Raw genomic sequence first — 72,089 nt, 5'->3', positions numbered from 1 at the left:
ATACCATGACTGTCCCTTTCACCTCATCGTCCTGTCTCATCCTTCAGACCCCACGTACCCTTAAGCCATTTCACGGTGAACAGTTCGAAGATGCTGAGGACTGGCTAGCTCACTACGAAAGCGTCTCGATGTTTAACGTCTGGGACTACGCTTCAAAAATGCGGACCGTCTACATTAGCCTTGAAGACGCTGCTAGGACGTAGTTCGTGAACCGCGAGGCAACACTCTCTACGTGACCGGCCTTCCGAAGCCAGCTCCTCGGTACGTACGCCAACAGTGACCGCTGGGAGAACGCGGAGCATGCCCTGACCTCTCGAGTCCAGCGTACGAATGAAGGGGTCGCAATGTACGTTGAAGACGTCATACCTCTCTGCCATCGCGCCGTCCGGTCCATGAGTGAAGAGAAGAAGGTGCGGCACCTGATGTGTGGGGTCAAAGACCAGCTTTTTTCCGGTCTCGTGCGGAACCCACCCACCTATGTCGCAGCATTTCTGGCTGAAGCTGTAATTATGGTGAAACTGCTACAGCAATGATGCGGCCAGTACGCTCGGCCACTGAATTCTCTCTCCTCACTACCGCCAACTGACCACACCGACTACAATTCCGGAGCTGATCTGAGCTCCATTCGGGATATCATTCGCATTAATGTTTCTCGAGGAGCTGCAGCATTTTCACTAAACATTTCCTCCTGGCACGGCTTTCCTGCCAGCGTTGTCTGTGAGGAGGTCCAGAACGCACTCACGCCATCAATACGTCCAGTCGTTCAACCGCCGTCCCAGGGCCTCACCCAGACGATGACTTATGCTTAAGTCACACGCCGCCAAGCCCTGCTTCCTACTCCTTCGCCTTACACTGCACCTGAGGTCGCTGTGCACGCAGCGAAACAGCTATCCCTTTAGGCAGATCGGCGCTAGGCGCCAGGCGCTCCGGAAGACTGATTTCTGGCGCGCGGCATATAATCGCATTCTATGCTACCACTGTGGCGAGGCAGGTCACCTCTACCGGCGGTGCCCTTATCGCCAGATGGGCCTTACAGGATTTTCTTCTGACAACCCTCGTCCACGACCTGGTCAGCGGCCTGAGGACATCGCCGAGTACGTCACCCGCCAGAGTAGTTCCCCGCATTCTCCTCGTCCGGAGTCGCGCTCTCCTTCGCCTAGCCGCTCTTCGCCCTCTTGGCCACGTTATACCGCTGCACACCGTGGTTCTTCGAGCCCTTGTTGGTAAAACTAGCTCCGGCGAACTTTGGGGCGTGAGCGCCGCGCACCGATTCGCCGCAAAGCTGCCACCGCCGCACCGCTCGATGCCGAATTCCCGTCCAGTTTTAGCAGCGCAGGCCAGCTCGCCCCAACGTCGCGCGCATCGCCGACCAGTTATTAGCGCCGTTTTCCTTAAATCGCCCCGAAGTAGACAAGTTGAAGTTCAGCATTTGTCCCTTGTCTTTCTCCTTTAGTCCTGTGTTTAATTTTACGCTGACAAAATATGCGCTCTACTTATCTAGACAACACAATTGCGCCCAGTGTCCGCTGCTGCAGCGCTCGCTTCACTCCGACCCGCCGTCGACATTGAACCGCCCCGACGCCAACCACTCAATTGCTGCACAGCTTCCGCCGCCCCACCGTTCGCTTAACTGCGAACCGACGTCGACAGGCCCTGGTCAGGGCCGGGTCTACCTCGACATCCCTGTTATCGTAGACACGAAGGAGGTCAATGCTTTAGTTTAATACGCGAGCCGATGATTGTAACCTTAGCGGCCGGCTTACAAGGACACTGAAAAACGTTACGACGCCATGGAACGGACCAGATATGCGTACGGCAGGCGGACATGTGTTTGCTCTAATGGGTATGTGTACGGCCCGGGTTACAGTGCGAGACTACATTTGTCGCAACTTTCCTTGTTCTACGCGACTGCTCTCGCGATGTTACTTTTGGCAATGACTTCCTACGTGAGCACGGTGCTACTATAGATCTCCCGAATCGCTTGGTGACGTTATCCTGCAAACTAGCCACAGAAAAGCATGAGTACCGTGGGTCCCACTCCGCGCGGCGAGTCGCCGATGATAATCTCACAGTGCCACTACGCTCACGCATCCTCGCCAGAGTTACCTGCTATGCGCCACATCACGGCCTCCGGGTTGCGCCTAACATCTCCCTCTCACTCATCTGGGGGGTTTCTGTAGTAAGAGGAATTTGGTTTGTTCATGCGAGCGAGGCGGAGGTGCTTGTCACCAATTTCTCCAATCAACATCGACATCTGTTTCGTGACACCGCCATTGCTTACGTCGATCGTCTGCTGGAAGTTGCCGAATGTTTTGCTTCCGAGGAAGTTGCACCAGCACCGACCCGGATGACGTACATGCTGTTGAGATCAATTGTAGTCTTTCCATCACTTAGAAGAGGCAACCGCAGTATCTATTGCTGGAATTTCGTGCGTGCTTCAAGTTTTTGTCGAAAGTGATGAAAACGTCGGTCATTAAGCACCGGTTTATCCCGTATAAAGGCACTCGACTTATCCATCAGCAGCCCTATCGTGTGTCTCCTCGGGAAAGAGACGCTACCCAAAAGCAAGTGAAGGAGAATCTTGCCGTTGGCTTCAATAAATCTTCAAGCAGCCCGTGGTTGTCGCCTGAAGTCCCCGTTAAAAAGAAAGACGGAACACTTAGTCTCTGCGTTGACTACCAGAAGTTTAAAAGTATGACAAATAAGGATGTCTATCCGCTGCCCCAGATCGATGACTTTCTCAACCGACTTCGCCGAACCAAGTACTTCTCCCTGACCTCAGGAGTGTTAATACATTGGCAAATTGACGTTAATGAGAAGGACCCCGAGAAAACTGCATTCATGACACAAGATGGGCTCTATGAATTCTGCGTCCTCCCATTCGGGCTCTGCTGTGCTTCTGCTATCTTCCAGCGGATGATGGACACCGTGCTCATAGGTCTGAAGTGGCAGACATGCCTTGTTTATCTCGACGACGTGATGATAGTTTCGCCGACGTTCACGGAACACCTGCTCCGCCTGAGAACTGTTCTCGAAGCTGTCCGGTCTGCCAGCCTTTCTCCCAAGCCTCAAAAGTGCTACTTCGGGTTCAGCGAATTGAGGTTTCTTGGGCGCATCGTGAGTGCCGACGGCATCCGAGCTGACCCCGAGAACCTTGCTGCCGTTGCTGCCTTTCCCGTACCCGTCCACAGAAAAGCAGTCCGACGGTTTTGGGGCTGTGCTCCTATTATCGCCGCTTCATCAAAACCTTTGCACAGATGGCCAGCCCTCTGACACTCCTGACTCGAGATGACGCATCATTTCCCTGGGGCGCAGAGAAGCAGATTGCTTTTGACGAGTTACGATGCCGGCTCCAGTCACCCCTGATTTTGGCTCATTTCGACGATGATGCCGACACAGAGCTACACACGGATGCGAGCAACATCGGCCTTGATGCCCTTCTAGTTCAGCGCCTCGACGGGGTTTACCGTAATTGAATAATTGCCTACGCCAGCCGTGCACTTTCCCGTGCTGAGTGCAACTATGCCACCACTGAAAAAAGAATGTTTGGCGGTAGTATGGGCCGCTGCCCAGTTCCGCCCGTACCATTATGGCTGACCGTTCCCTGTCATCGCTGACCATCACTTGCTGTGTTGGCTTAAATACTTTAAGGATCCTTGTGGCCGCTTAGCACGCTGGGCATTGATGGTGGTGGTGGTGAGAACATTTATTTACACAAGGACCAGGAGGTATGTTTGGATCGGCACATAAAGGACCGGTCCTTACAAGCACTAGGTTGAGGTCCCTAGTCGGGGACCCCAGTGGCGGTTGCCGCCGCTCGGGCGCGTCCGACTAAGGCTTGTTGGGTCTATAAGTCGTGGCTGCCGAGTAGGACGCCTCCCAGTTCTCCCGGGTTGGGTTGGGGATGGGGGGAATAGCCGGGTTGGAGGAGCAGGCCCACAGCATGTGATAGATGTCAGAAGACACCGGTCCACAGCGTGGGCTGCTGCTACTAAAGGAGGGGTCAAAATGTTTTAGGGCTGCCGGGCACAGCAATGTATTGCTGAAAAGGTGGAGAAGGAGCCGCTCATCCGCCTTTTTGAGACTTTTACATGGGCTGGGGTAAAGGCAATGACAATTTTGATAGTACGTCGTGATATCTTTGAAGGTGTAGGTGGGATTAAAATCGGGTTCCTGATCGGGTAGGGAGGAGAAAACAGCCCGGTGAGAGAGCGCGTGGGCGGCTGCGTCTGCTGCCTCGTTTCCTGCCAAACTCTGATGAGCAGGGGCCCATATAAGGTAGCGGTGTGCGGTGTCCGTATCCCGTATGCAATTTAAGTAAATTTTATAGGCTAGTAAGGGAGTCCAGCCTTGGGACGTTTGAGCGGGCGTGTGTGTATTGTAATGTTAAGGATGCAGTGGTCACTACCGAGGGTTTCCTCAGTGTTCAGTCAGTCTGCGTGTCTTATGTTGCGAATAAAGGTCAAGTCCGGAAACGTATCCTGTGTCACGGAGTTTCCTAACCGTGTTGGGCAGACCGGGTCAGTGTGGAGGGTGAGGCCCTACGAGGACGCAAGTTCCGCCAACTTACGTCCACGCGACTCCTCCTTGCGATACCCCCACAGCTGACTGGAAGCGTTAAAGTCGCCCACGATCAGGAGGGGATCGCGACCCGCTGCTCTTAGCGCGCGGCTGAAGAGGTCCGCGAATGTCACTCGCTTGAGTTTGGGAGGGCAGTACACGTTGAGTATATGCAATGGCGGGCCTCTGCGGCGGAGGGGTAGGATTGTCACCATTACATAGGAATAATCCAGTTGGAGATCAAGATCCACTAAGTTGGCTGTGCATGCTTTGTGTACGAGAAGACAAGACGCGGGATCGTGTTGGAACCTTGCGTAATTTGAAAGTGTGGCGCCCAGGCCTGGCTCCTGGAGGGCAACCACGGCTGGTACAGACTCGAATGTTTCAAGGTAGAAGCGGAAATTGGCCCGCTTAGTGAGGTCTTTAAAGCCTCTACAGTTCCATTGCCTGCAGTAGTTCGATTTCGACATAATTTATGTCCGGTCGAAAGCGCACCGATGTTGACAGCCTGTTCCGCGCGCCCGTCGACCCTCCTTCGGCTTCGTCAGATGCCACCGACGACGATAGCTTCCTCGCAGCAGTCAGTACTTCAGACCTCGTTGTCATTAGCATTGGTCATTACTTCCAGCGATGTTTACAACTTTTATTCGCTACCCATCACAATCAATCATTTTCATTCATTAAAATCCCCTTCACGCGCCCGCATTTTGCGATTGACACATCACCGCACACACGCGGCGCACAGCTTCTGCGCACATTGTTGCTCCAAGAGTCTAGAAATGCGTTCACCTTAAATGCAAGCGCGTCTGACTCGACGTTTCTGGATGCGTGCGCGTGCGCGCATCCAGACAAGCATAATAATAATCATAATAAGCGCATCCAGACAAGCATAATAATAATCATAATAATTGGTTCACAAGATAGGAAAGGCGCAGTATCTGTCACGCTTGTTTCTGTGGACACCGGACCCGCGCTGTAAGGGAAGGAAGGAAGGAGGGAGTGAAAGTGAAAATAGAGAAAGAGGAGCTGAAATTGAAAATAGAGTAGAGGGCTTCGGAGTAATTTCGACCACCTGGGGATCATTAACGTGCGCTGACATCGCACAGCACACGGCCGCCACTTCGTTTCGCCTCTATCAAAACGCAGAGCCAGTGTGACAGGTACTGCGCCTTTTCATTCCTGTGAACCAGTTATTATTATTATTATTATTATTATTATTATTATTATTATTATTATTATTATTATTATTATTATTATTATTATTATTATTATTATTATTATTATTATTATTATAACCACGTTAACACCGAGACAGGACGCGTTTGCTTTTTAAGGCGAACGCCTTCCTAAGCTAGCAGAGCATCATCTGCGCAGATGCTGTGCGTCGCATGTGGTCGGTGATGTGTCAATCGCAAAAAGTGAGCGTGTGAGGAGGACATTATGAACGAAAATGATTGATGTTGATGGGTAATGAATAAAAGTTATGAACATCGCTAGAAGCAATGGTCAATGCTAATGACTAATAACGATAAATAATGATTAAAGCAAATTAGTTCCAATGGCCAATATGTCGAACTACGACTTGTAATGAGTGCAATTTACTGGAAAGGAGTAAAATGCTTAGCAATATCTTTTAATGACTTCAACAATAGGAATTACTCACTAGTATTTCGAATCGCGCGCTCAGAGCCGGTGACACTTGCGGCAACGTCTCCCCGAACAGTGGCGGCCTCAGCAGAAATTGCCGGCGCAACTACTCTTCTCAAGGACGCGCTTGCCCATTGACGGCGGCGCGATGCAACAGGCAGCACCTAGTTCGCTTACATCGAGCGGCATGGAACTACAGTTGCGAAAATACATTCAGCATTGACGAGTATATTTAAAAACCTATGCTAATCATCCCGCAGGTGCCGTACAGCGCAAGGAATCACCGCTCCGATGCCCTTTGACGGGCCAAAGCGCCTTGAGCGGCTGCTTCTGTCCCTACAGCAAACATTCAGTAATGTGCGACAGACAGTAAAGGTTTTGAAGGGTGTCTGTACCAAGAATGTTGATATCTTACGCTGGACTTAGGTAGAGGCGAAGCGTTTTTTAGAGCGCAGCTCTTTGGCGCTCGTTCCTGGGTTTCGCGTCGGCGTCAGCGTCGGCCTCGTAACCAGCGCCTCCCCACTTTCATCCCCCCAGTTCAAGCTGGCGCTTGGCAACCGAAGCCTCGCAGGAAGCGCGGAGCAGCCGGAGAACACAAGGAAAGGGAAGAAGGTTTTGGGGGGGGGGGGGGGTCGCCGGAGGAAGTGCTAGGTGCTAGCAGCGACTGTCTCGATGCCGCTGCCGCCGCTAGCGAGTCAAGACAACGTGACCGCGTAGATAATAATAATTGGTTCACAGGAAGAGAAAGGCGCAGTATATGTCACACGAGTTTGTGGACACCTGAACCGCGCTGTAAGGGTAGGGAGGAAGGTGGGAGTTAAAGTGTAAAGAGAGAAAGAGGAGCCGTAGGGGAGGGCTACTGAGTAATTTCGACCACTTGGGGATCTTTAACGTGCGCTGACATCGCATAGCACACGGACGCCTCTTAGTTTCGCCTCCATCGAAACGCAGCCGCCGAGGTCGGGTTGGAACCCGGGTATTCCGGACAGTAGTCGGTCGTCTTACCGCTGTACCACCCCGGCGGGGCATGACCGCGTAGAAAAACTGATTTATTTTTTATAGGAAGGGAAAGGCGCGGTAACCGTCTCACTTGTTTTCTGTGAACACCGCAACCGCGCCGTAAGGGAAGGGAGGAAGGTGGGAGTGAAATTGGAAAGAGAGAGGGAGGAGCCGTAGTGGAGGGCTACGGAGTAATTTCGACCACCTGGGGATCTTTAACGTGCGCTGACATCGCACAGCACACGGACGCCTCTTCGTATCCCGTTCCTCTCGCTCGTAACGCGTCCTTCGGCTGTGACAACCTCGCGAGGCACTTGTATAGATCTCATCCTTGAGAATCAAGCATTGGTGTACCAAGTCGAACATATATCAGTCTATTTCTCCGACCACAAAGCTTCCTTCATGACTGTCAAGTACTGTTAGTGGAGTCTTTGTTAAAGGAATACGTGTGAAAAACAAAAAAAAAATCTGTGATAGCGCATTCATGTGTTGCTCGATTTCTTTGCCTCAATCTACCGAAAAGGTGAAACAGCTTATTTGCTGCGCTCAAATTTCGCATTAGGAAGTAACGTAATCGTCGGTAATTTTTTGTCTAGACTGTTATGACTGGCTCTGATGAGGGACCAGACAGGCAGTGCTCGGGTCCCTAATAAGCGAGGAGATGCTTTCACATTAAAATCCCTGCCATTGAAAAGGCCTCCTTATTGGCGCCATAGCGTCTGCAAGCAACTGCAGCTTAATCGATGATCTTCATAGATTTTGCAAGTATATCCTGCAGTACTGGAGTGGCGCTATTAAAGTCTTTTAAAGCCGCTGCATGTGCGTTTTGCGGTTAAAATTTTAATTGTGGTAAGAAAACAGCTGCAGGCAACAGCAGGAAGGCAATTGCAATAATGAGTATTGACCATATTGCTGATGCCTCCTTACTGCACTCCTAAATGGTACATAAAACAGCCCTGTACATCAAACTGCGTTTTCCTACGTAATAATAAGAAATTCCGTGCCGTGCTCAGTTTGTCTCTGAAGCATTGTGTCGGTCTCTGCAGAAAAAACTGTTGTACCTTATTTGCAATATAAGAATTCTAGTTTTCATTCGCATGAAATGTGTATACACATCTCCATAACCCGAACAAGAATTTGTGGCGCGGCAATCCTCTTTGACGTCCCGCTTCGTTATTCTCATCAGCTTCTTCATCTTGATCATCCCGCGTAATCATCGTGATTTTCGCAAATGGAGCGCGTCTCTACCACCAAGACAGGCCGCAGTATACTGACGTCCCTGGATTACAGTCCCCAAGCTCCCAGTCGGCAATCCTGCGAGATCAGCGATGAGGCTTGGGCCCACATCCACGTGGACCCCATCCCGAAAAACATGCACCCCGAGTACAACCAAGAACGGCGGCAGGCGCGGGCCAAAGCCTTCGTCGAGCAACACGCCCAGGACCCGCACGCCCGGTTTGTGGACGCTGCGGAACACAAACGAGAAGGATTCGTGTCAGTGGCCGTTGCGGCGGCTACCGGTATCAAAACAACGGCAGCGAGCGTGCGTTGCACGGACGCCAAAGACGCCGAGGAGGTTGCCATCGCTCTGGCGATCTCGGAGGCCGAGTGTCGCACCGTCCTCAACGACTCGAGGAACGCTGTACGCAACTCTGCCAAGGGGCGAGTGTGCGCACCGGCGGCCGCCATCATCAGTAAGCTCTAGCTTCAGGACCGCGGCAACACTATCCGCATCAAGTGGTTCCCGGTGCACGCGGGATATTGTGCATCCTCAGCAATCACAACAAGACGGCCCATTCGGTGGCGCGAGCGCTTACCTTCCGCGCCCCCGAGAAGGACCGTTCCGAATGGTGGTTCGAAACAAAAGACCGAATGACAAGTTACGAGGAAGTGACAACATTTTACCGCCTAGCTCGACAGACAATGCCGCCGCCTCACCAGGCACTTAGTCGGGAGGAGGCGGTCATCCTAAGGCAAATGCAAACCGGGTCACTCCTAGCCCCGGCAGTGCTACACGTCCTCCACCCAGACATCTACACGAGTGATATGTGCAGTGTATGTCAAGCGGGTCCGGCGGACCAATAGCACATCATGTGGGACTGTGCCAGGTTCCCGACCGAAGCTGCATCCAGGACATACCAGCCGGAACTTCAAAGTGTTGTGCAGAATACAGACAAGGACATGCAACTATGGGCCGTCCAGCAGGCCCGGGGTGTGCTCGAAAAGCACAAGCCTCACACCTCACCACAAACGGGCCAAATGAGGTAGTGCAGAGTAGGGCTTAACCCCGGGTAGACGCTCGGCCAGCGTCACGACGCTTTAACTCGTCGTTTGGCGGCTCCCTAATAAAGGTATACATACATACATTGGTGATCCTGGCCTCGCTGAGCTAATTCCTTGCAGTTTTCGACTGCAGCACAGATCAGAATATAAGCCGCAGCGCCTGCGCTCGCTGATTGACGCGCAGTAGATGAAGACGCGGACAAAGAGTGCACGTACTGTTAACACTGAGCGGAGACTACTCGCCGGAACGTCGATAGATCCACATATTATCACTTTGCGTGAGGACGCCTGACAATGCGTGAATGAAGCAAGGCAGGCTAAGCGAACGTCGGAGAGGCCTGAAGACCTGAAGAATGTGTCGCTATGCGACGGCAGTAAGTTTCAAATCGGCAAAGACACCAAGTCGTTGCCCAACTACAAGAAGACCATCTATCGGTACCACAAGAACAAATCAAAGCTCTGCTAATGTATAAAGGTGAATTTCGAATTTTATGTGGCCTCAGATCGTCACGTTCAAGATACCCAAAGGGAAACCGATATTTGTCTTGTATACATTTGAGAGACCATCACGTCTAGGTGGTGTGTATCGACGATTAAATATCTGAGAAATTACTTTCCATACCACCAATCGGTCGCTTCTAATATAAAACGCGACATCAAAAACCGCGACAGTATCTCAATCGCTTAACTGGTGCAGTCTGACATACCAGATAACCGAGCTGAATAGAGCCATCACCTACATTTCACTCTGTATCTCCTGGCCTAGCTGAGCGAAGCCACTGTTGGGTTCTGTTTTCTCCTTCCTCTCCGTAACAGTAGTCGGACGTCGTAAACACTGCGCCTCGAGGGCGGGAACATCTTTTTTCTGCAAGCTAGGTTTTGGGGAAAAGGCTCAAAATACTTTTGGATCGACACATACCTTAATCTGATGAAGAGTAAATTATCTTTCTGAATGTCAAGCGGTCGTATGATTTGGGGAAGGAATAGACGGCATATTTATAGCCACACTTTTTCATATGACTCCTTGAAGCTCAATATTAACCGATGCTGACATTGTGTGTTGGTTTATAGGAAAGACGCAATATCTGTCAGCTTCATCCGTCGGTATCTTAACTGCAAAGCAAAAGATCGTCCTCCTACTCCTTGAAGGTCATATGAAGGTCAAGTGAAAACGCGGTGACCGTGATCCAAGGAGGCATTCTAAAGCTATAGCTCAAAATGGTGGCACTTTCGGCATTTCTCACAGTTGGGCTCGGATGCACAAAAACTAGCACAGGAGAAGTCCTTTCTATATATTCGGTAAGGTTCATTTAAATTTAAGGTAATTGCGCTCCACACTAGGAAAACAGTAAGAAACGAATTACAGAGAAGCGCGAACACGACGAAGACCTTCTACTTCTACACATAATCTGTATTGAACGCATGTACAGCGCGCAGTTTCCACAAAAGGCTCAATTAAGTAACCCTATCGTAGCCTGGCATTATTTACTTAGCATGCAGAGACTGTGAAAAGGCTTAGGAAATAAAGATAGACAAAAAACGAGGTGCGAAAATTGAAAAGAACGACTTGAAAATTTATAATTAAAATTTTAGCTTTGATACGACTACACACAGAGGTTTCCTGACAAAGTAAAGGAAAATAGAGTGCGCAGAAGTAATAAGCTATGACGGAAAAACACAGGCTCAAAAACCGTAGACGCGGGCCGTACAGCCGTTCGCTTTTTCCTGCCCCGCTCAGCAGTGCACACCATGGGTTTTCTTAACTCTGCTGCACTGGCATCGTCTTCTCTACGAGACAATTTTCTCCTCTGGAGCGTGTATTTGTAGCTTCCTACGTGATTAAAGGGAAGAAAGAAGCGCTTATAGACCGTGTAACCTGTAGCACCCTTCATTTATTTTTCCCCTGAGTATGTCTACGAGGCCTTAGCGTCATCCTAAGAAAGGCAAATGCGAAAAATACAAGCACTATGGCTGACTGACTTCATTTACACTTTATTGAACGCTGAGCGAGGCTTTGGCGCCGTCGGTGGCGTTCTAACCACATAAGGGTCGCATGGTCGCAGACGAAGGGGGCCCAATTTCTTCCTTCCACATATACATCCTATATCACATAATTGTCCAGCTTTCGATCCACGATTGCACTAAATGAAGGAAAGAAAGAGAGAGGAGAGGCGAATATTACAGAAGCGTTCTTCATTGTGCGGCACTTTTCTGCTCAAAATTCATAAAAAATATTTACAGCTAACTATTTATTAGACCTCATTTTTGCTTTCTATCTTTTAATGAAATGTAACGAGGGAACTGCGACTCGTGAGGCATAACCATACTTTGCCATAGCTCCCTCCTTCTTTCCTGAGGAAGTGAACAGCCAGTAGGCGCCGTTAAAAAATACGTTGCCATGATAGAAAGTTTTCAGCCCGTTGCATTTAGCTCGCACTTTTATATTTAAAAATAAATTCTTGCCGAGGATGCGCAAGCTGATGGAGCCGAACGAGAAGAGAATGAATTTGTACCCTTAGGAGTTGATAATTTGTGCTTTAAAAATACATGCCTCTTCAGATATCAGATTAAAAATTGTCTGACCTGTCCAATCCTTGTTCGCTAGTAGAGAAGCCAGCTTTACCGTTACTGTTGAACTGCGGAATATTGGTAAAGGTTTGTCAAAAAATATTGCATAGCTTAACTGAAGAGAAACGAAAAAAGAGACATATTGTTGAATGTATTCCAAATACCTAGTCGCGCGTTTAAACAATTATGGTTCCACAAACAAAATGACTAATTGTTATGCTAAGGTTGAAATCGCGCTAATTTTAATAAGGAAAATGAAACATGGCGCATAAAGTTTCGCGGTATTTGAAAAAGGTGAGTTGCAAAAAGGTGTTATGAAAAATATTGCTGGATTAATTTTGTAGGGCTCCGCAGCACTTTAAGTGTTTTAAACTGCGCGCGGTTTTTTCTTTTTGTATTGTGTTTGCGCGTCAGCGCGAGTGCGCAAGAGCGAGCAGCCAATCCTGCGGGCGGGATGTTAGAGGCGAAAAGAGGGTAGATATGCGCGTCAAAAGAAAGGCGCGGGGCCTTTCTGCCCGGCGGGGCGGCCAGCGAGGGGTGGCCAGGGAAGTCACGGGCCAGCGGGGTGTGCACGGACGACGGAAAGACAACCGGCGACACAACGATGGAAGAAGTGCCTGCAGAAACGGCCTAGGCGTATTCGCGTGAGTTGTTTCCAGGCGAGGAGCAATGTCTCGTGTGCCGCAACTAATAATTCGGCCCTATAGCTCGGCCTTTTCGCACAGCAGTGTGTTTTGTTTGCCGTCATGAAGCCCTGATCCTCGTTCTGTTTTATCCTTGGGACTGCATGGTCGTGCACGTCGACAGCACATCTCCAGCCCAGTCGCGTTTCTTTTCTTTTTGTTCCTTTTTTTGAATGTTTTTGAGTTTATCCGAAAATAAACCGGTGTTTTTAAAAGACTAGAATTAACTGTCACCCGTCGGGCGAGACCATGGCTCGCGGACACCTTTTCTGAAGGCGAGGTATTCAATTTATAAATTACCTACTAATGACCTCACAGCTCTATCATATGTTTTATTCCGACTTTGACCCAAATGCACAGTTTAGAAAAAATATGCAGAGAATGGTTCAGAATATTGTCAAGGCGCATGTTAATTCGGTCACTATTGTTCCAGTAATCCATTCAAATTGTTTTTTTTTTGCGAAAATGTCACAAGATAATACCCGAAATGTTGCTGCAAAAGTAACAAAAGCTGTTTTCTCGCACAGCATGAGGAGGTTTAAATTATCTCAATACTCGTGCTTTCTTTTCAAACATTTACCGATGTCGATACTGGTGAAAAAGGGCTTATCTAAGGCAAGAGTACGATGATCAGAAAGTCTTGCGAAAGCTTTAAACTTGTGCGTTTTTTTGCCTATAATATTAACACTAGCAAAATGTACGCATGTTTATGAATCATGCTGTAGCCCGCAAATACTTTACCCAAATTTCACAAATTAGGAATTGGCAAATGGAAATAATCTACTGAGGAAGCAGGCAACGCGGGCTGTGTTCGCACGAGTGGTTAGAAGTAAATGTTGATTTCTATTCTGTACGAAGTACGCTATATTCATTTGCGTGTTGTGTCAAAACATTTAAACAATATTACATTTAAGGCGGAGTAAAACTTGGCAGAGGCTTAGCTTGGTTAAGCCCGGAAGGTTGCGAAAGCAATACCCATGGCTAAGCCCAGGTTCAGCTAATGTGTAGCTGGTGGCGATACTGTGGTGAACTATGGCTATGAGTAATCACTCTGGCTATAGCATATGGTCATAATCGTTATTACAAGGTGCTACCTGGATATTTTATGTATAACTAGTAGCGAGGCAAGCAGTGCCGTGGCTGCAACGATGTACCTGGTTGTGGGTGAGGCTATGACAGAATGTACCACTGCCGCTCCAGCACCGGCCGTAACGGCATTCTTTACACCAGCATATTGAGCACGTTGTTTCGCACGTCTCGCTCCTCGCTCTTCAGTTGTCTCCGCAACACGCCGTTGTTTCAACATCTCATTACGACGAGCCGCCTTAGCAGTAGGCGCCATCTTAGTCGTGTGCACCGCCTATAGTGAACTAGAATATTCTAGTTCACTATAGCACCGCCTCTTCTCACAGACGACAGGAGTCGGTCGCCTACTTATACAACTATATAACGTCACAACACCTGTGGCGCTCCTCGTGGAGAGACCGGGAGTTAGGCCGCCGCTTCATGTGCGTCGCCGTCCTTCGCGAACTGCTCAAGTTGGCCGCCCAGCTCTTCGGCGTGACGTCACAACACTCGTGGCGCTCCTCGTGGAGAGACCGGGAGTTAGGCCGCCGCTTCATGTGCACCGCCGCCCCTCGCGAACGGCTCAGGTTATCCGCCCATTTCTTCGGCGTGACGTCACAACACCTGTGGCGCTCCTCGTGGAGAGACCGGGAGTTAGGCCGCCGCTTCATGTGCACCGCCGCCTCTCGCGAACGGCTCAAGTTGGTCGCCCAGCTCTTCGGCGTGGCGTCGCACGGGGTTGCACAAAAGGTAATTTCATGTGCACCGCCGCGATACGCCGATGGCTGAAAAGTGATCTTAGTATTGCTTTCGCAACAATCGATGATTTGCTTTACTCTCGGATAAATGCTATGGCTCTGGAGTGAACGCTTAGCACGTGAAGGAGACACAGTGTTTCTACTTATCTGTGGGATCTATTGCTCAAATTAGAGTTGCGGTGACGTGAAGGAGCAGTGTGAAAAAGAAGTACAGCAGTACAAACGCCTAACCACTCTCTTACCCTGCCTAGCCTTCACTGGAGAACAAAAAAATGACCGCCAGTGCAGCCAGGGCGATGTGTCACAGTTTAACTGTGCTTCTGCTTTTCCTTGTGCGGCGCGATTTTTCTGTGAAAGCTGAAACTATTTTTTGAGCAAGAACGCGTTAAATGTTTTAAAGACTATTCGTTTCATTTCAACTATAAAAAATGACTCAAGCAAGTGGAAAAAAATCTGAACTTCCAGAACACAACATTAAAATTTTGCCTGTCTCACGAAAGAACATGGTAATGTGAAATCTAAATGAAATACAATAAGGATATATTCGTATAAGCCATTTTTTTTTTCTTGGAGAGAGCAAATTTTGTTTTCTTTGTGGTGTTGAAACGTTTTCTATTCGACCCTTTCAAATTTAAAAATTAGAAATATTGTAACGCATATTTTGGATGGAACACTTACCCAAAGGGGACATCTTGACTTTTCCAATGGAAAAAAAGGGTTAGGTTGACATCTGAAATACGAAGACGGTAGACATAGGTCTTATAAACCATGTTAATTAAAGGAGAGTCTATTTGGTCCACGTGTACGCATAATACGTCTACGCATAATATGAAAGGAGAAACCAACATAACAGGCAGTTTACGAAAGTATTTATGAGGCCGTAATTCGCAATACAGAGCTCTTTGATAGTACCAGTTGCAAACCTTCTCACAGGGCCCATGTATTAAAAACGGCATTTTGAATTGGGCGAAATTCGGGTTTATACAAATAGTCGTGGTGCCCGCGGCCAATAAAGGAAACTACGGGTAAGGTTAAGAAGAAATTGGCGCTAATATTTAGACAGCTAATATTTCGTTTGTCCCCGTCCAAGTATTAGCTCTAAATATGCAGAACCAACAAGCCCAACAATGCGCACTGCTGCACGTGTAAGTTGCAAACAGTCAGAGTGTTGAGAAATCCGCAGTTACCTGAAAAATAAAATTATTTTAAGGCATGCAATACCAAAAACGCCTATATATAACAGCCGCAGAGTTAATGAGGGTGGAACAGAAGAAAGATATGATTTCTAGGCGCTCGAAAAAATGCATACAAAAAAATTGTCATTTTTAAGCGGGGTTTAACAAGTGTATGATCCAAACGCTCTGTGCTCGATGTTAAGGGTATGACGGGATAGCTGGTTGTGGCCAACTAGGTGCATCCATCGTGAAAACTTCAGCAAAGACGCAATGTCAATAATTTGAGAGCCGCCTTCTATCTGAAAGCACTGATGCAAAAAAAAAATTATCACACTCATGACCAATCTGTTCGTACACTGTCGTACCAATCGCACAACGTTCTGATGACCCCCTAATATCGCCGTGACTATGCTATGTCAAGCGACAGTATCGAAACGCTGCTAATAGCCTAAGTACTAAATTCGTGCTAAGGGTTCAACTTCTTGAGAAGGTGACTGATATGAAACAGCCTATGCTCGTGAGGGGATCTGAACCCACCACCTCCTAAAGAGAGTCCGGTGTTCTTACAGCGGAATTACTGCCATGGCTGTATGAGATGGCGCATTGTTAAGGATTTGTTCGATGTTGTCTATTCAACACAGTGCTCACCACTGCCAAACTCGTCCATAGGGTCGGGCTGAAACTTTTGGTGTTACTGCTCGTATCACGTGGATCATGATTAGTTGGACAGCGTTGGTGTCAGTGATATCTCGATTCGCTATCAAGGCTGAGAGTGTCGTATATTAGGGAGCCTTGATGTCATATGCATATCAGGAAAGGTATCGTATTGCTTCCCCTCTGCCTGTTAGATACGGTTCCACTTTACATGAATTGTAATATAGAGTGCTCGATATCCCTCCCTAAGATTAGCGTAGCACGGGTTAACAGGGTTAAGAGTGTGCCTTACGCCAGACAAAAATTATACCTTTGCTGCCATGCGGCAGTGGTTACGGTGTATGGATACACAACGCCGGGATCATTATTGAAATGTCAGCCGCAAGGGGCCAATTTTAGATGGAGGCAAAATACAAGACTACTGCCTGCTGTGACATTCCAATGCATGTTAAATGTACCTCATCTGTTAGAAACTTCCGGTACCTCCTGCTAAAGCATAATGCAAAGCGTAGGTCCCTTTTGGTGTTTATTCCGTGTACACTAAAACAGCAGTAAATGCATTGAAAGGTATAATAAAAAACTGCATTTGCCGCATATCCCTTGAAAATCCAATGGTTGCGAATTTCAGATATCTTGGTTTCTAATTGGTGGCTAATAGTTGTTTTTCCTAATTTCATATAAGCTATGTCAGTATAATATTTCACATTCTTAAACTCGGCATTTATTTCTTTCCCTATTCTTTTCCTGCTGTATGTGGCTGTTGATTCCACGCGTTTTTATATTTTGAAAATACTTCTTCCCCCGACGTCTTCAAGGTTACATTTTAAATGTAAAAGCGTAAAACATTGTGAAAACAAAACGTTTTTTCAAAAATTACATGTTTTGAGGCCAACTTGCTCCATTATTTAGGGTTGACAGGAATGTAAGCAGCAGGCAATATCCTTCGCATTTCCTATTGAAAATGTCGCAGAGTTTGAGATTGCATGTAGGGGATCCTATACTCCGGGGCCTATGCTTTCAGCCGGATTGAGCGTCATTCAGTGCGGGATGTCCTTAAACGGCTGAGTTTCACAGCCAGGACACTCACCTTCTCTACGGCGATTTCATAATCGGCGCTCTCCTTGTATTCACCGAGGTGGTATTTTTCCGCGTTCATCACAAGGGCGTGATACGAATTATTTTCACATCGAAAATGATTACTGGACGGAGCGCCAATTCTTACCACATAAATTGACGGCACGGTTTAGGCACGGTATTGTTGATATTAATACATGGCAGAAGGTTAGTCGGGGAAATACAAGTGGAGTGGTACGGTTTCATGCGAGCGACATGAAAGATTTCAGTACGTGGCCTATCGAACTCTCTGTGTGGGTGCACAGCAACTATCTCGTATATCACGGAAGTTACTGGCCGTAAAACACGGTAGGCGCATGTGTAGCGCAGCAAGAACTTCTCATACACCCCAACTCTACGTGCGGGGGTCCAGAGCAAGACGAGAGAGCCCCGAGAGTAATGCACATCCCGCTGACGAGAATTATGGCGGCGTTTTTGAGAGTTTTAAGAGAAAGCCAGTCGGCGGCGAGCAATAACACGGGCGGGGTCAGCTCGGGATATGGCGTCACGAGCATAGGAACTTGCATTAGATGTGGGAGGCAGTACGCTGTAAAACAAATGAGAAGGGTCACGGCCGAACAAAAGATAGAAGGGCGAGTAGCCCATTGTATTGTGACGGGAGTAATTATAAGCAAAGGTTACAAACGGTCAAGTAATACCCCAGTCATGGTGATCAGCCGATACATACATTAACAGCATGTCCGTGAAAGTGCCTTTGAGACATTCTGTGAGGAAGTTCGTTTTTGTATGGTAAGCGATGGAGAAGCAGTGCTTAATAGAGAAGTATCGGAGAATTTTTTCAAACACTCGAGCAAGGAAGCAACGGCCACGGTCAGTGAACAGCTGGCGTGGAGCACCATGAAGCAGGATAACATCGTGGAGGAAAAACACAGCCACGTCAGTTGCACAGCTGATCGGCATCGGTCTTGTAACGGCGTTGCTCGTTGTACAGTCCATAGCCATCGCAATTCATTTATTTCCAGAAACAGATAGAGGAAAAGGGTCGAGGAGATCACGGCCAACTCGGGAAAATGGGCCTATTAGAATGTCGATCATGGCTGTAGGGATCTAGCAGGCACAACAGAGGGCTTCCTCCGTGGCTGACGCATGTCCCTAGAAGCCACGTAACAACAAACAGAGCGGTAGACGCCTGGCCAAAAGAAGGCCGGCGGACGCTCGTGCGTACGAGATACACCAAGGTTACCAGCAGTTGGCGTTCCATGCAGCTGCTGAAAAATGGCATTACGCAGATGGTCAGGGACTACGAGCAGAAGCTCAGCGCCATCTGGTCGCATATTCCAGTGATATGAAATGCCGTTGTGGAGCACAAACAAAGCTAGGGTAGCATCAGTGTGATCAGCGCTGAGGTCGCTAATACTGCAGCAAAGCTAGGGATATAGGCGCTGCTCCTGACGAATGTTTAAAAGGCTAGAGATGGACAACACACTGGTGTCATCGTCGCACTCGCTTTCAGTCAGCGGATCTACCGGGTTGCGGAACAGACAGTCGACATCAGTGTGTAGCCGGCCGTACTTGTGGACGACGGAAAAACTGTATTTCTGAAGACGCAGTGCACGACGCCATGGACGACCAGTAGGGTCCTTCAGCATAGAAAGCCAACATAATGCTTGGTAGTCAATGATGACGGAGAACGGGCGGCTGAGCAAGTAAGGGCGAAACTGTAATGGTCCACACGAGGGCTAAACACTCAAGTTCTTTGATTGAATAATTCCTCTCAGCCGCTGAAAGAAGGCGACTGGCATAAGCAATGACGCGAGTGCGGCCTGTCTGTTGTTGGGCGAGAATGGCACCATTTCTGTGACCACTGGCATCGGTGCGCAGCTCCGTTGGTGCTGAGGGGTTGAAGTGTGCCAGGACGGGGTGGTGGTGATGGCTGCGATGAGCGCAGAAAAAGCTTGAGATTGTTCTTGGCCTCAGCAAAATGGAATGTCGTTCTTCAGAAGAAGGGTGAGTGGACGAGCCGTCTCAGCAAAATTGGGGACAAAACCGCCGCAAGAAACCTACGATCGTCACTGGTACAGCGGGGTGTAGGAAATACATTTACAGCTCGAATTTTGTCAGGGGTGGGATGAACGCCGCGGGAATCGATCGAGTGTCCGAGTACCTTGAGTTCACGTTGGCCGAAGCTACACTTCTTTGAATTCAGCCTACATGGAAGACTGCAAGAATTGCAGCAAGTCGGTGGCAATAGCACTCGAAGGTCGAAGAAAAGACAATGACGTCATCGAGATAACATAAGCATGTCGCCCGTTTGATACCGCGTAGAAGAGAGTCCATCATACGCTTGAATGAAATGGGCATATTACATAGGCCAAAGGGCATTACCTTGAATTGGTACATGCCATCGGGAGTGACGAAGGCGGTCTTCTCTCAGCCCCGTTCGCCGACCGCGATCTGCCAATAACCGGAACAAAGATCAATCGAAGAAAATAACTTGCACCCTGCAAGCAGTCGAGGGCATCAACTATCCTGGGGAGTGGGTAAACGTCCTTCTTCATAATTTGGTTGAGGTGTCGGTAATCAACGCAGAACCTTCACGTATTGTCCTTTTTAAAAAGTACGACAGGTGACGCCCAGTGGCTGCTGGAAGGCTCTATATTGTTTCTTGACAACATCTTGTCCACTTAATCTTGTATGACGCAATGTTCAGAAATGGCGACTAGGTAAGGTCTTCTGGGACTTGGGCTGGCGTCTCCGGTATTGATGCGATGAGTAATGAAGGACATTTGTCCCAAGGGTCGGTTACCAAAATCGAAAATGTCACTGTACGAAGTCAGAAGGGTCGTAAGTGCTTGAGCACGATCAGGACAGAAGTCAGGAGCAGCCATTCCTGATATGCGGGCCTCCGTAGGTGAAGACGGTGCAGATGTTGTCGATACTCCAGCAGTAGGGTCAGGTCAACGTGCAGACAAACTAAAGATAGACAGTGGGGTCAGTTCGGCGAGAGACATGCCCTCAGGAAAAACTTGTACTAAGAAGCTGAAGATCAGGACTGGATAATAAGTGTGGTTATTTGATACGTGCACGATATTGTTAGCCAGAGCTATGCTACGCTGCAGAGTCACGTCAGTTAAGGTGGAAATACGTAGTCGCCATACGGAATGGAGGGAAAAGGCGACATGAGCCCATGCACAGCGGCTTCAGGTGACAGGTGAGTAAATGCAGCGAAGGGAAGACAGAGCGTTGAAGTTTCATGAGCTTGTTCGTCGGGAGAGAGGGGCAGGTCTAGATGAAGCAGCCCAGAAAAACAGTCAATAAGATCGGAGTGTGCAGTTAAAAAGTGGGGGCCTAATATGACGTCTTGAGGGCTACTGGGGAGGACTGTAAACAGCACGGGCATGTGGCGGCTGGCAATACGAATTCGTTCAGTACACATACCAATCACAGTAGCTGTGTTGCAATCCGCAACCCGAGTGGTAGATGAGTTGTCTGGTGTGAGGCCCTTTCTGAGGCCTCAGCGGAGCGAGTAACTGGGGACGGAAATGTGGGCGCCGGTGTCAATAAATGCAGACTTGGTGCTCCATCCACAAAACGTATGTGGGGGTCAGTACCGAGTTGGCAGTCCGGTTCAGTAATCCAGCGTCTCTCCCAGGCGCTGCATTCGTTCGTTTTCCGAGTAGGTGCCGACGTATGATGGGGAGGAGCTGCGACGTGGTACCGGTGAAAGGGATCGACGAGCTCGGGGAGATAAATATCGGCTGGAGCGACGAGCAGTAGGGACGGTTTTGGTGCGAGGCTCATCTGGTTGAGAAGTCAAGTGTCCAGGTCCATCATAGGTGGGGCGGGGCTGCTCTGGTTGGGCAACAAAGCGTCGAGGTCCATAGTAGTACCGACGGTCAGCATTGAATTATGAGCGAGGGATGGGGTAAGTACGGTTTCGGTAATAACGCGAAGTGTGGCCGGCTCGACAGCAAATGAAACAGATTGACCTGTAGTCTTAGGTGAGCCACTCTGCTGGATTGTGACCAAAGTGACGCATGGGGGGAGGGGGGGCTGGGCTGGTCGTTGCTGCAGCCACTAAAGTAACAGGGTCCGATTGTGATGAGGGCGGCACGGGGTTGGAGGAGAGGCCAACGTTTGCAAGTTCCTGGCTTGTATCATGTCCATGGTGTCGGGCAGCGCAGACGGGAGTGGTGCAGGCTTTAGGTCTTCGAGCTCTAGTCGGTCGATCTGGGTCACGGTCGTTGAAGGAAGGGCTGGTGCAAAGGAGCCAGGTCATCGCAGGTTGATATAGTCGCCGCGTTCGGAAGACGCTCAAATCGATGTACGAGATGTCTTTGCTTAGCCTGCTCGAATTTTCGGCAGACTTGAAGCACCGAATCGACACTAGAGCAATCCATGTAGAATAGGATGGTGAACGCTTCATTCGCGATATCCTTGAGGATATGCCCTACCATGTCACTGTCTGCAATGAAGCTGTCGACCTTGCGACACAACGCAAGCACGCTCTGAATGTAGGCAAGGCAGGACTCCCTTGGGGTTTGGGCACGAGAAGAGCGTTCTAGTTTTGCAGCCAAAGCCTGCCCAATGGGATTCCCAAACAAGTTCTAAAGCTTTTCCTTGCAGATCTCCTAGGTAACGAGCTCGAGTTCGTGATTTTGGAACAATGGTCGAGTTGTTCCCGCCAAATGGAAGATGATGCTAGCAAGCATGGTTGTTGCGTCGCAGTGGTTGTTTCTGCTGCAGCGCTCATACTCATCTAGCCAATCGTCAAAATCTGGGTGGTCGTCGCCATTAAAGGTGGAAGGTGGCAAGTTTCGTAAGTACTACAGGCTGAATCGCAGTTCCTGCGGTGGTCGAGGCTGCCTTGGAGGTCATCGTGGCTGTTTTGGACGTCGTTGTGATCGCAGGAAGGGGGCGGCCGCTGCGTAAATCCAGATTTTGGCAGCTTAAATGGGCTCATCTGCGCATGAGAATCTTGATTCACCTCCACCAAGATGATACGTGGCAGAAGGTTGGATCAGGAAAAGTACAACAGCTGATAAAAGATGTAAGTGTTGTGGCAAGCACCAACCGTTGCTTCAGCATCGTAGTGTCTTTATTAGGTATGCATCGTCGTCCTCTTCAGTGGCATAGACGTAACCTTATCTAAACCATAGTCGGGACACACTACCACTTTGAATTTTATCGAATCTCTTGCAGCATTTCTTTGAAAGTAAATACCTGCTGTAATCAGTAAAATTATTATTCAGATGACTAATGTAACATTGAGCATCTTAAGGGATTCCCAGTATTTTGCAAAGTGTAGCGAGACGCTCAACGTGGCAAGGAGGCAGCGGCCATAGATCAACGCCTCAAAAAGGAGGTATCATATTTGCATGGAGTGCTTTTGAAATGTACTTTCGGAGAATAGCAGCTTACCGGTATCCTTCCAGAATGATGATAATAGTCTTGATACTGCTACGAAGATGACGAAGCAGGTAATGGCGCGGGGTGGAGCGCTCGCGCTAGGCCCGCTGGCCATTAAAGTATATTTCATCATCATGTCATCATGTCGTACTGTTTCTATTCTGTCGCCGTGTTCCATCGCTTGTCATGCCACCACGTAACATTTGATGGAGGTGCGGGTCATCCCTATACTCGCCTCGCACCATCGAAGCCAACCGTACGCCAGTTCTATCTGCGGAAAGCCCATGGAGATTGCCGCGCAGTCCTTCCCCGGCCCTTTTATGCGAAGCCTATTACTAGAGCTAAGCCTCAGCTCCTCGAGCGTGGCGGTGTCGCCACCATTGACCTTTCAAGACCTACCATGTGATACGTGACGTAACGACAGAGGAGAGACCGGACTGCATCTAGAGTGCCCCATCTCCCACATCTTATGCAATGTAGCTCCTTTTCATCTTTTGAAATTGTTGCATATACCCAAAAGGGACTAATATGATTGTCCCCTTGTAGTCTTCTCCATGCAATTGCCTCCCCGTTTCCGAGGGAGCGGTCTGGCGGCGGATAGACCCTTCTGCTTAGTTTATAGTGCTCTGTAACCTCTTTATACGAGATTAGGCTATCTTTTATATCCATGCAAGAGGGCTGCTCGGCAGCCGCCCGGTGATAGAGAGCTCGGGCAAACTCGTCAGAAGCCTCATTCCCTGCGATGGATTCATGTGCTGGTACCCATTTGGGAATGTAACAACAGCCCAAGAGCTAAAGAAAATATAGAGACGCCTGGGAAACCCTGCTGCGAAGCGAGAACCCCGCTCAGCAGCAGCAAGCCATCCGCCTGGCGACTGAGGCCGTGAAGCAACAATGCATATTCACCCGACCTTAGATCGCGAGGCTCCTGAGTAAGGCTCCATCAGGCCTGCGTGCCGGGGCGTCGGAAACGGAGATTCTTCTCGGTGGAAATAAAGGTTTTCAACAACAACAAACCGGGCTGCATCTAGCGCCGTCGAGCGCGGCGTCGCTACCAAGAAGAACCACGTGATGCATGACGTCACGACAGAGGAGAGACCGGGCTGCATCTAGCGCCGTCGAGCGCGGCGTCGCCACTAAGGAGACCCACGTGATGCTTCACGTCACGACAGAGGATAGAACGGGCTGCATCTCGCGCTGTCGAGCGCGGCGTCGCTGCCAAGGAGTACCACGTGATGCGTGACGTCAGAGCAGAGGAGAGATGGGCCGCCAGCTCGCGCGGTCGAGCGCGGCGCCGCTACTATAGTGCCGGCACTATATCGCTACCAAGGAGTACCACCTGATGCATGACGTCAGCAGAGGAGAGATGGGCAGCCGGCTCGCGCGGTCGAGCCCGGCGTTGCTACCAATGCGCTTCCCACTTCTAACGTTAGGTGCGCTGTAGTGAACACGTGATGCCGGAGCGGCGGTATATAAGGGGTGTGCGTCTGCTTCTGCTAGGCACACAGGGGGTTGAGATGTCTCCTGAAGACAGGGCCGCCTGTTGGAATGAGCAGCGAAAGCTGCGGCGTGCTACAGAGACCGATGAAGAGCGTGAAGAACGTCTAGCCAAGTGACGTGCTCAATATGTGGCTCGGCGACAACGTTCTACAAAAACTGAAGAACAAAGGGAGGAGCTTGTGAGTCTGACAATACTTCTACCAGTTCGGAACGCTGGAATGCTACGAAACGAATTAGGCGTGCCCAGGAAACTTCTGAAGAGCGACAGCAGGGACTTGACAAAGAACGACCAAGGCGAGAAAGGGAACCTCAGAAGCTAGTTTACGTAGCTCTCAGTAGGGCCACGAGTTTACAGGGATTGTATCTCACCAACAAAGAGGGGTGCTACGGGGAGGCTTTCCCATATGACCGTGTTGTTGCCAAAAAATTATGATCGTTGATCCCTTCAGCACGTCGATGTTCTAAGAACTTTTAGTACTCGTACATATTCGCGTAGTGGTAATCGATCAACGTTGGCCCGGGGTTCGTCATGTTCGTTGTGTGTCGGTAACACAGTTATGCTACCGTATTTTCGAGATGAACGAGTCATGCTATTGCCGAGTTTAACCAAGAAAACCTGTGTATTTCCGAGTTTAACCAAGGAAAAACCATGCATTTCCAAGCCTAGCCACAAATATGCTTCGCATCTGACTAGGCTTAACCTTAGCTAAGCCTCAGCCTTTTTTTGCTCAGACCCGACCAACCGCTGTCCTCAGCCTCATCCCTAGCCCTGACCACAACACACGACGGCCAGGAAGAGGCCAAAGCCGACCCTACCGACCCCACAACGAAGCGACCTCATGACCACTCGAGCGACGACAGTACCCCCGCCCAAGCCGTTCGGCGTGTCCAGGAGCCTTGGCCTTCCGCGAACTGTGAAGATTGGACTGGATGCTCCGGGGCAAGTATTCTTCCGATCTTCGCATTCATTGTGGTGTCCAGCGTTTCATGTCCCAATCCTGTGTCTGTATTCATCATCACGTCATGCATTGGATGTCTAGCAATCGATCGGGACCATCGCTCGGTGGCCCCGGGTAATGCTACGAAGATGACGAAGCAGGCAGTGGCGCGGGTCGGAGCGCTCGCGCCAGGCCCGCTATCCATTAAATCATATTTCATCATCATGTCATCATGTCGTTCTGTTTCTATTGTGTCGCCATGTTCCATCGCTTGTCATGCCACCACGTAACAATTGGTGGAGGTGCGGTTTATCCCCATCCTCGCCTTGCACCGTCGAAGCCAACCGTCCGCCGGGTCCATCTGCCGAAAGCCCGTAGAGATTGCCGCCGAGCTCTTCCCCGGCACTTTTCGCTTAGACCCGGCCAGCCGCTGTCGCCAGCCTCGTCCCCAGCCCTGATGACCACAGCACACGACGACCAGGAAGAGCCCAAAGCCGACCCTACCGACCTCACGACGAAGTGACCTCATGACCACTCGAGCGAAGACAGCACCCCCGCGCAAGCCGTTCGGCGTGTCCAGAAGCCTTGGCCTTCAGCAAACTGTGAAGATTTGACTTGATGCTCCGGTGCAAGTATTTTTTCAATCTTCGCATTCATCGTGGTGTCCAGCGTTTCATGTCCCAATCCTGTGTCTGTATTCATCGTCACATCATGCACTGGATTTCTAGCAATCGATCGGGACGATCGCTCGGTGGCCCCGGATAATGCTATGAAGATGACAAAAGCAGGCAGTGGCACGGGGCGGAGCGCTGACGCAAAGCTCGCTGGCCATTAAAGCATATTTCATCATCATGTCATCACGTCGTTCTGTTTCTGTTGTGCCAGCGTGTTCCATTGCTTGTCATGCCACCACGTAGCAATATCATATCGGTGCAACCAAAAGAGGGATCGCGGGCAGAAAAGCCATTAAACTGAAGAATTTGAAGCTGAATAGATTAGTACTGTGGCATGAGCTTTACTTGTTGGTAACCAAGATTATTTTTTTTTGTTTTTTGAATGCATGAATATTGCCTCAATTGTCGACCGAAAAGATGGCAAATATGGTCCGCGGGTAGTGACACCCGTAAAAAGCACGATGTTAAATAGCACAATGGCTGTTCTACACAAACGGTGCCAAATGTTCCGCAGCTTTTCAATATATATCCCAACCTTCGGGCGAAAGCATCAGGAATGCCTGCCTGTGCCAATTTTGTGCGCTTCGTTAGATGTACTTGGCTTCATTCCAATGAACAAAAGGGCATTCGCTGTAACCATATTTTACGAGCAGCTTTTGAAGCTTTTCTTTCATGACCCAACCATCAGGCTAACTGGCACCACATTGACTGAAGCGTTCACATTTATGGAAGCTTCTTCTCTTAAAATAGATTATGCACGAGTAAAATCTTCTGAATACTAAAATACGATGCCGATAACATAAAGAAAAGCGTGAGCGTCCATCACTACCTTCTGGATGGCAAGTGGTGCCACGTAGCCGACGTGTGGAGACTGAAAGCAGCGCTTCTTAAAATAAAATACGTGGGGCAAACGTAATGTAAACCAAGACGTGTAGCCGATAAGAGAAATATAAATTTTGCCTCCTAGGCTTCATTTTTTACGGCTTTGTTCTGGGAACAGCCTTCAGCACGATACATGATTTAATCAACTTTGACTGGGAAGAGCAAACCAAGCAGAGTTTCAATTTTTAAACTATATGATATAAATACATGCGAAATGATGACATCTCGGCGTTCATTATCAGTAATGGCTTATTTCCGCAACGTTATCAAACGTCCGTGCCATGCTTACCGTGTGACTACAACCAGAGCCAGAAATACATAAACGAAGAGCCCTGTGGACTTCATGTGAAGAGTTTAGTTGGCGGGCGCAAATGCAAGGCGGCGAAAACCAATCTTTGTTGGTCGAGTACTTCGAGTTGACTTATATTCTAAAAGAATCGCTCTTCATTTGTCGTTTTTCTTTTTTTCAATTGGGCGATATTTTCAGCTCTCCCGAAAATTTCAACATGTTCATCCAATTAAAAATATAATCTGCACACCAGCTGGACGAATAGCGAAACGCCTCATTTCTGGACTACATTTAGAAGTGTATATTTTATTGCGTAGACGTGGTGCGATATTCGCCATGCTACAGTCTTCAGTTCCACGAACGGCACCTTAGCTTGAACCATCATGATTTTCGAATTCTTTTGTTTTTAAATAAGGCAGGAATTTCCTAAATTTATTTGAATAATATTTTGGTCTGTGCATTTAGACCAATTATAAGTTTGATTACATTCTGAAGGGCAGCCAACCGGCACTTTTTAAGTAGTTGCTTTATAGTGCGTATTTATTTATTCCCGTTTCATTTATGTAACAACTGCTAATTATAAAAATGTTTTGACAGTTGTAATTGGTGCCGGCTTTTGCCTTGTATGAATTCTATCGAAGAATAAAATTGCGACCATATTTTAGAGTGGGGATGTGCAAAAAATAAACTATCCATGGCCTGAATCCATGGCCTTTCGAAGCAGGTAAAGTTCTTTAACGAATAAACTACTTTCACCAGGGTAGATGCAAAGTTTTTAACCCATGTTTTCTTCACAGTGTATCACAGTATAAATATTGGGCTACTTTATAGTACGAGTTATTTCTTCTACATTTGAAGTTTTCTGTGTTTCATAATTTCAGCACATATGGATCAGTAGCATATATGCTGCCGAAAAAATGAAGTTATCTTCAACTTGTGGTAACAATATTGTTACAGCGCTGCAAGCCGATGAAAACTAGAGAACAGAGAGATGTTTGATGACCGTGAGATGGCGTTTAATGCATCGCGGCGGACCTACTGCGAGCGTTCCTGCTCGCGCCACTGTCTGCTTCTTCCTCGTCCGCCACATTACCCGGGGCCACCGAGCGATCGTCCTGATCATAGAGGACGAAGTTTGCCGATGTTGATGAGCCTATGTCATGACAATTGGCGTGTCTCGACGGCTGATAAGAAGAGGAAGAAGGAAAAAAAAGAACGGCTTTGAATCACTTTTATGATCTTAAATCCCGTGATTTTGTTTAGTTGTCAATTACTTTAATTCACGAATTCAGTTTGTGTAGGACATTTGGCAGTCCACATTGTACCCTGGCCAAGCCCCCTTCGTGGGTATGTGCCAAATATCAAGGCAGAAGAAGAAGACGAAGACGGTATGATGATTCCCGACGAAGCTTGGCCGAAGACGCTTAGGGCAACAGGTCACCAAGACCACATGGAGGAGGCCAGGCACGCATCGCATAGCATATGCAGGAGGAAGAATGTCTTCAAGTGTAGTGGCGTCTTGGGTCGTGGGGTTTTTCAGTCAGCACATCTAGTCAGTTGGATCACATATGGTAGTTCGGTTCTTTCATGTAGTAACAGTAGTAGTAGTAGTATATGCTTTCTCAAGCTAGTGCCGCGTCCAACATGACGCCCATTGAAAAAGCATGCGCCGCTAATCGCTAGGCTGCTCGGCTCGTGGGGGCGGTAGATGCTAGTCGGAACAGCCCGCTTTATTCGTCTCTTCTATCGTTTTGTCCCTTGCGGAGCCACCGTACCGAGCAAACCCAAATACGCCACCCCGCCACCGCTTCGGTGGTGGACGACGGCTGTTGCGGCGCGCGTCTTTCTTTCCCTGTTTTCCTTCTCTGTTTTTCTTTTCTGTCTGCACGAGGCAGCGGAGGTGCTTCAGCTACAGAGCCAGTAGCAGGCCCGTGCATTTTCTCTCCTGACAACAACAACTGACATCGCACAGGACCCGGGCGCCTCTTCGTTTCGCCTCCATCGAAACATAGCAGCCGAGGTCGGGTTCGAACCCGGGTGCTCCGGCATAGTAGTTGGGCGCCTTACCGTTGCTCCACCCCGGTGGGACGAAAGGGAGAGCATTGATTATTTATAGAAGGGGAAAGGCGCGGTAACTCTCTCACTTGTTTTTCTGTGAACACCTCAACCGCGCCGTAAGGGAAGGAAGGAAGGTGGGAGTGAAAGTGCAAAAGAGAGAAAGACGAGCCGTAGTGGAGGCCTACGGAGTAATTTCGACCACCTGCGGATCTCTAACGAGCGCTGACATCGCACAGCACATGGACGCCTCTTCGCTCCGCCTCCATCGAAACGCAGCCGCCGAGTTCGGGTTCGGACTCGGGTACTCCGGCAAAGTAGTCGGGCGTCTTACCACTGCACCACCCCGGCGGGGGAACGTTTTTTTTATACGAAAGGAAAAGCGCAGTATCTGTCACACTTGCTCTGTAGGCACCTGAACCGCACCGTAAGGGAAGGAATGAAGGTGGGAGTGAAAGTTTATAGAGAGAAAGGGGAGCCATAGTGGAGGGCTATGGAGTACTTTCGACCGCCTGGGGACCTTTAACGTTCGCTGACATCGCACAGCACACGGACGCCGCTTCGTTTCGCCTACATCGAAACGCAGCCGCCATGGCCGGGTTCGAGCCCGGTAACTCCAGCACAATAGTCGGGCGTCTTACCACTGCACCACACCGACGGGGCCCGGCGGGGGAAAAAAACTGATTTATTTATAGAAAGGGAAAGGCGCGGTAACTGTCTCACTTGACTTCTGTGGACACCGCAAACGCGCCGCAAGGGAAGGGAGGAAGATTGGAGCGAAAGTGGAAAGAGAGAAAGTGGAGCCGTAGTGGAGGGCTACGGAGTAATTTCGGCCACCTGGGGATCTTTAACGTGCGCTGAGATCGCACAGCACACGACGCCTCTTCGTTTCGCCTCCATCGAAACGCAGCCGCCGAGGTCGGGTTCGAACCCGGGTACTCCGGCACAGTAGTCGGGCGTCTTACCACTGCACCACCCTGGCGGGGCGCGGGGAAAGAACTGATTTATTTATTTATAAGAAGGGAAAGGCGCAGTAACTGTCTCACTTGTTTTCCGTGGACACCGCAACCGCGCCTTGGGGGAAGGGTGGAAGGTGGGAGTGAAAGAGGAAATAGGGAAAGAGGAGCCGTAGTGGAGGGTTACGGAGTAATTTCTTTCACCTGGCGAAGACTCTTGAGAGTTCCTTGGACTGCCAGAAGATCAAATGAGTCAATATTGTCGACCATAAACCCTGACTACTCATTCGAGGGTCAACTTTTAAAGTTAAAGCTCAGCTACTTTGCTCATCTGATGAAAAGAGAGGAGTCGCTGGAGAAAGATTTGATGTTGGGAAAGGTTGAGGGTCGCCGGAGAAGGGGTAGGTAGCGAACGCGATGGTTTGATGGCATCCTCGAGGCACTGCAGATGAAGTTATGTGATGTTAGGAAGATAGTGAGAGACCGGAAAGCGTGGCGTGACATGGTCAATAGGGTCACGAAGAGTCGGACACGACTGAACGACTGAACTGAATTGAACTGGGAATCTTTAACGCGCACTGACATCGCACAGCACACGGACGCCTCTTCGTTTCGCCTCCATCGAAACGCAGCCTCCGAGGTCGGGTTCGAACCCGGGTACTCCGGCACAGTAGTCGGGCGTCTTACCACTGCAATCAGACACGACATCGACGGAACGGACATTGACCACGTTCTTATCGAAGTCGTTACCCAAAAGAGAAGCCAAGAAAGCATCTTCCTGCTTAACATATACAGCCCGCCCAGCCAAAAGAACGCTAGCTTCAGCTACCTGCTGGGCAAGGCAGAACAAGCAGCAGGCAAGAGGGGTCTTCTCATCCTTGGGGACTTTAATGCCTGGCATAAAAGCTGGGGCTATGACAGAGAACCTCCTAAAGGCAAGGATCTAGCCAGAGAAGTTGATCGCAGAAGCCTCAGCCTAATCACAGATCACACCCAGCCAACGAGAGTGGGAAATAGCAGCAACCGCGATTCGTGCCCAGACTTAGCGTTCGTGAAAGAAATAATGCAGGCAAGATGGGAAAACGACGGGGAGACGCTAGGCAGTGACCACTGCATCTTGCGCATCCAGATAGAAACTCTTCCGATTAGGAAAAATTATGGCCAAGCTAGACTCACACAGAGGGAAGACTATAAAAAGACCAGGGCGGAGTTTGAGGATACAGACATCAAGGACATTAAGGATTGGGTCGATTGTATCAAATCCGACTGGGAAAAATTCACTAAGAAGGTCACTCTCACCAACAAAACGCCCAACGTGGATAAACATCTCTTACACCTCTGGGATGCTAGACGGGGGTTGCTAAAGAGATGGGAAAAGCAGAAGCACAACAGAAAGCTCAAGCTAAAGATCGCCGAGGTCATAAAACAATCCGAAGAATATGCGATGGAGCTCTCAAAACGGGACTTTGACCAGAAATGCAACGATCTACAGGGGACTCTAGGTTTGGCCAAGACATGGGCGTTGCTAAGGGCTCTCATAGACCCAACTAAGACCAAATGTGAAAACCATAAGACAATCCAAAGGATCGCGCACCAATTCCAAGGTACAGACCGGGAACTGCTAGAGAACATCAAGCAGCGATACATTGGTGACGAAACGGGCGCCGACTACAGCTCGCCATACACGGGAGAAGAAAATCCCACTCTTGACGAACCCATTACTATAGAAGAAGTCAGACACGCTGTTATGTCTGCCACAAAAAACACCACCCCAGGCAAGGATGGCATTACTAACGCCATGATTAGGAACTTGGACGAGAATTCAATCCACAGATTTACTGAATTCATCAACATACACTGGGAGCAGGGGACCATTCCGAAAGACTGGTCTTATGCGGAAATAGTAGATTCCTAAATCCGGAAAAACTCCCAGCCTGGAAAATCTACGACCCATTTCATTGACGTCATGTTTGGGAAAGGTATACGAAAGAATTGGGCTTAAGAGGTTGCAGACCCACCTGGAGGATAATGACCTCATGCCGCACACTATGTTCGGATTCCGAAAACATCAACACAGGACATCCTGCAGATCAAGGAGGAAGTGCTTAACACGGTCCCGAAATACGGAGAAAACATCTTGCTCGCGCTCGACCTCACAGCGGCATTCGACAATGTCAGTCACAGGGCAGTGCTAGACGGGCTCTGCAACTTAGATTGCGGGCAGAGAATACACAGCTACGTGAAAGCCTTCTTTAGTAACAGAACCGTCACTATTGGAACAGGCGGCATCAGGACAGAGACCTTCGCGACCCCCAAAAAGGGAACACCGCAAGGCTCAGTGATATCCCCTATGCTCTTTAACATTGTTATGATCGGCTTAGCAAAAAAACTCGAAGAAATTGATGGAGCCAGACATGTTATCTATGCTGATGACATCACGATCTGGGTGACCAGGGGATCCTTAGGAGAAAAGCAAGACTGTCTGCAGAGAGCAGCGGACGCTGTCAACGCATACGCTCGACATTGCGGCCTCGAATGTTCTCCGGAGAAATATGACGTGCTCAGGGTCCACAGAAGAGAGTACGATCTGCACAACTCCATAGACATCTACATAGCGGAAAAGAAGATCCCAAAAGTGTCGCAAATAAAAATCCTAGGCATGCGGATACAAAGCAACTGCCGTTTAGATCAAACAATCAGGCAGCTAGCAAATACCACCGCGCAGATCACGCGAATGATAGCAAGAATCTCCAACAGAAGACGAGGCATGTCCGAGGAAGACACATGTAGGCTAGCACAGGCCCTCATTGTAAGCCGAATTGTATGGCGTCCCTTACCAAATTGCGCTCGAACAGGAAAGAGAACAACTGGAGGCAATCCTGAGGAAAGCCTACAAATGCGCTCTTGGACTACCGGTCAACACCTCGACCGAAAAATTCAATAAACTGGGCTTAAACAACACAGTGCAAGAGCACATCGAGGCCCACCTTCTCGCGCAGAAAATAAGACTCATGCAGACGCAAACGCGAAGGAACACGCTAAATATACTGGGCATGAGAGATGCAACAGCACGGGCAGCATACCGAAAGAAATAAGAAAGATCATTAAGGTCAACCCGATTCCGAAAAACATGCATCCGAAAATACACAAGGCCAGAAGAGAGGCAAGATCCGAGGCACACGAAAGAGGCCTCGCAGGGAAAAAACAATGTACGTCGACGCGACCACATACAAAGAACAACGCGGAGCGGTAGCCAGTGTGGTTGATCACCAGCTTAAGGAAGTCAACTGCGCCTCGATCAAGAGCAACAACATTCTCGAGGCTGAGGAAGCGGCAATCGCTCTCGCTATCACCCACCAGGGAGAGGAGACTACCACAAAAATAATTACGGACTCGCAAGAAGCATGCAGAAGGTATAGCAGCGGACGCATATCCACTGTGGCCATCCGCATACTCAAGGCAAGAAAAATCAGCTTTTCGAGATGCTTCATAACGTGGACACCAGGCCATGAGACTGTCAAAGGTAACCAACGTGCCGACGCCAATGCCCGAGCATACACCAACTGGGGGGCGCACAACGACGGGGAACCGGACGCAGTCACTAGACGCTATGGAGCCATCCTTGAACATCAAAGAGCCTTAAGGAGGATCTATCCACCTCCCCACGAAGACCTCAATAGAGAGCAGTCGGTTGCCTTGAGACAGCTACAGACTAACACATACCCCAATCTGAGTCTACTCAGTAATATCCACCCCACTACATATGAAAATAAATGCCCACTATGTGGAGAACTCCCTACACTCTACCATGTTACATGGGCCTGTCAAGAAAGAGAGGTAGCCCCAATAAACACCACACCAACACCGGAGCAGTGGGAGGCTGCGCTGTCCTGCTCGACGCCTGACGACCAGCTCAAGCTGATTGACAGAGCGCACAAGACGGCAAAGGCCACTGGGGCCCTGGACTGAGGGCCCCACCAACGCCGGCAGAATTCCCTTTGTGTAAATAAAGTTTTTCAGTCATTCTTTACCACTGCACCACCCCGGCGGGGCAACGTTGGGGGGGGCGAACAATGGCAAATTGGTTCAGAGGAAGGGAAAGGCGCAGTAACTGTCACACTTGCTCAGTGGACACCCGAACCGCGCCGTAAGGGAAGGGAGGAAGGTGGGAATGAAAGTGGAAAGAGAGAAAGAGGAGCCGTAGTGGAGGGCTACGGAGTAATTTCGACCACCTGGGGATCTTTAACGTGCGCTGACATCGCACAGCACACGGACGCCACTTCGTTTCGCCTCCATCGAAACGCAGCCGCCGCGGTCGGGTTCGAGCCCGGGAACTCCGGCACAGCAGTCGGGCGTCTTACCACTGCACCACCCCGGCGGGGCTGGGGGGGGGCGAACAATGGCCATGCCGTATGGTTAAGAAGGAGGAGGAAGAATAGGAGAAAGAGGTGTCGAGTGAGAAAAAAGGAAGGGAAGAGCAAATGTCCCCATGACTGTTTAGTACGGCGTTCGTAGCTTAGCATTTGAGGCAAGCGTTCGTAAACTAGCGGGGGGGGGGGGGGGTGGTGAGGTGGTGAAGGGTGGCAGTTCCTGGCCCTACGGGGCTGGGACGGTAGGTCTACGCCTCTTGCGGCGAGGGCCAGCCAGCCACTGATTTTTATCTGTTGTAGGCCGTCATTGCACCTGCCACCACTTCGGTGGTGTTGGACGACGGCTGTTGTTGCGGCGCGCATCTTTATCTCCCTCTACTTTTCTTTCTTGTCTATTTTCTCTTCTGTCCGCACGAGGCAGCGGAGGTGGCTCAGCTACAGAGCCAGTAGCAGGCCTGTACATATGTTCGCAGACCGGCGTTTGTAGCATGGATGAAAGAAGAACGCTGCAGCGTTCCAATCTTAAAGGTGTTAGCTTAAAACTCCACCCACAAGGGGGAGGGGTGGCTGCTCCTGGCACTGAGGGGGCTGCGACATGTGTATCACTGGGGCTTGCGGCAGGGCTAGCCTGCCATCGAAATTTTATCTTTTAGGGTGGTGCAGTGGTAAGATACGCGACTACTTCCCGAAGTGCTCGGGTTCGAACCCGACCTCGGCGGCTGCGTTTCGATGGAGGCGAAACGAAGAGGCGTCCGTGTGCAGTGCGATGTCAGCGCACTTTAAAGATCCCCAGGTGGTCAAAATTACTTCACAGCCCTCCACTACGGCTCCTCTTTCTCTCTTTTCACTTTCAATCTCACCGTTCTCATTTCCCCTGCGGCACGGTTCAGGTGTCTACGGGAAAAAGTTTGGCAGAGACAGCTTGTCAGAAAAAAGCATTGAAGGACTCTGGCTTGGTTAAGCACGGTAGCAAGCATTGAAGGACTCTGCCGGTAGGTTGCGAAAGCCTCCTTAGCAGTAGGCGACATTGTAGTGATGCGCACCGCCGTCTCTCACGGACGGCGCGAGTTGGTCGCCCAGCTTTGAGGCGTGGCGTCAACACCTGTGGCGCTCCTGGCGGTGAGAGCGGGAGTTAGGCCGCCGTTCAGGCGCACCGCCGTCTCTCACGGACGGCGCGAGTTGGTCGCCCAGCTTTGAGGCATGACGTCGCACAGACGTCATGCGAATGCTCATTTCATATGCACCGCCGTCGCACCGCAAAAAGGCTTGAAAGTAGTATTGCTTTTGCAATAAAAAGTGTGACAGATACTGCGCCTTTCCCTTCCTGTATATTATTATTATTATTATTATTGTATTATTGTAGTATTATTATTACTGTAGGCCGTTGTTGAACACGTCACCGCTTGGGTGGTTGGTTGGTTGGTTTGTGGGGTTTAACGTCCCAAAGCAACTCAGGCTATGAGAGACGCCGTAGTGGAGGACTCCGGAAATTTCGACCACCTGGGGTTCATTAACGTGCACTGACATCGCACAGCACACGGGCGCCTTGCTTTTCGCCTCCATCGAAAAGTGGCCGCCGAGGCCGGGATTCGATCCCGCATCCTTGGGAACAGTAGTCGAGCGCCGTAACCACTGCGCCACCCCGGCGGGGTGCTTGGGTGGTGGATGACGGCTGTTGCGGCGCGCGTCTTTCTCTCCCTCTTTTTTTTCTTCTCTATTTTCTCACCTGTCGGGCCCCGCCGGGATGGTGTAGTGGAAAGACGCCCGACTACTGTGCCGGAGAAGCTGAGTTGAAACCCGACCTCGGCGGCTGTGTTTCGATGGAGGCGAAACGAAGAGGCGTCCGTGTGCTGTGCGATGTCAGCGCACGTAAAAATCCCCAGGTGGTCGAAATTACTCCGTGGTCCTCCTCTACGGCTCCTCTTTCTCTAATTCCACTTTCACTCCCACCTTCCTACCTTCCCTTGCGGCGCGTTTGCGGTGTACACAGAAGTCAAGTGAGACAGTTACCGCGCCCTTCCCTTCCTATAAATCAATCTCTCCTGTCGGCACGAGGCAGCGGAGGTGACTCAGCAACAGAGCCAGTAGCAAGCTCATGCATTTTATTTTTCTTCTTCCTACAGCCACAAAAACTCCCCGTACAAGACGAAGACGGTGTTGGTTCTATTAGGGTGTGTCAAGTGAGAGAGTGAGAAAGAGAGCACAACCCTGCCCATGACAGAGGTGTTAAGCCTTCCTAGTTCGTAGACTGGCGCTCGCACACCGGCGCTTGCAGCTTGGATGAAAGAAGAGGAAGAATGCTGTCGCGTTCCACTCTTGAAGACGTAGCTTACGCGTTTTTTAAAACTGATTGATTGATTTAAAAGAAGGGGAAGGAGAGGTAACTGTCTCACTTGTTCCCTTTGGACACCTCAAACGCGCCGTAAAGGAAGGGAGGAAGGTGGGAGTGAAAGTGGAAAGAGAGAAAGACGAGCTGTAGTGGAGGCCTACGGAGTAATTTCGACCACCTGGGGATCTTTAACGTGCGCTGACATCGCACAGCAAACAGACGCTTCTTCGTTTCGCCTCCATCGAAACGCAGACGCCGAGGTCGGGTTCGACCTCGGGTACTCCGACACAGTAATCGAGCGTCTTACCACTGCACCACCCCGCTTTTTTTTTCTTTATTGCCTGACTTCGGCACATTACACAAAACCACTTAAAGGGCACAATGAGCATTCATTATTACAACAATCAGCCAGGTGGGTTGTGGCGTCGTCGTGCTAAAATTTTCTTAGGGTCGCTAATGGCTCCAATCTTCCGAGCCACTCGGGAGCTTCAGAAGCAAGTTTCTGAATTTCAATATATCTATTCATGCCTTCCCGAAAATAGATCCGTGCTGGCTGTGCGTGAGGATCGCAATGGTATCCTGCCATTCTCGAGCGCCAAATACAATGGAGGGCCATTAGCATAATAAGGTGAAAAGGCATCCCATCCTCCTTCTCTACTGGCAAGTACCTAATACCATGTGAGTCTGATGGAAATTCCTTTTTTAAAGTCCTTTATAAAATATCCCAAAAGTATACCCTTCCCAACAATGTAGGAAGACGTGGTCTATAGTTTCTCGCTGTTTACAAATTAAGCAAACAAATTATGCAATGCGAACACCAAGGTAAAAATAAATTCTTCCCTTCCAAGAACTTCTTTACTGGCAGTGTTTCCATATGTAACTTAAAGAAAAAAGTTTTTGCATTTGACGGCACCTGCATCGCCTTCACCCACTTAAGTACGTCGCGCCCTGGTCCTCCACTGTATAAGGCCCTGTACATTAGTATGGGTAGAACTACGTCGCACAAATCCTTGTATAGCTTCTTCCTGCTAACACAAGATAAATATTCATAAGAAAATCGAACAGACAGGAATCGCACACTAGCGACAACTTCTCTAAAATAACCAAAAATGCGTCCCGATACATTTTCGGTCGAGACAACAAAGTCCGGCAGAGCATTTCCGAGCCTTAATTGGCACACAGTACGCAAAAATGGATCTTTCACATCGCGAACAAAAAGAAATCTGCTGACAATCTCTCGTATAAATAAATGCCCCAAACGCAGTCCACAGTCCTTCACCCGCCTAAACAAACTGGTCCGGCTACATCGTTCCCATTCTGCTGCCCACATAAAAATGGCAAATATCCGGTGCAGTCTCTGTACGTTCGTCCTTGCACAATGCAATACTTGCATCACGTACCACAGCTTCGACATAAAAAACATATTGCACACTGTGGCCCTGGCGGAAACTGACAATTGTTGCCCTTTCCACCCCTCCACCTTTTCCCGCATGGCTTGAGTCTGTGCCCTCCAGTACGATTCGCTGTCGCGATATCTAGTGGGACTCCTAAGTACTTTACTGGTGTCACCCAGGACCTGCTTGCGAACTTTTTGGCGTCGTTGGCCCTTCTCCGTGCCAAAGCCCCAGGGACTTTGACCAATTAACTTTACTGTCGGAAGCCTTTGTGAATTCTTTTACAAACGACACGACCTCAGTTACCCCTTCGCGATTCACTGCGAATACAGCCACATTGTCCGCATATGCCAGCAGCTTAACCTCTGCAGCTTGCAATTGGAAGCCACGAATTTTGTCGTTCTCTATGATATTTAAACACAGTATCTCGATGTAAATGCAGAATAGCAGAGGGCTGAGGGGACAACCCTGGCGCACCGATCGCTGCACGTTTATGGGGGCCCCAAAACTCTTATTTACAATCAATCTTGTTGTGCAGTACGCCATGGCCACTCCCTCGCGAATGACGGACCCTACATTCACATGGTCGAGTATGCAGAACAGGATTTCATGTGAGACACAATCAAATGCTTTCTCCAGATCCAACTGAAGGATGGCTACACAACTGTTTGTGTGATCACAGCACTCAAGCACACTCCTCACTTTCTGCACATTGGAAACAATGGATCGACCCTCAATCCCACACATCTGGCGTGGCCCAACTAACTGTTGAGTTACTGACTGTAGTCTACGGGCTAGATTTTTCATAAAAACTTTGTAGTCTACATTCGTGAGTGCGATATGCTGTAACCTGTTGTAACTTATCTGCTTCATTGTATTTAGGAATCAACACTGTATGGGATTTGCCATAAGACGGAGGCAATACATTTACTTTGTAGGACTCGTTGTACACGGCTGTCAGTACCGGCACTGTTTCATGTTTGTATGCTTTGTAGAACGCCGCGCTTAACCCGTCGGTGCCGGGAGATTTTCCCGGGTTCAATTTTTCTATTGCAAGCTCGACCTCCAACGCGGTTATTGACAGCTCCAGCCTATCTTTCTGCTCATCATCTAATCGCGGTAAAGCGCCCAGAAACTTTCCTTTGAATGCGTTTACTTCCACGTATTGCTTTGTAAACAGCGTTCGATAATATTCCAGAAACGCCTGCTGGATATGACCACTTTCTCCAGATAACCACCCGCCCCATTCGGTCAGTTCAATGTGGTTTCTCTGAGCACGCTTCTTCTCGATTCCTAGTGCTCGTTTCGACGGTGTCTCCCCAGCAGCTGTATCTTGCGCCTTCGCCCGCACAAGCGCACCACGATAGCGCTCAGTTCAATCCTGTTTTTTATTTTCCTGATATCGTCCATCCATTTACAAGGCTCTTCGCTTTCTTTTTCAAGTAGTCTAGCCAGCAAGGATCTTAAATTGTCCTCCACACGCTTCTCTTCTTGTCGTATACAGCTTGACCGTTCGATTGCTGCTATCTTTATTTGCTCTTTGCAAAGTTCCCACTGCTGCCATATTTTCATCTCCCCTCTAGACTCTATATTGTCAATTTCTTCGCATACTTTCCTACTAAAGATATCGTCTGTAATGAGCTTATTATTTGATTTCCACGTCTCCCATGAAAACTGATTGCCTCGATTTTTTGTCCCTATCCCGCACTCCACTAAACAATGATCAGAAAATGAAATTGGTACAACATTGTAACTACTGCATTTTGATATGACGTCCGTAGACACATAAATGCGATCCAGCAGCGCGTGGCTTGACCACTGGAAATGTGTAAACTTCACACAACGCGATCCTTCTAAACAATCCGCCACCTCGTCAAGGTTGCTGGTGTCTATAATTTCTGAGAGAGCCTCAGTACTTCTGTCCCTAAACGCTCTTGTACTGGATTTATCACAGCCTCTCAAGACGCAATTAAAGTAGCATATGACAATCAGGGATTTCTCACAACTGATGTACTTTTGAACGTTTTGAAAAAAGGCTGCCCTCTCATCCACAACATTCGGAGCGTACACACTAATAATGCGCCAATACTTTTTGTTGTACAGAAAATCAACACAAACACATCTGCCCGACGGACATGCCATATGTGCCTGAGCCTCGGGTCCGGGTAATTTCTTAACAAAAATGACACAGCCCGCAGACGTGCCAATTGCGTGGCTCACTACTGCAAAATACCTAGACGTCAAACGTCGCACCATGTTACCGGTCTCTTTTTCCCCATCAACTTTCGTTTCCTACACGGCCAGGACGTCGATGTCATGCTCAGTTAAAAGGCGGTACACCTGACCCTGATTCTTCTCGCTGGCCAATCCTCTTACATTAAGTGTACCTACTTTTATCGGAGCCGCAGAAGCCATTTTCATACAGAGGAAAGAGGCCGGTAACATGGTGCTTACCTATCGCTTCTGGCGCGTGGCTAGACGGCGTCTTTGACACGGGAGCCATCCGGTGCTGACGGCAGGCCTGACTACGGTGACGGTTTGTCGTGGTCTCTCCTCTCCGCCGACCCATAAGGTCGCGGCCTCAAAGTGGACCGCCGTCCTTGGCTGGTTTTTGCCGGCGGCTCCTCGACGCTGGGAGCTGTCGCCTTATCTCCCTCACCACTGGTCTGGGCGGGGGGCCGCTTTGATGGGGCAGGAACGCCGGTGGAGCGGGCGGCGTTCTTGTCTTGGTTCTGCTCAAACAGAGACGCTGGTTCTGCTTCTTTGAGTGCCGGCCTGCTTACTCTTTCAGTCGGCTCCTCCATCTGGTTTCCCGCAGCTTCTCCCGCTTCAGGTTTCCGCCCGGCATCGCTGCTGGAAGGTACTGAAGAGTCCGTAGCCCCGGTTTTCTTTTCCTGTTCCTCAATGCCTTTTGCGGATTCCTCGGCCTCCACTACGTCCATCAGGAGCTCCGTGTCGTCTTTTGACGCTGCACCCGTAGCTTCCGCGTACGTGCGTACACATCCGTTGTCTGCGTGGCCGTACCACCGGCATTTCGTACAGCGGGGGACTTTGCATTCCCGGCGCGCGTGACCTGTGCCGTGGCAGCGGAGGCACTGCATCGGGCGTCCAGGCGCCACGACAACGGCCAACTCTCCGGCGACGCGTACCTAATGGGGCAGGTCGTTCAATTTCAGGCCCGGCTTCAACTTCAGTAGGACAGTCCTTGTCGTCGAACCCTTGTCATTGACACCTTGTAACCGCCACCGCTCACGCGTGACTTCCGTAACCTTGCCAAACACCGCGAACGCCGTCCGGATGTCGTCGTCGGCCACGCCGTGAAGCATCCAGTGAAGCCGTATCTTTACCTGCTGGTCTTCTGGGCTTCTTTGTTGCCTCCGCACTCCGCAGGGTAACCGCCCAGACATGGTTGATTTGGTACGCCCCCAACGCAACCACGTCGGGGAGCGCACCGGACGTGGCCAGGGCGTCACGACAATCTTCGACCCGGAAAGGCCTCACTCGTACATCACCGTGGAGAAAAACCGTGTTTAAAACAACACGACCGGTTTGCAGTATAGGCAAAATAATCTGGTAGTCCTTATATTCGCTTGCATCGATCCTGTTTCCGCGGCCGTCAACGGCCGCTATCGCCGCTCCGTTGGAGCCCATGACCCTGCTATCCGTTCAGCTCGGCTGCCACTACTTGGGAGGGAGACTGCACCCCCCCGGCGGAGCACCTTATGCGTTTTACCGTGGTATGTCAATTGAGAAAAAGAGAGAGACAGATTGAAAGCAATCGTGCCCATGACAGAGTAGTCTGGCGTTCCTAGCTTATAGTTCGTAGACAGGCATTCGTAAACCACTGGGGATCGCTGAACGGTAGTTATAAACCATGAAAAGCTGAGATAAGACAATCCCAGGAAAAGCGGGACAAGCTAAGGGAAATCAAGCTCACGCTACGTATATCCAGGCATAAGTGAGATAAGCCAAAGCCAATTTTTTCTTTCGTTTTTTTTTTTGCTCCCAAGTGTCTTCTACCCGCAGAGTCAGCAGTGATGGCTTAGCTTGATCCAGTTGGCGAGCACGAGCATTTTCCGTTTCTCCTGCTTACAGTAACCGCCCACTTGATTGTTTGAAAATGCACTTTCTATGGACCCCATTTATTTATTTATTTATTTATTTATTATACCCTTAGGGCAAAACATTACAGAGCAGAGTGGGAAAGTATATAAAAACACTGAAAAATGTGAAACATGAACAGAACGCAACAAATCGCTAAAACGAAAGAGGAACAAAAATAATTACAAGTATATAATACAATATTAAACATTGCAAACGGCAACAGCAGAACGAAACAGAACGGGATCAGTTATTGCCGCAACGGGAGAAGGAAGGTGGTTCCTGTCATATGATGTACGAGGTATAAAAGAGTCCAAAAACGTTTTAGTTCTGCAGACGGTGATGCCTACTTTATGTATGTGATCGGTTCGAGGTGAAATGTATGAAGGGGGAACGAGCAACTCACGGCGAATCGAATTGTCATAAAGCCTTTTGTGAAAAAGACAGACGTGCAGTTCTGCGTCGTGATGCAAATGAAGTTAGGCCCAAGTTACGTTTCATGGTGGTTACGCTTGATGTGAGCAGGTAGTCAGAGAAGATAAAACGAGCTGATTTTGGTTGTGTCATTTTCAGTAGGTCGATTAAACGTTTAGTACCAGGATCCCAGACTGCTGAAGCGTATTCAAGTTGTGAGCGGACGAGTGTGGTGCATAAAAGAAGTTTGATGTTTGCTGGAGTTGTAACTACGTCTCAAATAACCGAGCATGAGGTTAGCTTTGTTAGTAAGGTACTCTATGTGTGCGGACCAACTGAGATCGGAAGTAATATAAATTTTGAGATACTTATATTTTGTAACAGGTTCAAGAAAGACATCATTAAGGGAATAGTGAGGCAGATCATTATTAACACGAGAAATGCACATAAGTTTGCACTTGTTAGGATTGAGTGTCATGTGCCAAATTTTACACCAGGATGAGATAGTGTTAAGGTCAGTTTAAATCAAGTGCTGGTCTCTGTCGCTTGTTATTTCCCGAAAAAGAACGCAGTCGTCAGCAAACAGATGCACAGAAGAGGAGAGATTTTTGGGTAAGTCGTTTATAAAGATAAGAAAGAGCAAAGGCCCCAAGAAAGTGCCCTGGGGAATACCGGAGAGAACAGAATGAATGGTGGAATTAACGTCGTTAACTGCAACGAACTGCTTACGGTGCGTAAGAAAACATTCCAACCATTTTAGAATGTTAGTATCTAATTCTATCGTGCGCAGTTTTAGTAACAAGAGGGGATGAGAAACCTTATCAAACGGCTTCGCGAAGTCCAGCAACCGAGCGACGGTCTAAAATTGTGTGAAGTTTGTGTGTGAATAAAAGTAGCTGTGTTTTGCATGGATAAGACTTCCTAAAACCGTGCTGAGAGGGATGAAAAACGAGTTGGATTCCAGAAAACTGATAATATGTGAAAACAGTATGTGCTCCAAGATTTTGCATGGGATGCTGTTAATTGATATGGGCCGGTAGTTAAAAGGAGAGTGTTTATTGCCAGAGTTATGCACATGAACCACCTTACCTATCTTCCAATCAGCCAACAATTCACCATTGTCCAATGACAGCTGAAAAATTTTAGCTAAGGCAAGAGATAAATATATTTTAGTACTTTTTAGAAATTTTGCCGTAATGCAGTCAACACCAGCAGAGGAGGATATTTTAACATCGTCAATAATTTTAGCTATATCATGAGGATTGATTACAACAGGATACATCGGAAGGTAGTTTCAATCAGCCAAATCAGGCACATCCGGCGTTTCAGCACTTGAAAAAAAAAACTAAAAACCCATCATTTAGTACACGCGCATGCGCTATCAAATATCGGTTAGTCACTTGAATTCGTGAGTACTATTCTAGACGTTTCAGATGGGTTAATGATGTTCCAAAATTTCCTCGGATTATTTAGCAACATGCCCGGTATTGTATTATGCAGATAATTGGTTTTGGCACTTTTCACGGCGGAAATGTAAGTCTCAGCTGCAGAGCGGTAACAAGACCAATGATGTTCAGTGCGTACGTTCTTAGCTATACGGAAGAAACGTTTCTTGCGGTTAGACAGGCGCTTAAGATGAGCTTTATACCATGGGGCGTGCTGCTGAAAGATATTGCACGAGTGGGAATATAGCGATTAGCGAGATCTAAGATTTAGTTCTTGAATAACAGCTAGTTTGTATTCACCGATCAAAAGTCGAATCCATCGAAAAACGTTTCCACGAACGAGCCTAGTTTGTTATTAATTATGTTGAAGTTAGCACGATAATACAAACGCATGGTTTTAGAGTGACTAGCAGGTTTCCCGATAGGAATGTTTACAGAAGAATTCAGTAAAGAATGGTCGCTTAATTTGGGCATGTAAGTTATTTCGGAACACAATTCCGGACAATTGGTTAGTACTAGGTCTAGTGTGCTTGCGGTAACTTCGGTAATTCTGGTAGGTTGATGGACGATTTGGGTAAGGCTAAACAACGAGCATAAGTTAAAAAATTCCTGGCATGTAGACGAAGACGTGGAAGGCTGTGCTAGAGACCAATTGATACCCGGAAAGTTGAAGTCACCTAATAAAAAAATTGGAGATGAAGGGTAGCGCGTAACGACGGTATTAACGACATCGTGAAGCTCGGCAACAAATGTAGGATGGGCATTTGGCGGACGGTAGCATGCGTCTAAGATTATTCTCCGATAACTTAGTTGCAAAGACACCCACACAATTTTGATGCTTGATGTTATGTGAATGGCGCTTGGTCCTATTGTTTTCCTAATTGATATTAGTACACCTCCACCCTGCCTGTCTGTCCTGTCACAACGATAGAAGCAAAAAGTATTTGAAGGATCGAAAATTTCACCGTCTCGTATGTTTTCATGGAGCCAAGTCTCAGTTAGGACGATGACGTTAGCGGAGCATGCGTTAATGGCAGTGGAGAGTTCAGTACATCTTTTGATAACACTTCGAATATTAGTAAATAATACTGATATTTCGGGTAAGCTAAGGCAAAGGCCACCACCCCTCAGCGACCTTTAATCAGATTTGTCAGCGCTAGGTGAAGCGTAGAATTATGGTGATGCTTGAGTGGATCTTGTCTTGGTACGTTCACTGGAAATTTGGAAGGTTTTTAACTGACAGGGTCATACATGTAGGAAATGTTATTTACGACTAGCGTATTGTATTTTAATTTGAAAGATGCGGAGCCGGGGAGTGATTTTGCAAAACCAATAAGTTTTCTTCGTGCTTGGCGTGTGGCAAACGAGTAATCTTCTGATACTTAAGTGTCTTTTTCTTTTATCTCTTTTTGTAGCTCAGAATTGTTTCCTTGATTTTGAACTTCGCGAACTTGGCAATCACCGGACGGCATCCAAGGTTTGAATACTGGCCTAGTCGATGAGCCCGCTCAATATCATGTAGTGAGAGCTTGGTTCCAAGGTATTCAGACAAGACCCTTAGAAGTTTACTTTCCGTCTCTTGTCATGTTTCTTGGTCATCGGCGATTCCATCAAACACTAAATTATTTCTCCGACTTTGGTCTTCCAATTTATTGATTCGGGCCTGCAGCATTTGGTTTTGTTTCTGAAGATCAAGAGAAATACAATGAAAATCCTGTTTTGCGTCGTCTATCTCTTCAAGTTTTCTATCAACGGTCATAAGTGTGGTACTGATATAGGCGAGGGCTGAGTCAATGTTTCTCTGTCCATTCCGTAACTCTTCCAATGATTTCTTTATCTCGTTGTTACTAGTTGAAAGTGAGGCTGACTGTGCTTGCAATTCCTTCAAGATGCGCAGAATTTCCATGTTTTGCTCAGATTGTGTTAGTACAACGTTAGTAGCGGAATTACTGCTCACGTCTGCACCATCTCTGCACAAATTGCCTTTGGTGGTGCCACGTGTGTTCATAGGGCCCGGGTTTTCCTTAGTATCTCCCGACAATAGCAAACGAAGGCAGCTGTCCAAGCATTCATTCCACACGCTCAAAAGAACTCGTGGGCACGGGAGCAGCATCAAGCATTGATTTTCACTTCTTTTAGCATACAAAGCAATAGAGTTACGCACCTGTGTAGCAAACAAGGACGATCTGTTAGCCATTGCGGCTGATACGCTGCTCTCGTGCCCACTGAAGTGGTCTTGCGAGAACCAGCGCCTAAATACTGGCGCTGCACTTGCTGTCGATGACCATCCTGTAGCCAAGGAGGGATGAGAAACGGGCGGAAGTCCCAGAGGTGCCGCCTGGTGGACGAATGCAGGCATATCACAGGTAGACAGCTGCGTGACTCGATGAAGGGAGACGTTAATTGGCGCCGGCAGAAATGCTGATAAAGCCGATGCTGTACACCACGAGCTGAAACAGGACCTTTGCAGCAAACAAGGACGATCTGTTAGCCATTTCGGCTGATACGCTGCTATCGTGCCCACAGAATCATTTGCAATAGTATATCGATCTGCCACATTGCAATTAAAACAGAACTAACGGGAAAACAAACGCTTTAATATAACACTCATAGGAGCCTGTTTATCTAACATAAGGCATTTCAGATTTTTGGGGGAGCATACTTCAAAATTGTGAGCATACGTCTAGCTCTTCAAAAATGCATTTTGAATTATTCAAGGCAGCTCTTGCAATAAATATTCCTCCCAAATTATTTCACATGCTTTCGATATTTATATCCGTGGAGTATATTATGAGCATATTAAGGCTGCATTTTACTTCATTACTTCTTTGTGTTTTTGCGTCATTTCAAGCGTAAAAAAATAAATATTTAAACGCACGATTTCAATGCAGCTGCTGCATATATGACTTTGAAATGAAAATGCATGAATTTAGACTTTATATTCTGGCGCTCCCAGTTTGCTGTTCGAGCATTACTATCTTAGATGTACTCGCCAGCGGTACGCTTCGGTATTATGTTGTGTTTGGTTTTGGCATCAGTGTAAGCGTCATTTTTACTATTTTCTTGGCTATATTGTTTCAAATCGTGCAAATTTACACAATGTATTTTATAGGCTTGCATAAAGGCTGCAGCATTGCTGTATTTTAGGTTCATTAGACATCTGCAGCCTTTTAGGCGCGACATAGTATATAGGCCGAGGCGGAAATATTTTCCACGCAGTCTTGGTCATTTATTCTATGGAGATTACTGTAGGGTATAACTGACCTACCTGCTGACTGAATACAGGAGTCGAGCCATGCGTACACAGTGAGTCTCGTTTCGAGGAGAGCTGCTTTTCGGCACGGCCCCGTGCAGTGCGCCACGATTCCAAAATTTGATGAAGAGTAATCCCCAACCTTTTATCACAGTTGAACATCTATTTTCTTTCACGCAGTGGTTTCATTAGACATCATTTGGGAAGGAGGATGCGACCCTATGCGGTGTATTTTATTTCTGTCGAAATTTATTTGCCGGATGTGGAGCGGTGGAACTGTTTTCATCGTTTTCAAAAGAAAAACAACAAAATGAAGAGGTAGAGAAGAACTACTCAACACTAAATATTTGGCCATCACAAAATATTTATTTTTTCTCTTATATAACCCTGAAATCTGTTAAAATGTGCAAATAACAGTGTCCGTATGTGCGGAGATTACGGCGCTGAGAGCGGCACCCGCTGTCACATAGGCGTGATAAATAACGGTATAAATACGTCGAGCTGCGCTGAATCAGTGCTTAGAGCGCTCAATCACTGACTTGTTTGATCTACAGTACTTACCTTGCGAAGGGATAATGTAAATACCACCCCAGACAGCTGCGCTTTTGGGAAACCTGAAACACAAATTGTCTATATACTGAGCACGTTCGTGCGCGTTAAAAGATTCCTGCAGATCTATATATTGAGAAACCCTCTACTGCCACGTACTCCAGAATGTCCGAACGTTAGTTTTTAAAGAAATATATCACTCCGCTTGTTTGGCTGTTTACTGCCAAATCGCAACAGGATCGGGTGCTCACTGAGTGAGGATAGTATAGTCTCATTATAGCGACTGTCCTGCACGAACGCGAGCTTCCTGCGCCTACTGCTGAATGAACATTCTAGCGCCACGATCTTTGTGATGCGGATGTTGGTACTCTATAGACAGGGTAAAGGAATTTGATCCGCAGACCATGGTGGCATACCATGTCCAAATAATTAACAACGTAGAGTATTGTATCAGCTCCATTTTTGTAGCACTTTATTGCATTCCCAATGCTGTAAGTGAGCCAAAATTTCTGGTGCTGCTAATTCATTTTTTCTTTGACACGGAGGACTGCGTTATATTTCACGCACTGGAAGTCCCATGAAATGGGACAATGCGCCTCACAAAACAAAATGAACACGAGTGATATACATACCATTACGAAAGCGAAGAAACGTAACGACAAAAGCGCATGTGCTCAATCTCTGATTTACTCTGTATATCCATGTCTTATAAGGTATCCATACTAGTGACAAACAATTTATTAAACATGTGCTGAAAGCTCAGTCAAGAAAGGACGTATAATCAGAATAGGAATAACTGCTGCTCCGACATTTGTGGGAAGGGATGTGCTAATTGACTCGTTTTGGTATACTGTGCTGAACTGCGCATTCGCGTATGTGGTCATTCAACGTGTGCGCAGTTTCCTCGAGCCGTGGACATTGAAATAATGGTGATACTGACGAGAAATAATTTAAAAACAAGATTACACGCATTGAAACCATTTACGAGGACCTCATTCTAAGCAAAATTAAACCCCTGCTGCCAACTTTGATGCCTCCACAGAAAAGTTACTAGCATCAATATAGTGAATATGAATTCTGCCATTATCAATTTCCTTCACCAAGCACCCAACACCTGCGATAAAAATGGATGGTGGAAGACATTTGGCAGCATTATTCGGTGTCTTTTGTGCAACTCGGTGCAACTTTAATTACTAATAACATGGTTCATCTCTCCGCGGTGGTACCATTTAATGATGAGCTCAACGACGAGTGTATGCGTTATTAGTTTTGATTGCAACCTCATCGTAATCTTAGCTTTAGATATTATCTTAAATATATTGCTTCAATGCAGAAATTACATTTAAGACTTAGCAAAATAACGGTTACTCTCAATTTTCTACAAAGAGTGCATAACGTGGTACTTGAATGTTCTCGACCGTAATTTATTTTCCAGGCGCCCTAAAATCGCATGGAATGTGTCGGCTTTATCTGTATTGTGCGAAAACTGTTAAAATATTCCTCATTACGGTAATGAATACCTATTGTGTGCTTTTGGCAGCAGCTGGACACAGCAGCGAATGTAGAGAAATTTGAACTGTATAGTAAGCTGAGTACTGTTCACTTTCCTATCAGCAGTCTGATCAAGTCTGGTGCTACGTAATTAGCGCCACTGAATTGCATGTTTGATTATTCGTTGTGTAAATGGTAGATTTTTAAACCAACGCCACTATTACAGGCGGGCAGTCTAGACTGTTATGCGCTGTGATAGCCTACGTGCCTAACCATAAAAATCAGAGCTTGTATTCAGAAGGTTTTTTAACCCTTTACAATAAACATTGTGCCAGCAGCGACTGTGGTTTGACAGGTCGTCCAAGAGGTTCGGTTTAATTGGAAGAACAGCTTTAGCTCCTGGAATGCCGAGATGTTTGCCTCTTGTACCATCGATGGTAGAAAGAGTGAATGTCGTCCGGGAGGGGCAGTAGGTCCTTCAAAACAATTTACATCACCTGTTCTTGTTGTATAAATCAATAGTTTGCACCGTTAGAGGAAGAATATATGCCATATTTATTTTAATGTTGCTATTGGTACATGGTTTCTTCACCCTGGCGTGGTAGCCCAGTATCTGGCGCAGTTCACAGCTAAATTAAAGTCGTAGAATAAAATTCGAGCTGCGGAGGTCCTTTTCGATGGAGGTGAAAACCAAAGCTCACGTCTACAGTGCGATGTCAGTGCTGGCTTTTGATCCCCACATAGCTCAAATTTCCCGAGCCCTCCACTATAAATGTAATAATATTTCAGGGAAATAAAAGTGCAGTATATGTCTTATTAGTGGCAGAAACTGAACTGCGCCGGAAGAGAAAGGGGAAAGTGGAAGGGCAATAAAGAAGAATTGGCGACCGCCTCGGAATATTTAACACACTCACTGACATCGCACAGCCCTCGGTTGCTATACTTTTCGTCGCAACGAAGTGCGGCTGCAGCCCTCGGATTGGAACTCATGTAATTCGATCTCCACCCTAGCAAACACCCAGCCACCACGGCGAGTCACTTATCACAACAGTCTTTCTGATAAGCTTAACGACTTTAATGAAACGCAACCTGATTTCTCGCGTCCCCAGTATTTTAAATCCGGTACGAAACAGCAGCTAATCGTGACTGCAACGTGCCTCTTCATATATTTAACAGGCGTAACCGATCAATTTGTGTACCTAAATGTATGTTGGATGCCTTGCATCACGCGCAAAGCTACCTTGTTGCCTCGCGTTCGCGCGTTGCCGCGAGTTGTGCATCCGCATCTAAATATGGCATAGGCCACATCGTTCCATCTGCCGTTGCCCACTAAAAAAAGCTGAACACTTGGGGTACTTGGGTTAGCAATTGCTCTAAACCTCGGTTTATTTCAAAGTAAGTTCGACTACTCGCTATACAACGTCGCGTTTTGTCATGTTCGGTCCGTATCACTTTCAACGAAATTTAGCTGGGTCCGAATAAACTGGAGTGAGTTACAGCCTCTTATCTTCAAAAACCATCTTTAACAAAAATATAAAAGCTATCTGAATGAAACGGCACAGTGACCTAAATATCAATAAATTAGTGTTATTGTCGAAAGAAAAGGGAGCCTCCACCTTCCTTCCCCGAACTTTAAATAAATATTAAAAAAATTCCCAGCAAGAAGGTATTCTAGAAGGCACTGCAGCATCTGATATGAAGGACAAGCTTGAACGTTTCCCTAAAGTTAGGTCGTCTTAACATGTATAACCACGTTATTTATTGCGTAAACATGCTTGTAATTTGCAGATTGGTTTATCGAAAACAAAGGCGCTGTATTAGCGACATTTCTTTGTCAATACCTACATTTCACCAGCAGAGAAGGCACAGAAGGCTGGCATCTGCCAATTCAATTCAATTCAATTTTATTATATCCGTTTAGTACATTCCAGCTTATACATACAGAAGGAGGTCCCAGAGCCAGTGATTGTATCGGGACCTCCGATAAATGACAGATAAAGTTTATTATACAAGACAGCAATAATTCACAGTAAGATAAATTTAACGTAGACAATAAATAAGTTCTTAATAAAAATAACATTATTCTGCAACAAAAAACACACTGAGCAAGCAAGGTAAACATAAAATCAGACAGTAATAAAATATATGCATAAAAAGGCATAACAGTACAGACTTTAAACATGTTAAAAAACATAAAAATACATACCACGCAAAGCTGATAACATAGTCATTATTCAGTATCGGTTTTCTGTTGTTAAAAAGAACTGTTCAATTTCGGATGCAAATCTTTTTTTGTTAAGAGATTTCACGATGGATGGTAACGCGTTCCAGACCATGATAGCAGAAAAATGAAAAGTTTGTTTCCCATAATTTGTTCGTACTCTAGGTAGTAATAAATTTTTGTTTCTTGCGAATCGCGTTTTGTTATCATTTATTAGTGAAATTAGTGGGATAAGTGATACTGGAAGTTCGTCGTTTAGTAACTTGTAGAAGAATGTGCATAGGTTGTATTTAACGAGTTCAGCGACGGCCAAGATTCAATGATTACGAAGTAAATGCTTAGTGCTAGAGTCATCGAAGGTGTAAGTAATTATACTAAGTGCCCGATATTGAATCGTTTGTAGAGAAATTAAATGCGTGTTATAAGTGTTTCCTTAGGCTACAATGGCTTAGGTGATGTGGGAATGTATCAGTGCATAATACAGACATCAGTGGAGAATGTGAAAAGAAAGCTCGTGCTCTGATTAGTTTGCGTATGCCATATGCTAGTTTCGTTTTGACGTGGGCAATATGCAGATGAAATTTTAAATGTGAATCTAACTTCACGCCCATGTCGATGCTGTAATCGTTTGGTGTAATTATATGCTGGCCAATTCGAATACACGGTGATGATGCAATAGTTATCTGGCTTGAGGTGAATAAAAGGAAAGAAGTGTTTGAAGGATTAATCTGAAGCATATTAAGTTCACACCAGTTTGAAATATGAGCAAGGTCCTTCTTAAGATTACTAACTACAGTCGATACGAATTTGTCTGAAGTGAAGATTGTAGTATCATCGGCATATAGGACGCATTTTGAAGAAGTCAGGCGGTTAGGCAGGTCATTAAGTGGGCCTGGTATTGAGCCTTGTGGTACACCTACATAAGTAGTTTTTTCATCGTAATAAATGCCTGAAATACTTACTAGCTGGCTGCGGTCTTTTAAGAAATTTTTGATCAGTTGCAATGGTGGGCCTGTTATTCCTACTGCTTCTAGTTTCATGAAGAGAATTCAGTGGTTAATAGAATCGAATGCTTTAGTGAGGTCTATAAATACTGCACCAGCGCAGTTTCCTGCTTCTATGCCCTGAAATCGCGTGCCCAAAAATCGCGTGCGTGAAAAGTGCCCTGAAATCGCGTTGCACTCGAACGCTTTTACGTTTCAGCTTCATTAAAACGGTGCGCCGCGGTCGGGTGCGATCCCAGCAATTCTGGTTCAATGGTTCGATAGCCGAGCTTGTAACACCCAGCTCCGTCTGCCAGTTGCACAGCCGTGCTTAGCAGAGCTTTCGCTGGAATAAATTATATTCAAGACATTCATAAAACTCCACCGTGTTTCCCTAATCCGCGCCTAATCTTGACGAACTACACTTACTGCAGATAAAAATCGCATGCCAGGATTTCTAACAGCAGAGTATCATTTCTCTTCACATTGGCATTACGTTCCTAGCTACGGAACTCGTGAAAATTAAGAGAGAGACAAGCACCTGGATACAAGGAAGAGAGACACATTTAGAATTGTTCGCAGAGCTCTGGTCAACATTTTTCAAAATTAGCCCCAAGAGATGCTGAAGCCATGTTCATAAAGTGTTACATCCGGTACCAGCAGAGCATGTGAAGTTCTTTTTAAACACCATATTGCAATCACATCTTACCGAATTATAAATATGCACACACACAAACATACACACACAAATATATATATATATATCTTTTAAACGAGCGAAAAGTCTACGAGTGCAAGGGAAACGTTCGTTTTTTTTTTCTTTTTTCTTGTTTATACTGTTAAGATTTACAGGAAGTTTGTCGTATGGTGATTATTGGAATAAAGAGCATTAAATGCAAAGCGGAAGGAAAAACAACGCGTCGATGTATATATATATATATATATAAGGGGAAATGAGGGTGCTCGTTATAATACATGAAGGAAAGAAGCGAACAGTCGGCGAGGCAAAGGAAAGCGTTGGAGATGGTACTTTATGTCTTTTTTTTAATGTTTACTTGGATATTCACAGAAATTATTAATGTAATCTGAATAGGGGAAAGATAATTAGACACAAAGTAGAAGAGAAAAAAAAAGTACCGATGGTGGGATCCGAACCCACGACTTCCGAATAACGCGTCCGGTGCTCTTCCAACTGAGCTACATCGGCCGCTGTCCCCCCTGCTTCTTTCTTGGGTATTTAAGTTGTCTGTATACGAACCTTGAGAGTGTTCACCAGCGCCACCCCCAGCAATAGTGGCGGACGTGGAACGTCCTTTGTTACCGCCTGCGTCACGTAGAACGCGATCAAGAGCGAGGGCGAAAGCTGTGCTAGAACGCTCTTACGCTACCTATGGCTTCAAGACTGCCAGAACCGAGACCCCCGTAAGCTACAAGCAGATCAATCAAGGGGAAATGAGGGTGCTCGTTATAATACATGAAGGAAAGAAGCGAACAGTCGGCAAGGCCAAGGAAAGCGTTGGGGATGGTATTTTATGTCTTTTTTTAATGTTTACATGGATAATCACAGAAATTAGTAATGTAATCTCTTAAGTGGAAAGAAAATTAGACACAAAGAAGAAGAAAAAACAACGTGCCGATGGTGGGATCCGAACCCACGACCTCCGAATAACGCGTCCGGTGCTCTTCCAACTGAGCTACATCGGCCGCTGTCCCCCCTGCTACTTTCTTGGGTATTGATGTTGTCTCTATACGAGCCTTGAGAGTGTTCACCAGCGCCACCCTCAGCAATAGCGGCGGACGTGGAACGTAATTTGTTACCGCCTGCGTCACGTAGAACGTGATCAAGAGCGAGGGTGAAAGCTGTGCTAGGACCCTCTTACGCCACCTATGGCTTCAAGACTGCCAGAACCGAGACCCCCGTAAGCTACAAGCAGATCAATCAAGGGGAAATGAGGGTGCTCGTTATAATACATGAAGGAAAGAAGCGAACAGTCGGCGAGGCCAAGGAAAGCGTTGGGGATGGTACTTTATGTCTTTTTTTTTATTGTTTACTTGGATAATCACAGAAATTAGTAATGTAATCTGAATAGGGGAAAGATAATTAGACACAAAGTAGAAGAGAAAAAAAAAGTACCGATGGTGGGAACAGAACCCACGACCTCCGAATAGCACGTCCGGTGCTCTTCCAACTGAGGTACATCGGCCGCTGTCCTCCCTGCTACTTTCTTGGGTATTTATGTTGTCTGTATACGAACTTTGAGAGTGTTACGAGCGCCGCCCTCAGCCAAGGCGGCGGACGTGGAACGTCCTTTGTTACCGCCAGCGTCACGTAGAACGTGATCAAGAGCGAGGGCGAAAGCTGTGCTAGAACCCTCTTACGCTACCTATGGCTTCAAGACTGCCAGAACCGAGACCCCCGTAAGCTACAAGCAGATCAATCAAGGGGAAATGAGGGTGCTCGTTATAATACATGAAGGAAAGAAGCGAACAGTCGGCGAGGCCAAGGAAAGCGTTGGGGATGGTACTTTATGTCTTTTTTTTTATTGTTTACTTGGATAATCACAGAAATTAGTAATGTAATCTGTTAAGGGGAAAGATAATTAGACACAAAGTAGAAGAAAAAACTACGTGCCGATGGTGGGATCCGAACCCACGACCTCCGAATAACGCGTCCGGTGCTCTTCCAACTGAGCTACATCGGCCGCTGTCCCCCCTGCTACTTTCTTGGGTATTGATGTTGTCTCTATACGAACCTTGAGAGTGTTCACCAGCGCCACCCTGAGCAATAGCGGCGGACGTGGAACGTCCTTTGTTACCGCCTGCGTCACGTAGAACGTGATCAAGAGCGAGGGTGAAAGCTGTGCTAGGACCCTCTTACGCCACCTATGGCTTCAAGACTGCCAGAACCGAGACCCCCGTAAGCTACAAGCAGATCAATCAAGGGGACAACATAAATACCCAAGAAAGTAGCAGGGGGGACAGCGGCCGATGTAGCTCAGTTGGAAGAGCACCGGACGCGTTATTCGGAGGTCGTGGGTTCGGATCCCACCATCGGCACGTTGTTTTTTCTTCTACTTTGTGTCTAATTATCTTTCCCCTTAACAGATTACATTACTAATTTCTGTGATTATCCAAGTAAACAATAAAAAAAGACAAAGTACCATCCCCAACGCTTTCCTTGGCCTCGCCGACTGTTCGCTTTCCTTCATGTATTATAACGAGCACCCTCATTTCCCCTTGATTGATCTGCTTGTAGCTTACGGGGGTTTCGGTTCTGGCAGTCTTGAAGCGATAGGTAGCGTAAGAGGGTTCTAGCACAGCTTTCGCCCTCGCTCTTGATCACGTTCTACGTGACGCAGGCGGTAACAAAGGACGTTCCACGTCCGCCGCTATTGCTGAGTGTGGCGCTGGTGAACACTCTCAAAGTTCGTATACAGACCACATAAATACGCAAGAAAATAACAGGGGGGACAGCGGCCGATTTAGCTCAGTTGGAAGAGCACCGGACGCGTTATTCGGAGGTCGTGGGTTCGGATCCCACCATCGGCGCGTTGTTTTTTCTTCTACTTTGTGTCTAATTATCTTTCCCCTTAACAGATTACATTACTAATTTCTGTGATTATCCAAGTAAACATAAAAAAAAAAGACATAAAGTACCAACCCCAACGCTTTCCTTGGCCTCGCCGACTGTGCGCTTCTTTCCTTCATGTATTATGACGAGCGCCCTCATTTCCCCTTGATTGATCTGCTTGTAGCTTACGGGGGTCTCGGTTCTGGCAGTCTTGAAGCCATAGGTAGCGTAAGAGGGTTCTAGCACAGCTTTCGCCCTCGCTCTTGATCACGTTCTACGTGACGCAGGTGGTAACAAAGGACGTTCCACGTCCGCCGCTATTGCTGAGGGTGGCGCTGGTGAACACTCTCAAGGTCCGTATACAGACAATATAAATACCCAAGAAAGTAGCAGGGGGGACAGCGGCCGATGTAGCTCAGTTGGAAGAGCACCGGACGCGTTATTCGGAGGTCGTGGGTTCTGATCCCACCATCGGCATGTTGTTTTTTCTTCTACTTTGTGTCTAATTATCTTTCCCCTTAACAGATTACATTACTAATTTGTGTGATTATCTAAGTAAACATTAAAAAAAAAGACATAAAGTACCATCCCCAACGCTTTCCTTGGCCTCGCCGACTGTTCGCTTCTCTCCTTCTTATATATATATATATATATATATATATATATATATATATATATATATATATATATATATATATATATATGTACACATTTCATCATGACATTGAAATTGCAAAACTAGAAACAATCCCACAGCAGCGTAATGTGCAAAAGCTAGAGCTAATGAGGGATAGGCATTAGAGCTAAACACTGAGCGCCCGCTCTCAAAATGAGCTTATCACTTATGCCAATACATCCTTCACTAGCATAGGCCTCATATTTCATTCAGATGCATTGCTAATGCTCTCTCAAAATATAAAGAAGGAGTTCACTTTGCAGGGACCAGATAGGCTGCCAGATAGGTTTTACTATACAGGTGCATAATATGTCTAAAACAGTATAAGCACAAACTAGTTTACTGCTACAGATGCTAAAGGGAGGGACATCTCTAATTATTTTGTCCGAATGGGCCAAACCGGAGTGTATACCAGAATCTGGGAAACAGAAATACAGATGCAGTCAATGCAAGTCAGACGATCCTGTCCACTTCTAACCGTCGGGCAAAACAACATAATATTCTGTGAGCAACGGATGGATGAACGTGTGTTGTGGATCTTCTCCTGTGTTTGTCTTTGTTTGCGCCACATATCTGAATACGATGATGCACCAACTAGCCTCTCAAGCCGTTATTTTGAAAGAATGGAGCAACGCCGTTTGTAGTGTTGGATAGATTCGCTGTCGTTCGCACTGTCTGATGAGGCAAACGAAAAAGAACCATCATCTGAATACATCCGTTCAATTCATCTTCTGCTGCAAAGCTAAAAACCAGAAGAAATAAAAAAACCCTGTCGGTGTGCTCGGCTCATGAATTTTCCGTGCTCGGGGACAGCAGATGCAGGCATGATGACATAGCCAACAATTGCAAAACTGCAGCACAAATTGAAAAAGTTCGAGAATAAAAATTGTGCATGGCAGAGCGCCGCAAGAAAAGGTCAGTAAGCCAGACAGAAATACCCTCATGCGAATATAAAAAAATGGTAAATCAGCCTTTAATACTCCAGTGTGGGAGGCGGTATTAGAAATTGTAACACAACGTAGTCAAAGCGGCATCCACAATTCTAATGCGGCTCTCAAGACAATGGAGTTCCGAGCTGTCGGATGCATATATAGCATTAGTGAAATTATTCCTCTTTTGGTGAAGAAAACATTGTTTAGCCCACTTGTTATATTTTACCTATCATAATTAAAATAGTTTATGGCGAAAAAAACAGTCAAACACACAGGTAAGTGACGGGACGAAGCGCTTATCACGTTTTTTGCGACTTAAACTATTTTAATTATGAACCAAAACCAACTAGCTCAGCAGTAAGGGCTTTTACCTATCATACTGTGCACTAGTATGGGGACCAACTACTGCCAGCAATCATAACCTGTTGTTCTACTACAAAAAAGGTATTAAGAATATTTGAGAGATATTATGTTAAGCCACGCGATCTTCCTACTGAGCTCTATTTATTAAACACACAATACTTCCAGCCACACAGATATACTAATACAAATTATTGCAACACATAAACAATAAAAGGCTATACCTAATCACTTTAGGTCAAACTACGTCCAAGTACTCACTGCGTAAAGAGCACAAAAGAATGCCAGTAACTAGAACCAACTACGACCGACAGACCTTAAATGTTCAGATAACGCATTTAATAAATATCTTTTCAGGTAAACTTGATTTTTAACATCCCAGATTTAAACAATATGTCAAATTATTTTTGATAAATCCCTCCATCTATTTTCCTTAAACGTGGCATCCATGTAATGACTAATGTATATATGTATATTGAATATTTCGTGTGCAATATGAGATATAATGTTGTTTATTTTTTATATGTATGTAAGTATACATATACATGTTTATTTTATTTTTTTATTTTTGGTGTGCCACTATGTACATATGAATGTATATAAGTAATATACAAATATCTGTATTTTGTTATAATTGATTATTCTGTATGCAAATTGCATGAAAAGGGAACATTTCTAATCCAAGTTTGTACATATTTACTGGAGATAACCATATTGTAGGAGCCTCTGTCAGGCCTTGTGCCTTTAGTTCCTGCTCCACTTTCACTGTAGAAAGGAATAGAATAAAGAAAGAAACAAACAAAAAGGACATGCCCTAAGTGTCCAAGGTCAGCCGCCGATGTGGATCTTTGCCACCTTTTGTGAACATGCTCAGGAAAGCATTAGTCAAGAATAAGACAACTACGAAAGGTTGGACTCCGGGCTACAAGGGAGTAAGACGTCCACTTGCGGCTACTGGAGAAACATTAAGAATCGCAGCTTGCTCCGGATTCTTGAGAACATTACTCTGCGCGACTTACAGCCCCATTTTATTACACATGGAATGTGTTGGAATAGAAAAAAAAAAGAACATTGAGGCCAGTTTTTTTCGAAAAGCGGCAAAAGAGGACAGAAAGATGTAAGAGAAAGTTACAAAGGCGGCGGAAATTAACGTAAACAAATGAATGGAACATAACAAATTTTATATTCCTGGTCAGTGCGGTCTGGATGCCTTAAAGGGACAGTGCAACGGTTTTCGAATGTGTCAACACTATAGATTTTTGAAGTAGATTATTTTCTGATTATGTCTGTTAAGTAATTTAGGCGCACAATTCAAATTTCCTCCGCCCAGCGCGACTGCTACAGAGAAAGAAAGCGGAGAGAGAAACCTCGCTTCAGCGGCTGTCGTGTCGTCACTGAGAGGAGCCGGATGCCATCAGAGCCAACGAAGGGGGCTTTCGGCGTGCGCTGTTCGTCATCTTGCGTGCATTGAGGACACACAAAACACGTCACCTTAGTGTTGCGCACCTGATACAACAAAACTGCATGTATTCAGATCCACGAACAGCTGTGGACGCTACGATGTAGTTTTCTATTGTGTTAAAAGCTGGCGGCGCATGTGGCGTTGATGAGAAGAGAGATAAATTCAAGCCGACGAAAGGAAAAATTTTACTCGAACCATTTTCATGGCTGGAAGTGTATGCAGTTTGTTCCTAATGCGATTTCTTAAGGCTTTCACAAAAAGGCATGGCTGAACCATGACGTGGTTCCTTCTATTTCCTAGCACAAAAGAGTTGGGACAGTCATAATATCTTAGAACCGCAGTTGCTAAAGGAAGAAAAGGGAGGTAAGGTTTCTAATTAGTAGTTCCCTTACTTTCTGACCATTCAGGTCTTATTTGTAGGTGAACCGTTGCGTTTAGCGTTGATTGCAATCCGTTCATGGAGTGCCATCTCGCGATGGGACGGGCAGACAGCATAGGCACTTGGTTGTATTCGCGTGTCTTTTTTTTTTCACGCGAAAGCTCTCCGCAACGGCTTCTGTACTAAACCCGGACAATTAATCAGCAGCACGCGCTGATGATTTTTGCGAGTTAGCAGATGATTAAGAAGAGCCCCCTGCTGTGTCGTAGCTACGTTGTGACGGATTTGCGAGATCGTTTCCAGCACGGAACGTGCCTGATGTGTTTGTGAAACCCTTAAGGGAGCAATATTAGAAGATAAGGAGTGTACCGCTCAGGTGATTATAGGCGCATTCAAGTTAGGAGCGCACAAAGCGAGTTTTCCTTTGATGGGTCCGAGCAAGCAATCGTCGAAATTGTTCATATACAGCCTTGTGATTTTGCACCCGTTGCTGCTGTGTCATTTTGCATAGTCCTGTCTTGTTTGGGGATGCAAATTAGGTTATAAATGAAAACTACGAGGCTCTTGTGGGAAAACACATTTTAGAACATGGTTTTTTAATGAAGGTATGGTTGTGAAGGAGCTGCAACATGGCTTTCAAAATACGTCAGCCGTCAATTCACTGGACGTCTATTGTGAGAGTATGATAAAAGGGAAAGGTTCTCTACGTCTGCAAATTTCCTATGGCTCAAGCAGCATTCTGCGCACTTTTGACTTCTACAGCACATTGGCCCCGTCAATGACACCGCATGCATTGCCTTATGGCAAGTTAAAAAAAACGCGCATCGTTTATTATTAATTTGTCTGGTGGCAGCTGCGTACTGCTTAACCTTTCTATAAAATTATTCGTCTCACCAAGGTACGACGACTGTCACTCAAAGCAGGATTTGGTACACCGAGCCTCGGGTCCATTTTTCACAACACTGGCCTTTCGAGCAGGGCGGGAGACCTGAAATGAAGTTAGGCGGCTAGGTTATTGTTCGCAGCCCTTTTTTTCAAGAATATGCGCGCCGAGGTGTCGCTGAGGGCCATGTAGTTTCTGCTCATAATGACACACTAGTCTTCAAAATTGCTTCCTCTAACCGAAGCAAGTTTTCATGCCAAATCTACGTTGCCCACAACGGAAGTGCTGCATCGTTTGTGGGCGCATCTAGTATGGATATATGCAGCTAAAATTTGGATGGCCATTCGTGTGGATATGACATGCCATAATTACAGTCAAAAAGCCACAGAGAGCTGCGATCAGCACACAGCGCCGCGATGGAACCGCATCGGCAGCTTCCCCGGTCCTCAAAAGGTCGTCACGCGACGTCTTGGCCAATCACAGCCGTGGTGCGACCCGCGGTGAGCCCCGTCGCGTGGGCTGCGTATTTCTGCTGAAAAAAGGTGCTTCTATTTGCTTCTGCCTGATTGCAATCTGATATTGGAGCTCGCAGCATAAAAAACTGTGGGTTTCTGCTGAAACCCCAATTTTTGCAAAAAGTGCTGCAGTGTCCCTTTAGCGTAGTTAGAGTATCAATTTGACGAGTACAAATACGGCATTCCAGACTCGAGTTGTATTCTAACATCGCGTGCTATTTTCAGATGTGATGGTCATATCCGGCGCCCGCGGCCAATCTACATCTGCACTCCTTGGGTAAATATAAATCTCACCCTTAAATCTCAAGAAAACGTCTTATTACGCTAACGACAGAAGTTGTAATAAGACACCTTGGCCTTATCACGTACCGTGTTACGGTTAGACATAACGCTGTGCCGGGGACAAGCTCACAACTAGGGCGTCCCCGCTGACTTGCAGAGCGCGGGGCAGCTGAGCCTACAGGAGCAGATGACGCCTGGTGCTACTACAGGGAGCAGATGATGCAGAGGGGATGATGCTTGTCAGCTATGCTCAATGTCTGTAGTGTCAAGTATAGCTAGCGCTTTCGTACCTGCATTGGGTGGGCTACTGGTAAACCAGTAGAGATAACCTAAGAAGGTTCGTTTGCAGATCTTGGTTTATACCATAAGAAATAATCCGAAGTTCTAACGTTGGCTCCTCAGTTATGAGATTATGCTTATAATAAAATTATAGCTATAACTCGCAAAATATGGCGGCATCTGTGTTTATGATTACCATTTATTATATATAAATAATATTTTGTTTACATTCGAAGCAAAAGCTTAGGGATTTCCCGCTGACGAGGTGAGAAAAGTGACACGTGCTGGACTCAATGAGCCCATGGCAGACACATACTTAAATATGGCATACTTAAACGCTGCTTCGTTTAGTCCTGCTCAAACTGGACAGAAAGAGATACTTCCACGACGTGTCATACGTCGGCGAATGGACGTTTGTTCAGAAGTGTCTACGCCATCCTAGGCCTATTTACCTGCGTCTAAGAAGTTGAACTATTGGTACATATCACCTAGTGCAATCGCATTAATCTGCATCCGAATAGTGAGTTTAGATGATCATTTGTAAGCTGTTAACTACGCGAATAATTTGCTGCATTACCTAAGTAATTATTTTGGCGAACAATGTGTTGTAAAATCGGCCTAAATCTCCACCTTTATCCTCAGAGTGTGGACGAAAACATGCCTGAAAGCAGCATTGATCATTCATATTGTTTATTTTTTCACTTCTTCAATTGTTTTAAGAAAACTGTTTATTATTTCTACTTTTATATATGCCATTGCTCGTTAAGAGTTAGTGAAGAGCCAGTTAAGTTATCCGTTGCTGTAACTCCAAACAGGAGCTCATGAAAGACACAGAAGCTTCTACATCTATTTCTACAGTTTACATGGAGACTTAAAGCGTGCGAAAAACGGCCATCGCAGCACCATGTGAATCACTTTATGACAAATAAATGATTGAATGGTGGAAAGATCTATGGTGAGAGAGATCTACAAGGCATGTTGCCCTCAACGTTTTATTGGTACTACTCAAACTACAGACGATGCCTTCTGCACAAAAGAAGAGATCACTGCGTCAACTAGTTTAGTAACATAAATCATAGAAAGGGCAGGCACTAAATCAAATCGAATAAGTCATCACGAAGGGAAATGTATAACACTAATTTGGGACAGCCAGTGGCATAAAGAGGTTGCTTTGTAGTAACAGTGTGGCATCGCCTCCTAAAGCCCATTACGAAAGCGGACATCTGGCCTCGGCACTGAAAAAGGCTAAGATTTCTCGTAAGATGCAGGAGTTTGTGCTTACAAGCGTGCTTATATATTCTACATTGTTCCGAAAGCCTTTAACCTAGCCGAGAGGTTTTGCGCGATGTTTTCCTAATAATGGGAGCATTTGTAGCAACAGGAACACTGGGGGCAAGTGCAAAGGAAGATAGCTGAAAATCAGAAAACGATATTTAATCGCAAATGCCAGAAGTCACTGTATATAAATTGTTATGAAGCATGTATGCATTTCTTTTCAATTACCAAACACATATCTGTATTCGTGTCTGCGTTTTTTATCTTGATCTCATTTGCTGCTAACAGTATATGCATATCAGTGGTAACTAAAGTATGTAACACTATATAAAACAAGATTTCGCTCTTTGATGTACTTATTTCACGTTTTTGATGTAACTGAACGGCGGGTCCGTTTTCAAGTCTCTGTATTTTTTCAATTAGATGTTTACATATTAATTCGCGCAGATAGATATTTGAACAAGAGGAAAATAAGGTTTTGCCTGTTCTGACTTCCACTCGCTTATTTTAATGGCTCTGTTTTTCAAATGAAGTAGAGGCAACTACTTCATTGTTTACAGAAAGACTGCAGAAATCTAAGAAGTAGTACTGTGGCACTCGACGTGTTTTTGTTTCATCACCGGAGGCTTTTAAAGTGTTCACACAGTACTGAAGTCCGCACTTCCGCCTCGTGGATTCTTTGCGATTTGCTGCCTGCAGTCTACAAGATCGATAAATATGGCACCAAATCGAAACGTGCAGTAATGTTTTCGACCTATTCTGCCAATTCTTCCAGTACATATTACTAAAACCCTCTGTTCGATCTTCTTCTGGAAATATGAGATATTTCTATTTTACTATTTAGAGGCAACAGGTCTTACGCTTTTGTTCCCAAATTGTTTACTAGTGCTCACAGATTCAGAATGCTATCTCAGAATACGTGGATGAGGAGATGCAGGAGATGTGACATGAAGAAACACAGTTAGGAAATGATAAACCATCCTTATGTTATTAGCACTTTTGAACATATATTGAAACCAGATGAATCATAGGAATGTACGTGTCAGGTAGAGTTAATGCACCCCTCACTTAAGAGCACTTTGTAGGGCTGTAATGGTTAATGCTTCATACAGAACACGGGATCACGTCATCCTATTTGCTTGACTGTATCGATGCGAAGGCAAATCATGTTCGACAGAATCTCAATGCACCAATGTATTATAGAAGAAAATTTTCTAATGCTTCCTCATTGTGTTACACGTTCTTCTAAAGTTTCGTGTAGGGCTTTCAATTTATTACGCCGTAAATGAACAATGTTAATATTAGTGAAATATATTAATGTGAGTATTTTAGTTCATGAGCTTGTAGGATATTTACTTGAATTTTGTTGTAAACTTTTCTGTGTACATGGTTCTCTTCTATGTGAGAGTATCTCAAAATAACGGCTTGAGGGGCAAGTTGGTGCATCATCGTATTCAGATATGTGGCGCAAATAAACACAAACACAGGAGAAGATACACAGCACACGCGCACACTACCAACTGTAAGAAGAACCGGAAAACACTTCCTCTTCTACACTCAGGCACGTCTCAACTTCCTCTTCTTCTCATTTTCCTCTTCTTTGCCCAGGGGGAAAATGGCACTCACTTCCTCGCAGACCTTAACCTTGTCCAAACATGGCGGTGACCAATCTCTTCTTCCTCTTCTTCTATTCTTCCTCTTCTTTCCCAAGGGAATATTGACACTTTCTTCCTCTCAGCCCGAAAACATCAACCAATCATGACAGTCACAAAATCTATACCGTCTTGTAAATCCACACCTCTGCTTTGCCCAGCAGCTCCTACCACGCTGGACAGGCAAATATCACCACAAAGTCACAAGTCATTCACTAAAAACACCACCACACATATACAGTAGGACATGTCCATCTACACCCCATAAACTTAAGTAGTCCCTATATAATGAGCAACTTTATCTTGCCAATATCTAAGAAGCCACGAGGCCCATGTACTTGAGGGGAAAAATTCAGTAAACTCCCATGGCCCCAAAACGTAAGATGAGTCCAAGAATACCAACTTTAGGCCAAGATTAACAGCTAGAGGCCCGATAATAATCTCATTCTTTGCATAACTCAGGAGGATTGCTCAATAAAATTAAATTCTTTTCTACGTAAACTCAACGAAGCTTCACTAATGCATCTCTCATCTTTCTTCTGTATCCAATACGCCTCTAAAATTTCGCGTGCCATCTTATCCCGACTCTTGCCTAATATGTTTAGCCTGCTGAACAACGGCTCACACTTGCACTTTTGGCAGTGCAAGGCTAAATTTGACCCTTTGCCATTTACTATGGACTTCTCATGTTCCCTCATTCTATCATTAATGCATCTGCCTGTTTGCCCAATATATAGATTACCGCACGTCAGAGGAACCTCATAAATCACCCCCACCCGACATCCAATAAAACTCTTAACATGCTTCTTATCGCATTGCCCTTTGTTTTTTCTTCCTATTATTGCACATAACCCACCCAGTTTATTGGGTGCAGAAAACACAACTGGCACCTCAAACCTACTAGCCACCTTTTTCAGGCAGTGTGCAACTCTATGTATATATGTATGTATCCCAGGGCTAAAAAAGAGCTACTTCCATATGGATCAGCCCATTCAAAGACTATAAAAAGAGGGATAGCTTCCCTTTGTTTGGAGTCGTCCTTGTTAAAATCATGTATACATATGGCAGAGGAAAGCTTTAATAATCAATTACAAAGACTTGATGCGGCTGGTTTCCCGGGTATGATTATATGTGGGGTGGCAGAGTCTTTGCTTCAAAAAATGAAAGGGAAAAAAAGATCGCCAGATAGGTTGAGGAATAAACGACCACAAGTGATCCCCTATATACATAGAGTTGCACACTGCCTGAAAAAGGTGGCTAGTAGGTTTGAGGTGCCAGTTGTGTTTTCTGCACCCAATAAACTGGGTGGGTTATGTGCAATAATAGGAAGAAAAAACAAAGGGCAATGCGATAAGAAGCATGTTAAGAGTTTTATTGGATGTCGGGTGGGGGTGATTTATGAGGTTCCTCTGACGTGCGGTAATCTATATATTGGGCAAACAGGCAGATGCATTAATGATAGAATGAGGGAACATGAGAAGTCCATAGTAAATGGCAAAGGGTCAAATTTAGCCTTGCACTGCCAAAAGTGCAAGTGTGAGCCGTTGTTCAGCAGGCTAAACATATTAGGCAAGAGTCGGGATAAGATGGCACGCGAAATTTTAGAGGCGTATTGGATACAGAAGAAAGATGAGAGATGCATTAGTGAAGCTTCGTTGAGTTTACGTAGAAAAGAATTTAATTTTATTGAGCAATCCTCCTGAGTTATGCAAAGAATGAGATTATTATCGGGCCTCTAGCTGTTAATCTTGGCCTAAAGTTGGTATTCTTGGACTCATCTTACGTTTTGGGGCCATGGGAGTTTACTGAATTTTTCCCCTCAAGTACATGGGCCTCGTGGCTTCTTAGATATTGGCAAGATAAAGTTGCTCATTATATAGGGACTACTTAAGTTTATGGGGTGTAGATGGACATGTCCTACTGTATATGTGTGGTGGTGTTTTTAGTGAATGACTTGTGACTTTGTGGTGATATTTGCCTGTCCAGCGTGGTAGGAGCTGCTGGGCAAAGCAGAGGTGTGGATTTACAAGACGGTATAGATTTTGTGACTGTCATGATTGGTTGATGTTTTCGGGCTGAGAGGAAGAAAGTGTCAATATTCCCTTGGGAAAGAAGAGGAAGAAGAGATTGGTCACCGCCATGTTTGGACAAGGTTAAGGTCTGCGAGGAAGTGAGTGCCATTTTCCCCCTGGGCAAAGAAGAGGAAAATGAGAAGAAGAGGAAGTTGAGACGTGCCTGAGTGTAGAAGAGGAAGTGTTTTCCGGTTCTTCTTACAGTTGGTAGTGTGCGCGTGTGCTGTGTATCTTCTCCTGTGTTTGTGTTTATTTGCGCCACATATCTGAATACGATGTGAGAGTATGTTTACATCATCGTAGGTATAGGAAAATTTTGAAAAGCCATGTTTGGAAAGTATATTTGCTATTACAATATATAATTATATTTCAACAAGGACATTGGCACCGACCAACAGCCAACTTGAAAGATCAATTTAGGTTCACGGTCTTGAGTTAGTTCTTCTGAATATAAAGAACCATATGCATCAAAAACAGTTGAACAAGAACCCTAAAAACAATACAACTTACATCCTTTATTTTCGTGTGCGTTTAGAACTGAAACTTTTTTTTACGGCGCCAAAATATAGACACTGTAATTTCTTTGTCATTTTCTTTTTTTTCTTCATATATAGTGCAATCAACTACAGAGCCATGGAGAACCTTGCGATGTCGATCCTCGTTGTAAATGCGGCTTGAGGATCTTTCCTAATGGACTACGCCGATGCCTGTCGACCGACGTAGTTGGATAGTGTTCTCGCAGAGCATCAATCTGCCGACAACGATTGGTAAATAAAACTGAGATACTTTAAAGAGGCGAAGGTACTTAAGTCTGGCTCCAAAGAAAGTAACATACAAATAGGTGCAATATTGAAAATTTTATTCACAGAAGCCACAGAAATTTTGATTATTTTGCGCAAATATAGGGCGGGGTTAAATGTCGTTAACATGAAGCCTTAAAAGAAAGTATTCCTTTATAGCATACGCATGCAAGGTTGAAAAATAATGTGGCAATAAATTAGACAAATATAGCCGAATATGAAAAAATGCATGACATTTTGCATAGATACTTTTTCCTATCTTGACGACGGTGGGGGAGAAGAGAAACCTTCTGTTTCAATTCTGATATTGAATAATTTATGAAATCTGACCTTTCCAGGATGTTTTTTGGAGCGAACAAAAAATGATGGTGGCGAATGTAAGGGTCGGGGAACTGTTACTCGTTTATATCACCAGATTTATATCCGAGTGCACACAGTGAATAAATGACTAAGAAAAAATAGCTTCCATCTTAGAAAGGCGCTATCAAAAAAAATAAAGGTTTTGTCCCCCACCAATCTAAATGCACGAAAGCTAACAGGATATTCTTCAGAGGAGCACAAAGTTTTTTGTATGTCCTCTTTGTCCTGTGAATGCCCGGTGCGCCATGACTTCAATGATTTTAGATATCACGTGCATATAAATAGTTTTGTGACCCTTTTTTCTTTACATTTTATTTTTCGCTGGCTCTATGTGAGTGCTTGATTGTACGTACGTTTTACCCGATAGACTCATTTCTATGAAAGTATGGAAGCGTTCTTTTTTGTTACAGTGAAGTGTGACTCAGATTTCGTCTTTTTCGTGTACTTATGTTTGCGTTTACTGGCCTCCGTTGTTTGTTTGCTTAATTTGATCACTTTACCGCTAACTGCGGCCTAATCACTTCTATAAATGCTGGCAGTATTTAAAAATCTCTGATGCTATGCTCGCCTATATCATGTTATCATATCACAAGGATAAATGTGCTTTGGTGTAGCTACCAAGAATATTAGGAAAGAGCTCTCCTCTGAGTAATCTCGTTCAGTACCCAAGCAATCGCGTGATCTAAGCGCGAATTTGTCCTTGTAAAAAAAGTCTGTGTATTTGAATGATCTCACTCAAGTCAATACTGTAAGACAATGTAAGATGTTATGGCCTCACACAGATAACAACTGTATGAGGCCAGAATATACTGTGATAAATCTATGTAGTATATATTTTAGCGTGTACAACAGCAGCCGCTAGGAGGCTGCTCATCGAGAGTCTCGTGCGCGGACTTGAAGTAGTGGCCCCGTGGCGTATGATTCAAGAGGCTGAAGTTGGCTGCTGTCTCTTGGTGCTCTGGACCTGCTCTCCTGTACCTGCTAGATCAACCCCCCATTAAGAAACAGCCTTCTGGTTACAGGCCTAAACGGCTACATGACAATATGATCTATGTGGTACCAGTATCTGTTTAAAAAATCGTTGACAATCACAGTGGTACAAAAACCCCAACCATATATCACAGACATCCAGGGTTCGAACCCGCCCTCGGCGGCTGCATTTCGATGGAGGCGAAACGAAGAGGCGTCCGTGTGCTATGCGATCGCAGCGCACGTTAAAGATCCCCAGGTGGTCGACATTATCCCGTAGCACCTCCACTACGGCTCCTTTTTCTCTCTTTCTCTCTTTCCACTTTCACTCCCACCTTCCTCCCTTCCCCTACGTTACAGTTCAGGTGTCCACAGACAAAGGTGTGACAGATACTGTGCCTTTCACTTCCTGTGAACCAATTATTATTATTATTATTATTATTATTATTATTATTATTTTTATTATTATTATTATTATTATTATTATTATTATTATTATTATTATTATTATTATTATTATTATTATTATTATTATTATTATTATTATTATTATTATTATTATTATTATTATTATTATTATTATTATTATTATCACAGACACATACATTTCCCAACTGTCTGTCTATACGATAAATCGGGCAGATATGTGACTCTCCCACACATCTAGCCCAAGCTACAGTTCAACAGACAACTGTAAACGATACCCTCGTCGCTGCCTTGAGGAGGCATGTTTGTAGTAGGCATTATGTTGACTGATCTGACTTATGCTTCAAGAATAACTGTGTCAAATTATTTTTTCTGAGTCGCTCAACCTGACGCGAAGAATTTAATCAACATACTTCTTGTAGGACTAACGCTCTCGGTGTCCAGCAGTCCTGGTCCTCGTTCGCGCGTATGTGTTCCCTGAAAGTGGCAGCAAATTGAAAGGGAATAAGCTAAATGATAGTATTAACACACATCTATAGCACATCGAGTTTCTGAGAAGACTGCAAACCTGACTGTGGAGGCTCATGCATGAACATTAGCAGCATGTGCGTGACTCGGTCATAACAAATCATTGCCGAGAAGGATTTAGGGCAGCAATACCTTCCAACTGTCATTTTCTATATGAAACGAACGCCGCGAGCATCATGGAAAGTTTTCACCTACCACACTAAGATGTGTGCCTGCTAACAAGGTTATTAAATGTAATTATCCTTTAGTCTGAGGAACATGCTTCTAGACCTCAAAATGAGAGCAAATGATATGCGACTTCGTCTATTGGGTGCAACGTCCTCAAAGTGGCTCATGCTGACGCTGTGGCTTCTGTTGACGAGGGGCGCACTTTTTGCTTCATTTAATTGAAATGCGCGTATGCGCCATCTGAGCTTTTGAGTCCCTTAAAAGAGAAAAGTAATTTGAAATGTACGTTTTCTTCTGCAATAAGAATACATTTTAATGCGTAAATGTAAAAACTACATGTAATTGGCCAATCACCACTGCTAGCTGCTAGGAATCAAATTTCTCTCGTCTGCTGTTTTTATTTCGAAGTTGAAGAATGGTTTTCAAATAAATAGTGCTTAGGTCAAGGGAGGCACAAAGTAAACAAAACCGCTCATGTGTGTTTATTTTAATGTCCTCTATTCGTAGAGGCTAGTTTTTGGAATGCAGTGAATAAAAGCATTGAATAATAAAGCTATTTCACGTCCTGCTAAAAATATACCAACCTACAATGCCACAAACATCATCCCTAATTTGGTGTTGAAACATTGTAAAACCGAATCAAGTGCGCATTGTTCTGCAGTTAAATAAAAGTATAAGAAAATTCATGTGTAGCATTACAATAAAACCCAAATACGAGCAGTTACTAGTTATAGGCAAATTAAAGGTGCGATTCGCAGCGTGTATATTACTACACTCAACAATAAGCAAAGGCGATTTTTGACATTTTAATATTTTTTAGAAATAATTTTTTATCACTAGGAAACAGAATTACGGAATTCATTGACATGTTTATCACCTATATGCATTAGACGAGTGGATGGCCTCGCTTTTTTTCCATGCGCGCCCCACTCCAAATACTAAATGCACGAGCAAAAGTGTAATGCCTATGCAATGTATGTGATGTCTACATGTATACAACAATATTACACTAAGGCGTTCCATTAAAGTCACATCGCTTAGGCAAGTGAATTGGGAAAACTTAGAAGAAATAAACACTTAACCTTAGCAACGTTTTGCTTTTGAACAATATTTATTGTTTTTATGCAGTGATTTACAATAATTTTTCTTGCATTACCTTTAAACCACAGGACAGAGATTTTCTGGAGAATGTACGAACTCTCCCACTCAATCGATCTTTTTCTACATAGAACCCGATCCCTATCTGCATCTAAGGAATAAAAGTTGTATATATTTGACAAATAATTCACAAATGAAAACAGATCTTTGCAATAAAACCAAATGGTTGCACTCGGATTAACAAGAAAGTGGTGGAGAGTTGACTTAAGGAATGAAAGTAATTAATGGCGAGTTACTGAAGAAAGCCAGAGGCAAGCTGTCGAACATATATATGGCTGGGCAAAAAATTTAATGCCCATTATAAATTGCTACATGCAGCAGTTACAGTCATTCGGTGTTACCTTTTTTCACTGCAGTGGTTGCAACAAACATTACAGCAATCGCTCGGCATTTCGACTACCATCTTTCACAACGCTATTGAAGAAAGCAAGCAGCGGGAAAATGTTGTTTTCTACTGTTAATGCAAAGGCAAGCTGTCCTATAACTGCATGCCCATTTCCTCCTTTTTCACGATGTATGAAAACGACCTAACGTTGCAAGTTGTAAGACGTCCACCGTTCCTAGGAATAAGCAACAAATTAAACTTAGCTTAATAGAAAAGAGGCACATTATATAAATATGGC

The 72,089-nt window shown here is 46.1% G+C and overlaps 1 long non-coding RNA gene across 1 annotated transcript; it reads left to right on the top strand.

The window, feature by feature from the left end:
• Window positions 1-47,173: 47,173 nt before the first annotated feature.
• LOC146181528 (uncharacterized) lies at window positions 47,174-67,844 on the top strand. The gene is made up of 3 exons (XR_014700440.1): window positions 47,174-47,261; window positions 61,723-61,774; window positions 67,672-67,844. It is a non-coding gene; the product is annotated as an uncharacterized LOC146181528 (long non-coding RNA).
• Window positions 67,845-72,089: the final 4,245 nt, after the last annotated feature.

The sequence above is a fragment of the Amblyomma maculatum genome, chromosome 8 (genome assembly GCF_055883805.1).
Source record: "Amblyomma maculatum isolate TAMU_Amacu chromosome 8, ASM5588380v1, whole genome shotgun sequence".
NCBI lineage: Eukaryota > Metazoa > Arthropoda > Arachnida > Ixodida > Ixodidae > Amblyomma > Amblyomma maculatum.
The sequence above is the reverse complement of the archived record's forward strand: the minus strand, read 5'-3'. Positions and strand labels throughout refer to the sequence as shown.